We start from the raw sequence: 72089 nt of genomic DNA on the forward strand, positions 1-72089 counted from the left end.
ACGTTTCCTTTAGATTGTCATTTAGGCACAAAAATTGCCCTTTTCATATAAACATATATTTTTCCTTCAAATCATCAATAACTCTGTACACGTAATTAAATATGTATAAACATATATTGTAAAAACCACCCTTAGGCCTATTAGTCGTAAGTCATGTTTACCCCCATGACTGGGTTGTGCGGTCCGAAGACTGGACTTAACTGGTTGGCCGACCAAACTAAATCAATGTATATAAACATTAAGTGAGATTTTCCTTATTAAGTCCAGGTCCGGAATCAGGTGTGCACTTAGGAGAAATCCACTAACATAAATAACCACTCTGTAAACAGCGTGAGTGCACTCTAATCCATTTAAACTTTAAGTTGCGGTACCGAGCATCTGTAACTTTGAACTTCCTTTGCCATAAGGGGTTTTAAAATCATCTTATTATAATTTATGTAAATTTAAATAATATCGTGAAAATTTCATCTCTACTCATATTTTCATGAAACATGCAACATAGAAATAAACTCATGCCACACGATTTTCGTGTTAATATATATATATATATATATATATATATATGTATATATATTTAATGGAAAGAAATGCTAAAAATTTTCCAAGTGGATTAGAACATTTCTTAACTCAAAAATAAATACAAAAATATTAAAGATTAAAATTGGTATAATTAAATATGAATAAAAATAAATTCAGGGGAATTTTATGAAACTAAGTAACATAATCGAAATTTACTTACAAATAAACTCGGATATAAATTTTAAATGAAAATATAACATAATCAAATTTACTTACCTCTTCTTTTACCTTGTGCTACGAACACAATGACTATCTTTAAGAAATGAGATCGGAAAGAGTGGATGAGTGAAAACTTACTCAAAAATTCTCTCCACACCACTAATTCTTCTCTTCCTTTGAAAATTTTTGTGAAAAATGAACGTTGAGAGCTTCCTATTTATAGGAAAATTTTGGGAAAGAAAATAGAATTTGTAAAAGTATGGGGAGAGGGGTGAAATTATAGTTTTTTTAAAATAAAAGAATGGACATGGGATGGGCTAGGTATGGGTTAAGTATGGGATAGGAATGAAGGTCATGTGGAAGTGCTTGCCACCATTCACATTTAATTAATTTTTAATTAATTAATTAATTTTATTTTTTTAATTTTTTAAAAAATTATTATTATTATCATTGTTATTATTTTTAAGTTATGTTTTAATATTTTTTAAAAAAAAATAATTAAATTTGAATTTCGAAAACTCATGTGTCCCACGTGGTCTTGTGGGCCCCACACAACTTTGAGACTCAAATGGGTCCTACGTAACTCTAATAGTTCTCATACGATTTTATGAGTCCTACGCAACTTCGAGACTTATGTGGACCCCCCCACATGGCTTCGGGACTCATGTGGGCCCCAGACGGTCTTGTGGGCCCCGCATAGGATACCTATATTATTATTATTTTATTATATATTTCTACAATTTATGTCAGTCAAAACATCATTTTATGTACTTATTTACGTATACAAATAGTGTCTACCCTATTTATCTTATGAAATTTTATTTTGACCAGGCCGACCTCCAGGGAGCGACTGAGCCGCAATGGTTTCTGAGCACTCGCTTAGACAAAGTCTTTCTTAGGCATCAAATATGGAATCAAGGATCCTTATAGAGAAATACTTTCGTTTTGATACTAACTAAATGACCATTATTATTATTCTATATATATATATATATATATATATATATATATATATTGGGTTGTTACAACATTAGCCCAACCGCCCTCGCGGTGCATGAAGATGTCGGGGATAAAGCGGAGAGAAGCCACATGTTGGAGTATTCCATCTTGTATTGAGAATATGGAATTAAAAAGATCAGCAGCATACTATCCACATCACATAAAGCCTTTTTAACTTCTATCACTAACTCTCAAGAACCCAAAACTTATAAACAAGCTTTTAGACTTCCCGAATGGCAAGCTGCCATGCAAAATGAATTTAATGCTTTGAAGTTAAATAAAACTTGGGAGCTTGTTACTCTTCCTAACAATAAAAGGCCTATTGGTCGTAAATGGGTATTCAAAGTAAAATATAAAGCTGATGGAACTATAGAGCGACATAAAGTTAGATTGGTGGCCAAAGGGTATACTCAGCAAGAAGGCCTAGATTTCTTTGATACCTTCTCTCCTATGGCCAAAACTACTTCAATTCAATTATTACTTGCTGTAGCTGCAGCCAAACAATGGCATCTCCATCAACTAGATGTCAATAATGCATTTCTGCATGATGATTTACATGAAGAGGTATATATGGACTTGCCTCTTGGATTGGCTGTCCACGGAGAACAGAAAGTTTGTCGTCTTTTCCTATGGTTTTGTTCAAGGTAATTCTGATTGTTCTTTGTTCATTAAGAAATCTGCCAGTTCCTTTATGGCCTTATTAGTTTATGTGGATGATGTGCTCTTGGCAAGTGATAGTATTCCGGATATTGAAAGGTTGAAGTCTTTTTTAGATGCAAAATTCACTATTAAAGACTTAGGCCAGCTGAAATACTTTCTTGGCTTAGAAGTTGCGAGGTCCAAAGCTGGTATATCTTTATGCCAACGAAAGTACATATTTGATTTACTTGCTGACACTGGTTTAACTGGTTCAAAACTTGCTGCCTTCCCTATGGAATCTACTCTCAAGTTATCTGCAAATGAATTTATACGAAGATCCATCAGGCTATCAAAAACTTATTGGTCGCTTACTTTACTTAACTCTCATCAGGCCTAACTTAGCCTACTCTGTGATGACCCGAAGAATAATAGTATTTAAATAATGATTAGAGGATGTAAAATGGAGACAGTAACAGAAGAAGGAAGTCGACTTGACGACATTGCACTTTGGAAGGAATAACCGAGAGAAGTTATCAGAGCCTCATCGACGAACACAGGGGATTCGTCGACGAGGGTATAAGAGGACCTCGTCGACAAAGGCAAGATTCGTCGACGAGGAAATACCGAGAGAGGTTTTGAAGCAGTCTGAATTTCGTCAACGAGGAGTGGATTTTGTCGACGAAATTTTTAAAGGACTCGTCGACGAGATGACGTGGCTGATCGACGAATCTAGTCCTATAAATATCAAAAATTCGGATTTTTACTTCAAAATTAAGAAATCTCTCTCTCTCTCTCTCTCTCTCTCTCTCTCTCTCTCTCTCTCTCTCTCTCTCTCTCTCTCTCTCCCTTCGACTCCCTCCTCTTCCCCCTTCAATTTTGGGCCGGATTTTTGCTGGATCGACGATCAGAAGCCACCACGACGCTCTTGGAAAAGTTCTCTCCAAATCTGCCGGAGCGGATCATTGGTGAAAGCAAATTGGAAATCATCCCTGAGTTGAGGTAAAACTTTTTAAGCCAAATTTGGTCCTATGATAGTTATAGGAAATGATATACACGTGAAAATACTAAAGTTTAGTACTGAAAGTTTTCATTTTCAAGGTATTGATTAGGAAATTCTATGGGTGTGAGACCAGAGTTTATAGGGGCTTTTCTCAGTAGTCAGGTAAGGGAATAAACTAAAGCAGTTATTTTCCATGCAAAATATTATTATGTATGAGTAAATTTACTTTCAGAAAGGCATGTATTATATCTATACTTTACGAAAGAAATAGTACTTTTGGGAAAAATACTGCTAATATGTTGAAATGAATATGTATGTATGAGATGTCAAAAACTATGATTTTAGAATACAATGTATGTTTTTATACAGCAAATGTGTGGCATGAATATTATTTTACGTGGAACAATATCATGATATGATAATGTTATAAATGAAATATGTTTTGAGAAATTATGAAAGAATACAATACATTATGATGTTGAAAATACATGATAAATTGATTGTTTTCAGAATGATATACATATATGTATGATTTCAGCGCGAGACCGTATTTATGTATGATTTCGGCGTGAGACCGTATTTATGTATGATTTCGGCGTGAGGCCGTATATATAAAATTGTGAAAGATGCTATATTATCATGTATTATATGATATCAGAACCCGGATGTTAGTTTAGTTCAGTTCAGGAGCTCGGTATCGTAACTATATAAATCAGATATCTATATTCAGACTTGTGCTAACCACCCCACGAGGGGGTGGGAGATGGATAGTCAATGTGGCTTTTAGTGTAGAGTTGTAGACGTCCACTTGGTAGTCCGGACCAGGGTGAGGCGGGTCATCGTACTTACGGACATTTTTGACTCGGCAGTGGTCGACCAGCCATTGTCGGGTCCTGCATTCGGGCTGCACAACCCTTCATGGGGGGTAATACATGACATCAATTAGCTATTCATCCTGGGTATGTTTTCAGTATTACTAGTTATAACAGACGCTTTATGTATGATATGAATTATTAGCAAATATGAAAATATATGATTATTCAGTACGATATGACGAATGTTTACATAAATATGAAATGTATTGTATATGTATAATTGCCTTAAATGTTCATGTTGCCACATAGCTGTATTTAGTTTATTTTCCCTTACTGAGAAGTGTCTCACCCCCGAATGTAATTAATTTTTCAGGAGACCCTAAGAGATCGGTGGGTCGTGGCCGCCGTTGAGCTTATTAAGTTACCCCACTAGGAGGGTAAGATTTTGTACTAGGATCAGGATTATTTTTATTGTATGATCCTAGGGTTATTTTGATGTCTTGGAGATTGTATATAAATACAGTATTTTGATGATGTAGTAAACTCTGGTATTATGTTTTATGGTTGGATGATTGAGATTTTACACTTACTACTGCTTAGGTTTCCGCTGTGATTGACAGGTATCCCCGCTACCCACAAGTTCGGGCCAACTTTTTTATTTATTATATTTCATTTTATATTAAGATTCTGGAGGTCGTTACATACTCTATGCAAGTGCTTAGTCAGTTTTTAGCTAAACCTGCTGTCAGTCACCATCAAGAAGCCATTCGGGTATTGAGGTATCTTAAGGCTACTCCGGGGCAAGGTCTCTTTTTCCCATCCTCTTCAGATTTTCAATTGAAAGGTTTTTCAGATAGTGATTGGACAAGCTATGTAGATTCTCGAAGGAATGTCACTGGTTTTGCAATTTTTCTTGGCAACTCATTGGTTTCATGGAAATCAAAGAAACAAGTTACCATCAGTCGCTCGTCTGCAGAGGCAGAGTACCGAGCTCTTGCTACTACAACATGAGAAATTTAATGGCTTTTGTATGCCTTACAAGACCTGGATATCAATCATTCCGAGTCAGTTTTGTTATATACTGATAGTAAATTAGCAATGTCCATAGCTACAAATCTCGTTCAACATGAGATAACGAAGCATATCTAGATTGATTGCCATCTTATTAGAGAAAAATTGCAGCAGCATGTTATTAAACTTTTCCATACTCCATCAAGGTTACAGCTAGCAGACATATTTACAAAGACCCTCGGATCTTTATCTTTTCATCATAATCTTCGCAAGATGAACATTCTTAAAATCCATGTTCATCTTGAGGGGGGGTGTTGAAGTATTCCATCTTATATTGAGAATATGGAATTAAAAAGGAAAGAAGAAAGACTTAAAACAGAAAGAAGGAAAGAAAAAGAAGAGTTAGTTAGTAGAGACTTGTTAAAGAATTAGTTAGAAGAGTTAGTTGTTATTTTGATGTATTATAATAGATCTTAAGTCTGATGTAATTTCATTGATTAAAATCACAATTCAGGATTGTTGTTTGCCATCTCTGTATCTATTTTTTCCACTAAATTCATATTCTCAACACCACAAAAATGTTGTCAAATAAAATGAGTTTTTGAGTTGGCTCGACTCAAAGAAACCCAACTCAGTCATCTACTTAAGCTTTGGCAATGCGTGCAGGTTCTCTGACTCGCAGCTCTTTGAGATTGCTTCTGCACTGGAAGCTTTCAAGCATGACTTTCTTTGGGTCATGTTAGGGAAGGAAAAGGAAGGAAAGGAAAAAGAGGATGAAGAGAAATGGTTGAAGGATTTGAAGAGAGGACAAAAAGTGTTGAAGATTGAAGGAAATTAATATGCATGCAAGTAGCAGCCCATAGCAGCCCAGATTTTTTTTCTTTTTTATTACAGTAAATTGTTAAGAATAAGTGTATTTTATTCCATTGGTTAGCAACGAATTGATTCTTTGATTCCCTTTGTATTCTATATATACTGATGTTGTACATTATTTTGAAACATACAGAATACATGAAAATTCTTTCATCTCTCAGTTTCTCCCCTGCATTCAATCTTTCTCTCAGTTCAGAATTTTTCCTTTACAGTAAAGCAAATTCTCTCCCTTTCTCCCTTGTGTTCAATCTCTTTTAGTTCAGCCATTTTTTTTTTTTTTTTTCATTTACAGCAAAAACAACATCCAAATCTTGTATGGTATCAAAGCCAAGTTATGGAGGAATCCATCAATACCAGTCAAACCACTCCTCCAAACCCACCACCAAACACCATCTTTGTTCTTCACAATCCAACGCAGCCCACCAGTCTTTATTATATTGGCAGCAGCAATGGTTCAGGTGCCATGCTTGTCACTCACACCTTGGAGTCCAGCAACTACTATTTTTGGGCTATATCTATGAAAAGGGCCTTGCGGATTAAGAACAATCTTGGGTTCATTGATGGCACCATCTATGAACCTTCTGACCCCAATGATCCCTTGATGGAATACTGGCTGAGGTGCAATGACATCGTGATAACATTGATGCAGAACACTATGGTAGTTGATATCAAGTCTGACACTACATATGCAGAGACTGCACAACAACTTTGGTTGGAGCTGGAACAATGTTTTGCTCAGAAAAATGCTCCAAGAATTTTCGAGGTGAAGCAAGGTAATACAGACCTAAAGCAACCAAGAGTCAGTAAACATTTACTTTTCTAAACTTAAAACCTTGCTTTAAATCAATCCCTAACTGTACTATAGAGACCTGGTGAATAATATTAATTAAATAATAGGAGGAGGAGGGAAAAGGAAATTGCAAATTCGGAATTTAAAAGGCTTTCGTCTACGAATGCAACGCGTTTGTCGACGAACATGCTTGATGGGAATGTCGACGTGGACACACATCTCGTCGACGAGAAGTTACCGAGAGACTATTTTGAGTTTTGAATTTCGTCAACGAGGAATAAGCTTTTGTCGACGAACTCCCTTCATGGCCTTGTCGATGAGGTGATGTGTCATGTCAATGAGTGCAGGTGTATAAATAGCCTGAACTCGGTTTTAACCGCAGAATTCACGTGAAGAACTTCTCTCTCTTTCTCCTCTTCGATTCTCCTTCTTTCTCTTTAAGATTTTGGGTCCGTTCTTTGCCGGATCAACGATCTGAAGTTGCCACGCTACTCCTGGGGAAGTTCTCTTCAAGTCTGCTGGAGTAGATCGTTGCTGGGGCTAACTTGAACTCCATCCCAAGTTCAGGGTAAGACTTTTTATTGAGTATTTAACATTCATACAATTGTAGAAAATGTAGCATTTGAAGAAATACTGAAATTTTGTTTAGGGCAATGTTGTTTTCAGGGTGTTGAGTGAGGAACCCTGCGGGTGCAAGACTAGTCATTTTAGGGGCTTTCCAATAGTCAGGTAAATGAGTAAACTAAAGCAGTAATTTTTTATGAAAATTATTGTTAATTAATAGCAGATTAATTTTCAGAAAGCATGAATTATGTATGAGTATATTTGGGAATATATATATTTGGGAAAATACTCCTATTACATAGGAATATACTTTTAGTGTAAAATGTCAAAAAATGTAATTCTAAAACAGATTTCATGTTTTTATTCAGTTTGTGTGGTATGAATATTATTTTACGTATATTGTATTATATTAATTCAGGTTTACAAAAAAGGCATGTTTACAGTTATTTTCAAGAATAACGTAGAAGATATAGGAAATTATGGTTTCAGAATATATGATAAGCAGTACATATGCTCAATTCAGTATCTATGATATGTTTGGCGCAAGGTTGTGATTGATAGTCGGCGCAAGGCCACAGTTATGTATGTTATCTGGCGTAAGGCCGTGATTATTTATGTTATGACAGAATTCAGAAAATGCTATCAATCTATTTATGTTAAAATAGTATATGATCATGTACTATATGATATGAGAACCCGGATGATAGTTCAAATCAGTTTTTAAGAGCACAGTACCGTAGCTATACAATTCAGTTTAGTTCAGACTTGTGCCAACCACCCCTGCCAGTAGAGGGGGTGGGAGATGGATAGTCGATGTGGCTTTCAGTGTAGAGTTGTAGACATCCACTTGGTAGTTCGGACCAGGGTGTGGAGGACCCATCGTACTTACAAATATTTTGACTCGGCAGTGGTCGGCCAGCCATTGCTGGGTCCCGCCTTCAGGCTACACAACCCATCATGGGGGGTAATACATGGCACCGCCTAGCTATTCATCTTGGGTATATTTCAATATTACTATTTATAGCAAATGATTTTATGAACATTGAAATACAATATGATTTAGTATAATTATGAAATTGTATGATTATTCAGTTATGATATTATCAGTGTTTTCAGGCATGCAATATGTACTGTATATTTATTATAGCACACAAATATTCATGTTGTCACACAACTGTATTTAGTTTGTTTCCCTTATTGAGAGGTGTCCCACCCTAACTTTAAACCATTTCAGGGAACCTAGAAAGACAGGCAGATCGAGCTCCGCACCGTAAAGGCAGTTGTTCTATCCTGCTAGAAGGGTGAGTTTTGAACTAGGGTCAGTAGGTTTTTTATGTAAGATCCTAGTTTTATCTTTTGGTGTTTTTGAGGATTGTTTATATACATCTACAGAAATATGGTGGAATATAAGTAACTCTGGTATTGTATTTTATGGTTAGGTGGATGAAATTTATATTTACTGCTGCTTAGGTGTCCACTGTGTACGACAGGTGTGTCCCCGTTACCTACGGGTATGGGTTGACTTTGTTATGTTATAAGTTAATGGTATCATGGTATTTAATATGGTTGATTATGTAGTAAGATAAATAGGTCATTACAGTACCTTTGGAGAGTTAAAAGTTGTAGTTTAGTACCAGCAGAGGGATTGTGTGATGAAATTCTTAATAGGGCTCAATGATTCTTATATGACTATTAAAGCATAGCTACTACTGATCAAACCTTTTCCTAGCTTGAATGAGGTTTACTCAATTATTCAGCAAGAGGAAAAGATGAGAGAAATTTCTACTAGTAGCCCGTGCAGTGATTCTATGGCTATGGTGAGCAAAGGGAATTTTAATAAACAATCTACTGGGCAACAAAGGAGGGATCGGTATTATTGTTGTAACGACCTGCTTAACTTACCATATAATTAATCACATTAAACACCCTGATACCACTAACTGATTATATAATAAAGTCAACCCGAACCCATGGGTAACGGGGACACACTTGTCATACACAGCGGAAACCTAAGCAGCAGTAAATATAAATTTCATCCACCAAACCATAAGATACATTATACCAGAGTTACCTACATACCACCATATACTATTTAAATATACAATTCCAAAAACATCAAAAGTTATATCTAGGGTCTTACACAAAAACCTATTGACCCTAGTTCAAAAACTCACCCTCCTAGTGGGAGTAAAACCTCAACGGCGGGCTCAATCCACCTGTCTTTCTGGGTTCCCTGAAATGGTTTAAGTTAGGGTGAGACACCTCTCAGTAAGGGAAATAAACTAAATATAGTTGTGTGGCAACATGAATATTTACGTGTTATAATAAATATACAGTACATGTCACATGCTTAAAAACACTGATAATATCATAATTGAGTAAACATATAGTTTCATAGTTCTACTAAATCATACTGTATTTCATTGTTCATAAAATCATCTGATATAACTAGTAATTCTGAAATTTACCCCAGATGAATAGTTAACTGATGTCATGTATTACCCCCATGACGGGTTGTGCAACCTGAAGGCGGGACCTGACAATGGCTGGCTGACCACTGTCGAGTCAAAAATGTCTGTAAGTACGATGGACCTGCCACACCTTGGTCCAGACTGCCAGGTGGACGTCTGCAATTCTACACTGAAAGCCACATTGACTATCCATCGCCCACCCCCTCTACTAGTAGGGGTAGTTAGCACAAGTCTGAACTAAACTGAACTGTATAGCTATGGTACCGTGCTCCTGAAACTGATTTGAACTATCATCTGGGTTCTGCTAACATATACTACATGATATTATATTGTTTTAACATAAAAAGATTGATAACATTTTTCTAAATTATGTATTAACATAAATAATTACGGCCTTGCACTGAATACATTCATAACTGCGGCCTTGCGTCGAATAATTATTTAAAATTATAAGAAGGATAATAAGAAAAAAAGGGAAATAGAAGAAAAGAGAAAAGAAATTGGAAAAGGAAATAAGCAAACGCTCGTCGACAAGCAGTTTTCAAAGCCTCGTTGTCGAGTATGCATGTCTCGTCAACGAGGGTTTACCAAGAGAGGGTTTTGAATACTTGAATTTCATCGACGAGCTCCGTTCTTGTCCACGAGTGGTGTTCTTAAGCTCGTCGACGAGTCCAGACGTCTTGTTGATGCATCGACGAGTCTCAGTCTCATCCACGTGGCAAGTTGCTTATAAATAGGGAGAAATCAGAATTTCAGCGAGAACTTTACTTTTTCCTTCTGTTTCTCTCTCTACCTACGGCTCCTCTGCCTTCTCTCTTTGATTTCGGGTCGAATTTAGTTCAGTTCGATGATCAAAAGTTACCACGAGACTCGTGAGAAGATTCTCTACAATATAGGCGGAGCAGATTTTCAATTTGAGAAGTTTGGGAAACATCCCAAAACCAGGGTAAGTGTGTTATTTTGGAACTTTCTTAACAAATATTATTATTTGGAACCTAGGAAATATTATATGGGTATTTTTATGAGATTTGAGAAATTTGGAATTTTGGAATACAGGGTCTCATTTTGTTGATTTTAGGCAGGAATCCCGAGGAGCAGGTACGGGGAAATATTTTATAGTAGCTTTTTAATAATTTTAAGTGACTAATTTCAGGTATGATTTCTACATATTCAGGTATAATTTTCTAAAACATGCTGGTATTGAAAATACTAATTTTATATATGTGTGTGTATATATATATATATATATATATATATATATCATATTGGGAAAAATCGTGTGGTTGAAGCCATTCTTGTTAATTAATTGATTTGTGAGCTTTGTGAAATGATGAATCATTGAGATTGTGAGTAATGTTTGACTGTGACTTTTGCCTGGTTGATTATACTGGTTAATTGCAGATACTGTTGTTGTGTATATTGAGATAGAACTGTGGATGTGTGGAATGATTGGTTGTTGTTGACTTATGTTGTGGTTCATGTAAATTACGATATAGAGTTGGCAGTGATATGAGAAGGTTGTTCTATCGTACCTGGTATAATTGTCATATAATGTTGATAGTGGTATGAGGAGGTCGTTATATGGACATTTATATTGGGAGGTAAACATTGGCAGTGGTGTGAGGAGGTTGTTTATGTTTGTTTTGTAACCTATGTGGTTTGATTAGTCCTGTGTAGACCAGTCTTGTGTGGACATATATGTTGTGTGATTGGGTTGTCCTGTGTGGACCGTGTAATTTGTATGATTGGTTAGTCCTGTGTGGACCAGTCCTGTGTGGACGTGTATGTTGTAATTGATAGTCTTATGTGGACAATTACATATTGTGTGAATGTTGACCCTGTGAGGGTATGATTTGAAGACTATATGCATATCCTGTGTGGATTGATTATGATATGTGTATATGTGTGGAGTTCTGTGAAACGAATATGGTTGGCTGCTTGTGACTTTAATTAATTAAGTATTTAAGGTAAGTGGATTATTCCACCTGAGGACTTACTGAGGAAGGCGAGTACCCTGGTAATTATTTATGGATACCAGAGTAGAGGGAAGCCACTTGTATGGGCGGGTGACCTTCCCTATTCTCAGTGACTTTACCTAGATACATAATCCGATGGCTTACTGAGAAGGGTGAGTGCCCTGAAGTTAGCACTAGAGCAGAAGGAATCTACTTGTATGGGCGGGTAGACTTCCCTATTCTCGGGAATTATCAATTAAAATATTCATGTATGTGGCATGTGATTTGATGACAAGATGTTGACCATGATATGATTATGAGTGTGATATTTTGGCTGCTTGTGGATCATGAACGCGATTGTATGGATATTTTAATTATGTACTAACACTTCAGACACACACTGTTATAAACTATTTCTTCCTTATTGAGAGGTGTCTCACCCCGTCGTTGGTTAAATCTTTTTAGGTTATCCAGGTGATCGTGCTTAGATAGCTTTAGGGCTAGGTAGTTTTGTGAGTGATACCACAACAGTTATGTTTTTAGTTTTTATGTTCAATATATTTTATTTAGGTTTTGTAATATGAAGAGTGAGGTTGTAATTATTGTGGATCTGCATGTATAATTATAGAACTATGATATATTTTGTTGAGGTTATTTCATTATTTCCACTGCCTGAATGGTATCAGAGACGCGTGTTGGTCTTATAACACTCTGGGCCCCACGTGGCGGGTCTGGGGTGTTACACTGGGCCCATAGAGAGGGTCGGGGTGTTACATTTTTATTCAGCAGCTGAACTGAACGGAGGTGGTGATTATGGAATCAGACAATTTTTTTTTAATCGCCCAATCTAATTTCCTAGTTTCTTAATCAACATCATGATTAGACTCTGATACCACTTGTTAGGAATATCTTTAATCCATAAAATCTAATAACCCAAGATCATCATATTATTTAATCAGGAAAACTAAATGCAAAATAAATACATGGATCCATAGATGCGTCTGATTCGATTGTCCAACAGCCTTTAGCGGAGTATTTTGATCTTGCACAGTCAAATTCCTAAGTGTTTCACTTGTGTTCTTCTCTTTAGATGGGGAAAGCAAAAATGTGAGAACTGATCCTGATTTGACTTGGGGACCATAACCCTATTATCTTTTCTTTATATACTAGGTTAAGTTTAAAAGCTCATCAGTCCTAAATTAACTTAGTATTTAGCTTCTACACATTACAAAACTCATACCCAATAGATGTTAAAATAACCCAGTAAAATAATTGTTCTTAAATATGTAAGCCCACAATAGGAAATTAAAATTTCCTAGGATAGGAGGCGAAGTAGGTAAAAAATTTTCAAATTTCAACACCTCAAGGCAACACTCTAATTGGACTGCGTTTGGATTATTTATTTATTTATTTTTAAATAAAAGTCTATAGAAGAATATCATTCAAGCTAATAAGCCCCCATATGGGAGTATTTTTTTTAAAAAGTGTTTATAATACCTATCACTTAAAATAATTACTTTTACAAAAAAGTGTTATTTGGTTTGTATTAGAACAAACCCTTATCGTAAAAAATGATTTTACAGAATTACTTTTTTAAAAATTATTTAAGTGAATTTTGAAAATCAATCTAACATAATTTTTTGACTACTTATATAGGGGTGAACATCCGGTCGGTTCGGTTATTTTGATTAATTAACCAAATTAATCAAAAAATTTTGACTAAAAAATCTCATTAACCGAATCGACCGAACTGAATTTTGGCTAAATCAATTAACCGATTTAATATTTTAATACATAACAAATATAAATAGTACATATAATATATAAAAAATAAGTAAACTTTTAGTATATATATATATATATATATAAATAATTTGTAAAATATTTTAATAAATGATATATATAATTATTTATTATTAAGTTATACTATTCGATTAATTCGATTAACTGAATTAACCGAACCCAAAAATCGAAAATAAAAATTCAATAAAAATGAAAATTAAATCAAACTGAACCAAATAAATTTTTAACCGAACTGAATTGACCGAATTACTCAATTAATTCGATTATTTCAATTTTAACCGAATTATACTCGTGGAGTAGGAACTAGACTACAAAGAAGAAAAATGAAGGCACGACAAGGGTCAACATGAGGTTGATCTGAGTTTATACTGAGTAGGACAATTTGGGCCTCCAACTTTGGGGCTATTTCAAGCATAGGTACACTTTGGGCCTTGGTTCATAAACTAAGCCCAAATTTGAAATTTACTTCAAACATAGACCCACTATGGGCTTCCCAAGAATAAGCCCAAGTTAGAGCTTGAATTCAAATATAGGTACGATTAAAAGGAATCAATCCAAGTCACCCAAAGATGCAAGGAGGACAAAGACTTCTTATTTATTTTTTTGGTATTTGGATTGTTACACGGAGGAGTTCATAGGTGTGTTTGATACACATGGGTGAACACCAACTTGATCTAAAAGCTTAAATCTATTGGGTCTTGAGCTACACCATGTATATAAGCACCTATCATCCACTCAACTTTTGCTTGAACGAAAGTCATCTTCTCCCTTATGGGACTAATTTTCTAATAGTTGCTTAAGTGAGTCTTACTGCCGTACCTTACAAGTCTCGGATTGTATTCCATGTGGGCCTCTAAACCAATCCTACCTCCCACGTCTTTATCCTATCTGGATCTTGGGCTACACTATGTATATAAGCATCTATTATCCACTCAGCTTCCCCTTGAACGGAAGTCATCTTCTCCTTCGTGGGACTAATTCTCCAATAGTTGCTCAAGTGAGTCTTACAGCCGCACCTTACGTGTCTCAGATTGTATTCCATGTGGGTCTCTGAACCAATCCTACCTCCCACGTCTTTATCCTATTTAGATCTTGGGCTACACTATGTATATAAGCACCCATTATCCACTCAGCTTCCCCTTGAAGTCATCTTCTCCTTCATGGGACTAATTCTCCAATAGTTGCTCAAGTGAGTCTTACAGCTGCACATTATGTGTCTCAGATTGTATTCCATGTGGGTCTCCGAACCAATCCTACCTCCCACGTCTTTATCCTATCTGGATCTATCTTTGGTCACTCAAGTGAGTCTTATAGCCGCACCTTACGTGTCTCGGATTGTATTTCATGTGGGCCTTCGAACCAATCCTACCTCCCACGTCTTTATCCTATTTGGATCCATCTTCGGTCATACACTCCCACACCCAGAGTTATGAACCGTCGGCTTTGATACCACTTATTACACCGGGTGTGTCCATAGGTGTGTTTGATATATATGAGTGAGCACCAACTTGACCCAAAAGTTTAAGCCTATTAGGTCTTGGGCTATACCATGTATATAAGCACCCATTATCCACTCACTTTTTCCAATGTGGGACAAATTCACAAGTGGAATTCTCAACATGGATGCTTTTATTTTGTTTTGTTTTTTATTTTTTTGTGTTGTATTTTGTCCATAACTCAATGCAAATGGGTGATTGTGAAAAAAAAAACTCTATAATATGTCTCTAGTGACACTCATTTTGAGACAAGGAGAATAAGTGAATTGAAACAGTGCCCTTAGAGTTTTCTATAGATACAGAACTTAGAAGGCACTCCTTTTGTCTGCTTTAAAATATTTTCCCTTAAAAATCAAATTTGGATGATTTTAAAAAGGTTACCTTAAAATTCATTTACAAAGAAAATAGTCTTGACTACATCAAAGTGAAAAAAAAGAGGTTAAAATAAGAGTACGATTTTACTATGTAATGGTTGGACAGGATAGGATGTCTACGCTAGTCATAAAAAGTGTTAGATGCATGTTTAAAGGTGTGACAGATGCAAAAAAAATATGACCCAAAACTATAATTGTAACGACCTACTACTTATTTAGCATTTTTTTTTTATCTGTAAATCATAATATCATCTGTCTGAAATACTACTAATAACATTCCAGGCCCAAAGGAGCACTGGGGAAGACTCTGTACGTCATACAAAACTAGGTAGCGGTAAACAAAAACTGGGAACTTCTACATACAATACAATACCAGAAAACTATAGAACTCTGGAATATATTTACAATACAAAATACCCAGTGACGTCACTATAATCTGAAAACTATCCCAAAACACTGTTATCTCAAAAATACCTACCCTTCCCACAATGGCAGCTCAAGTCAACCTCTACCGAGCCTGATCTGCTCGCCTAGCTGGACCTCCTGAAAAATGATAAGTCACTAGGATGAGGCATCGCTCAGTAAGAAATATTCTATTACTAATATGTGGCGGTTGAGTTACATATTTAAAATACTGAAATAATACTGAAATCTGAGAAAAATGATAAATTATACAGAATATATCTATCTATCATGTAATCTTTAAAATATGACTGTGTATCTAAGTTTGCTAACTGAAGGTACTGCTAGTATAATAATATAAATTGCTGCTGTGTGATATATCTGTACATAGGAACTTATGCTATACCCTAAGATTTGTATATCATGATATAACCCCTCATGATAGGGTTATGCGGCCTGTAGACTGGACTTACTTTAGTTGGCCAACCAGGCAAGTCAATCTATATCTGTACATATGCCAATCTAGCCCACTGCAATCTCTCCGGGCAATCTCCAAACTCTAACATCGTCTAACCGGCCACCTCAACCCAGCTTGCAAGGGAAACTGCAATCTCTCCTGACTCGGTTAGACGGAATCCACATACTATCTGAGTTATGTGGTTGCACTTTATTCCGTACTAGCAACGGTACCGTGCTCTGCTATATATTCATCTGTCTGTAATTTCCACTGGGTTCTGTAACTGTGTAATACTTGACTCACTCGAAAAATGAGCAGCTCGAAAGCTATCCCAAGTATAGGAGTTACATCGTGTAATATTAAGCCCAAAGGCTAAATCGTCTCCTCAGGGAATGCGTTTAATCTCAGATTTTATGTTCTTCCAATTGAAATTAAAAAGGTACTGAACTCAGTTCAGATTCAGGTTTTTCAAGAGTTGTTCAATTTTATGTTTGCTGAATTAAATGACACGTAATTTAAAAACCCTAAAACTAACATGCACTAAATAAAAGAAAACAAGAATAGAAACCCTACGTCTACTTAAGGAAACATTGGGACACGCACTAATTAAAAATAGAAACTACAAATAAGGAATTAAAACACGCTAGAATATAAACTCTAATCTACCTAAGGAAACATTAAAGCACGTGTCAATTAAAGAAGGAAACTTTGAATATAAATTTAAAACACGCAAAGGAAACTTAACTAGATATGAATACACACAAAAAAAACGAACCTTTAACGAGAAAAACCTTGAATTAAAACTAAATTATTAATGAATAAACGAAAACAAGACACGATAAAAACACAGACTTTAATAAAAACCGACCCTAAACTAAATCAAGTTTCGAAAAATAAAAATTAAATCTTGAAAAGATGACTATTCTAGTTTCGTTAAAAACAAAACACTTCCTTTTTTTCTTTTCGTATTTTATTTTTTTTTATAATTTTTTTTTTTAAGAAACAAAATCAAAATCTAAAGTAAGCGAAGATAAATAAAACAAGACTAATTTAAATGCCTTAGATCTAATACTAACTTTAATTAAGAACAATAAGAGTAAACAAAGAATTACACTTCACTAAAAAAAATTAAGTCCCTTAACAAATACTCAAATCCCAAGTCTCAAATAAACTTAAACAAATAAAAAAACATCATTCGTTGCAACATAAAAAAAAACAGCAAAGAAAAGAAAAGATGAGAGTGAGAGAGAGAGCAAAACAGGGCATGGTTGTTGGAGAATGGCCGGGTTGCAGCAGAGGAACCCAAGAGGGCTGTGTTGGAGCTGTGCAGCTGCTATGGAGGAGAAGGGGCTGCTGTGAAGTTGCTGGCCGAAGGTACTGCTCACAGGTTGCTAGCGGTGGAGGAGAAGATCTGCTGGTATTGTGGTAGCCGGCTGCTGCTGGAGAGTGGTTGGTACAAGGTTCTGCTGTCCTCTGCTTGGTTGGTGTGGCCTCTATTGGAGACGCTGTTGTCCTCTGCTGGAGACGCTGCTGGATGCTAAAAAATTACAGCAAGTTGCAGAGGAAGACTTGCTGCCGCTGGTGTTGGCCAAGAGAGAGGAGGAGCCTCTCCTGTGTTGGGTTTGGTGTGTTGCCGGCTGGGAAACAAGAGGGACAGAGGGATACAGGGGAAGAGGAAGAAGGAAAGGGAAAAAAACAGAGGGAGAAAGAAGGAAGGAGAAGAGAGAACGAGAAGGAGAAGAACAACAACTAAAAAAAAAATACCAAACCAAAGAAGAAGAAGAAGAAGAAGAAGAAGAAGGAGAAGAAGAACAAGGCAGCGTGAGAGGGCTTGATGGAAGCAGCGCTGGGGGGTTTAAAAAGAGAAAAAAAAAGAAGTCCTACCCAATTAGCCAACCCGACCTGGCTATGCATGGCCGGGTCACATCAACTATCCAATTCTTTTAATTTTTTTTTCAGTTTATTTATTCTCTGTTCGTCACAAATTTTGCTCTTCTGGAGCCCGTATCTCATAAAACTCAAAACACAAAAGTTGTAGATGATCCTTTTCTCTTTCTCCAAAAATTTGAATCGTCTCAATCGGAGCTTGCACGGAAAAGTTATGCATGAAATACGAACAAGTGTCGGTTTTGATTCCCGAGAATTTTCCTGCGACAAAAAATTACCAAAACTATATGAATAGTGCAATAAAGTTCAAGATTGATAATTTTGGCACTTTATTAAAATATTGAATAATTTTAGACATTTAATTAAAAATATAAACGGGTAAAGCCCGTGTTAAGCGTCCAATTACGTAGTTTTGACACATAATCAATACTGTACATGTAGCGACCTCAATTTCCTAAATAAGAAATATAACATAATAAATGGAAAAGTCAACCCGAACCCGTGGGTAACGGGGACACTTGTCAAACACAGTGGAAATCTACGCAGCAGTAAACATAAAATCCAAACATTCATCCATAAAGTATAATACTAGAGCTTTCTATAACATTATAAAATTGTACTTCTATACATCCTCTTATACATCAAAATATCTCTAGGGTCAAACACAAAATAACACTGACCCTATTACAAAATCTTACCCTCCTCATAGGGTAATCTCACTAGCTCAACGGCGACCTTGACCCGCCGATCTCTCAAGGGCTCCTGAAAAATTAATTAAGTTTGGGGGTAAGACACTTCTCAGTAAGGGAAAATAAATTAAATACAATTGTGTGGCAACATGAACATTTAATGCAATTATACATACACGGTACGTTTCATAATTCGGGAAAACATTCATCATATCATACTGAATAATCATACATTTTCATATTTGCTAATAACTCATAACGTACATAAAACATCCATTATAACTGTAATACTGAAAATAAACCCAAGATGAATAGCTAGCTGGTGTTATGTATTACCCCCCATGACGGGTTGTGTAGCCCGAAGGCAGGACCCGACAATGGCTGGCCGACCACTACCGAATCAAATATGTCTGTAAGTACGATAAGCCTGCCACACCTTGGTCCGGACTGCCAGGTGGACGTCCACACTCTAGTGAAAGCCACATCGACTATCCATCTCCCATCCCCTCGTGGGATGGTTAGCACTAATCTGATGTAAATATCTAATCTACAATATAGCTACGGTACCGAGCCCCTGAACTGAACTAAACTAAACTAACATCCTGGTTGTGATATCATATAATACATGATCATATATATAACATCATTACGGCCTCGTGCCGAAAATATAGTAATTACGGTCTTGTGCCGAAATCATAAATACGTGGCCTTGCGCCAATAACGTAAATACGGCCTCGTGCCGATAACATAAATACATGGCTTCACGCCAATAACATAAATACGGCCTCGCGCTGATAACATAAATATGGCCTTGCGCCGATAACATATATATGGCCTCGTGCTGATAACATAAATACGTGGTCTCGTGCCAAAATCGTTTCAGGTATTTACATTTAGAAAATAACTCATTTATTATATATTCGTCAAACTCAATATAACATAACTTGTCTTTTCAAAATACCTGAAAATATGCTTTACTCGTAAAATCATTTATATCATGATTCACTTCACATAAAATAATGTTCATGCCACACATATGCCGTTTAAAGTCATACCTCATATTCTAAAATCATCATTTATAGCATCGTATACATACATACACATTTTAATCATAATAGCAGTATTTTCCAAATATACATTTCATATGAGATAATCAAATATAGCATATGTTTTCCTGAAAATAAATGTGCTCATAATTAATAAGAACTTGCATGGAAAATAACTGCTTTAGTTTATTCCCTTACCTGGCTACTGAAAAAGCCCCCAAAATATCTTAGGCTAACCCCCGTATGACTTCCTGATCAATACCCTAAAACTCAAAACCCCCAGTATTAAACATCAGTATTTTCATGCGTACATCATTTCCTATAACTACCATAAAGTCTAATTTGGCTTAAAAAGCCTTACCTCAACTGTGGGATGATTTCCAACTTCGTCTTCCCAACGATCCGCTCCAGTAAACTTGTAAAGAACTCCATCAGAAGCGTCGTGGTACCTTTGGATCATCAATCCGGCGTAAAAATAGCCCAAAAATGAGGAGAGAGAGAGAGCACTGAAGAGAGGAGAGAGAGAGTGGAGAGGAAGCTTAATAATGAAGAAAACTCGGATTTTCCATATTTATAGACAGGGGATTTCATCGACAAGCTCGTCCTTCATTGACAAGTCCTTCACAAATTTCGTCGACGAAATTCAGTCAGCTTCAGAACCCCTCTCGGTATTTTTTCGTCGACGAAGTCCTGTGTTCGTTGACGAAATCATTAAAGCCTTCGTCGATGAAACCCTGTGTTCGTCGACGAAGCTTGGCAGCTTCCCTTCTGTTCCTATTTCCATTTTCCCCTCCTCTTTATTATTTAAATTCCATTTTAAACTCAGGTCGTTACATCCTCCCCTCCTTATAAAAATTTCGTCCTCGAAATTTATCATTCATATAATTCATCATCCCTTACTAGACAAAATGGTCTACTCGTTTTATTACTTACCCTCACTTGTGGCGGAGGAATACCGTGGTTACAACTCAAGCCTTGGGAGATTACACATACCAAAACAAATTTCCCCCAGACAAAATACCTCATACAACTAAACATTACATGTACCTGCAAAAGAAAACTACATATTTACTCTCATTTTCTAATTACATTTAAACTTCTTGGAATAATTGCGGATATTTCTGTTTCATCTGTTGCTCAGATTCCCATGAAGCCTCTTCAATTGCATGATTCCTCCACAAAACTTTTACCTAAGGAATCTTCTTATTACGTAGCTCCTGTACTTTCCTATCCAGAATCCGTACTGGTACCTTCTCACACCCCAGTGAATCACTAAGCTCCAACTCATAATAAGTGATGATATGAGAAGGATCTGGGATGTATTTCCTTAACATTGATATGTGGAATACGTCGTGAATTCTGGATAATAAAGGTGGCAAAGCTAGCCTATAGGCCATCGGTCCACTTTCTTTAAAATCTCAAACGGACCGATGAACCTAGGGCTAAGTTTACCCTTCCTACCAAACCTCATAACTCCTTTTAATGGAGCTATCTTCAAAAATACGTGATCACCCATGTCAAACTCTAAATTCTTGCAGCGATTGTCGGCATAACTCTTTTGTTGGCTTTGAGCTGCACTGATTCTCTCCCTAATAAGCCGACCTTTATCGTATACCTGCTGTATCAGTTCTGGTCCCATAACTCGCCGCTCACCTATCTCGTTCCAATATAAAAGAGATCGACATCTCCTACCGTATAGTGCCTTAAATGGTGCCATGCTAATACTGGACTGGTAACTGTTATTATACGCGAACTCTACCAGTGGCATAAATTGAGTCCAGCTAACCCCAAAATCTAGAACACATGCACGGAGCATATCTTCTAGTGTCTGTATCATCCTCTTAGTCAGACCGTCTCACTGAGGATGGAATGCCGTACTAAATGATAATTGAGACCCCAGAGCCTCTTGCAAGCTCTTCCAAAATCGTGACGTAAATTGCGGGTCTCGATCTGACACGATAGATACAGGCATCCCATGAGAACGAACTATCTCCTGGACGTAAATCTCTGCCAATCTGCTGAGGGAATAGCTGGTCTTGATTGGGAGAAAATGGGCAGACTTAGTCAATCGATCTACTATCACCCAAATTGCATTCTGACCATGCGATGTCGACGGCAGCCCTGAAACGAAGTCCATGGAAATATGATCCCACTTCCACTATGGGATAAACAACAGTTGCAACTGGCCTGCCGGCCTCTGGTGCTCAGCCTTTACCTGCTAGCACGTCAAGCACTAGGCTACATACTCGGCAATTTCTCTTTTCATTCCACTCCACCAGTAAAATTCTCGAAGATCCCTGTACATTTTCGTACTACCAGGATGAATTGTATACAAGGATCTGTGAGCCTCATCTAGAATAGTCCTCCTAATGTCAGCATCAGCAAGAGCATACAATCTAGAATGAAATCGTAAAGCTTCGTCATCTAAAATGCAGAATTCCTGCCCCTAACCATTCTGCACTCTGTCCATCAACTCTACCAATTCTGAATCTTCTTTTTGGGCAGTTTTAATTCTTTCCTATAGAGTAGGTTGTACAACTAGGCTAGTGATAAATACTGGAGTATTACTCTCTATCAATTCAATGCCGAGTCTCTCTAGATCCATCATGATCGGAAGCTGGATCTCTATAGCTGTCAACGCTGATACTCCAGACTTCCTGCTCAGTGCATCGGCTACCACGTTTGCTTTCCCTAGGTGGTAACTGATAGTGCAATCAAAATCTTTAATCAACTCTAACCACATTCTATGTCTCATATTCAATTCCTTCTAGGTGAAGAAATACTTCAAACTCTTATGGTCAGAGAAAATCTCGCACTACTCGTCGTATAGGTAATGCCTCCAAAATTTCAGTGCGTGTACTACTGCAGCCAACTCAAGATCGTGGGTAGGGTAGTTCTTTTCATATTCTTTCAACTGTCTAGACGCATACGCCACTACCCTGCCATGCTGCATCAACACACAGCCAAGTCCCTTCAGGGACGCATCACTGTAAATAGTATACCCCTCACCCCTAGATGGGATGATCAGTACTGGTGTTGTGACTAACCTCTACTTCAACTCCTGAAAACTCTGCTCACGACTATCGTCCCATTCAAATCTGGCATTCTTCTTCGTTAGTCGTGTCAAAGGCCCTGACAAAGCTGAGAACCCCTCGACAAAACGACGATAATAATCGGCTAACCCCAAGAAACTCCTAATCTCCTGGACGTTCCTTGGTCTAGCCCAATTCACTACCGCCTCAATCTTACTGGAATCTACAGAAATTCCATCTCCTGAAATAACGTGTCCCAAAAACACAACTTTCTCGAGCCAGAACTCACATTTACTGAATTTTGCATACAACTTCTTCTCCTTGAGCATCTGTAAAACCCACCTCAAATGTATCTCATGCTCCTCATAGCTCCTCGAATAGACCAGTACATCATTAATAAAAACAACCACGAACTGGTCTAGGTATTGGTGGAAGACTCTATTCATCAAATCCATAAATACCGCAGGAGGATTTGTCAGACCAAACGACATAACAAGAAACTCGTAATGCCCGTACCTGGTCCTGAAGGCCGTCTTCGAGACGTCTTCTGCTTTCATTTCCACATGATGGTAGCCGGATCTGAGGTCAATTTTTGAATACACCCGTGTACCCTGGAGCTGGTCAAACAAGTCATCTATACGAGTTAGGGGATATTTATTTTTGATAGTGACTTTATTAATCTCTCTGTAGTCTATACACATCCTCATGGTCCCGTCTTTCTTCGTCACAAATAAAACTGGAGCTCCCCACGGAGGTACACTGGGTCGTATGAAGCCTTTATCTAGCAAATCCTACAACTGATCTTTCAGTTCGGCCAACTCTACCGGCGCCATTCGGTACGGTGCTTTAGAAATAGGCACTGTACCTGGAAGTAGATCAATGGAAAAATTTACTTCATGATCAGACGGCAAACCTGGTAATTCGTTTGGAAACACATCTGTAAATTCTTTCACCACAGGCGTATTGATAAGTTTCAATTCATTTTCTGATATTTCTTTCACAAAAGCCACAAATCCCAGATAGCCATTCTGAAGCAGTCTCCTCGCCTGAACAGCTGAGACCATCTGAGGTAAGGATTGCACCCGTGACCCTATAAATCTAAATTCTGGTTTCCCTGGAGGTCTGAATATCACTTCCTTGGCAATCTATAATAGAAGAATTAGCTGCTAGCCAATCCATGCCGAAAATAATGTCAAACCCGTGCATATCTAATACCACCAAATCAGCAGATAAAATCTTCCCCTGGACATCAACTCGACAACCACAAAGTACCTTACTACATCTCACTGCTGACCCGGTCGGTGTATTCACTAATAACTCGACATCTAATGATTGCGTTTCTGCCCCACATAATTTAACACACTCCAAGGACACAAACGAATGTGTGGCACCAGAATCAAAAAATGCAATAACTTTAAATGAAAACATACTAACGGTACCTGTCATCACGTCGCTGGACGCCTCGGTGTCGCTTGGCGTCAAAGCAAAAACTCTGGCTGGGGTCGTATTCCTCTGCTGGCCTCCTCGTGGTGCCTGGTCACCTCCTCGTGCAGGTCTAGGAGCAGGAGCAGTACCAGTCCATGTCGGACACTCCCTCATCATATGTCCTGGCTCCCCGCACCTGAAGCAGACACCTCGCCCGGCACGACACTCTCCCAAATGCCTCTTCCCACAAGATGGACAAACTGGAGATGGCTGCACACCCTGGAAACCGTGATTCCCAGTCTCCTTTCTCCGGTCCCTATAATAGCCACCTTTCTTCCACGCGGCACGGCCGACTCTCTGTTGGGAACCAGAAGGTGTAGATCTCTTCTTCTACATCTGCTCCTCAGCCTCCAACCGCTCTCCAATCTTTGCTATAGTGGCTTTATCCACTAGCTCAGCAAAATCCTGCAACTTTAGAATCGATACCTGTTTGTATATTTCCCTCCTCAGACCTCTCTCAAACTGCCGTACTTTCTTCGTCTTATTCGAAATGATGTACGGGGCCAAACGAGATAGCTCAATGAACCTCGTCGGGTACTACTGTACTGACAGCTGTCCCTGCTTCAGATTCAAGAACTCTGCAATCTTAGCCTCCCTGGAAGAGGCTGGAAAATATCTGTTGAAGAATTTCTCTTTAAACAGCTCCCATGTCATCTCCACAGGAACAGTCCTCTGTTGCTCTAACAGTCTCACTGCTGACCACCATCTTTCAGCCTCCCCAGTCAGTCTATAAGTGGCAAACAGCACTCTCTGCTCCTCTGAACACTACAGCACTATAAATATCTTCTCCATCTCCTACACCCAATTTTCAGCGACTGCAGGATCTGTTCCTCTTGAGAAAGCTGGAGGACTCATCTTAATAAACTTCTCTATCGAACTACCATCGCCTACTGATGGACCACCCTGTTCCCTCAAACTCCTGGCAATTTCTGCCATAACTTGCTATGCTACGCTGCGTAAAACGTCATCTGAATCACTACCCGCAGCGCCTGAGGGTCCAACACCCTCACTCCCACTGGCGTGGGCACTATTGCCACCAAGGTCCATCCTGAAAAACAGGTAACTTAACTCAAAACCCCTTCACTATACATATCACTCAACTCATATAGTATATTCTCCTATTTAATTCATCTCTCATGATCTTAATTCAAGGTTCAATCTTGCAACCTAGATACCCGACCCGACGATAGTTTATAGTGAATTTCTTGAAATCGTCACCCCAGGAAAATCATACAAACCACCACAGAAGTCCTGCATCTAAACTTCAAAACTAGACCTCAAATCCCCTTATCCTATACTCTGGTATTATTATTGCTGCACTCTAGAGTCTACAGAACCTAGTATCCTAGGCTTTGATACCAAATGTAGCGACCTCAATTTCCTAAATAAGAAATATAACATAATAAATGGAAAAGTCAACCCGAACCCGTGGGTAACAGGGACACCTGTCAAACACAGCGAAAATCTACGCAGCAGTAAACATAAAATCCCAACATTCATCCATAAAGCATAATACCAAAGCTTTCTATAACATTATAAAATTGTACTTCTATACATCCTCTTATACATGAAAATATCTCTAGGGTCAAACACAAAATGACACTGACCCTATTACAAAATCTTACCCTCCTCATAGGGTAATCTCACTAGTTCAACGGCGGCCTTGACCCGCCGATCTCTCAGGGGCTCCTGAAAAATTAATTAAGTTTGGGGGTGAGACACTTCTCAGTAAGGGAAAATAAATTAAATACAACTGTGTGGCAACATGAACATTTAATGTAATTATACATATACAGTACGTTTCATAATTCGGGAAAACATTCATCATATCATACTGAATAATCATACATTTTCATATTTGCTAATAACTCATAACGTACATAAAACATCCATTATAACTGTAATACTGAAAATAAACCCAAGATGAATAGCTAGCTGGTGTCATGTATTACCCCCCATGACGGGTTGTGTTGCCCGAAGGCGGGAACCGACAATGGCTGGCCGACCACTACCAAATCAAATATGTCTGTAAGTACGATGGGCTCGCCACACCTTGGTCCGGACTGCCAAGTGGACGTCCACACTCTAGTGAAAGCCACATCGACTATCCATCTCCCATCCCCTCGTGGGATGGTTAGCACTAATCTAACGTAGATATCTGATCTACAATATAGCTACGGTACCGAGCCCCTGAACTGAACTAAACTAACATCCTGGTTGTGATATCATATAATACATGATCATATATATAACATCATTACGGCCTCGTGCCGAAAATATAGTAATTACGGCCTCATGCTGAAATCATAATTACGTGGCCTCGCGCCAATAACGTAAATATGGCCTCGTGCCGATAACATAAATACATGGCCTCGCGCCAATAATGTAAATACGGCCTCGTGCTGATAACATAAATACGACCTTGCGTCAATAATATATGTACGGCCTCGTGCCGATAACATATATACGGCCTCGTGCTAATAACATAAATACGTGGCCTCGCGCCAAAATCGTTTAAGGTATTTACATTCAGAAAATAACTCATTTATCATATATTCGTCAAACTCAATATAACATAACTCGTCTTTTCAAAATACCTAAAAATATGCTTTACTCGTAAAATCATTCATATCATGATTCACTTCATATAAAATAATGTTCATGCCACACATGTGCCGTTTAAAGTCATACCTCATATTCTAAAATCATCATTTTTAGCATCTTATACATACATATACATTTTAATCATAATAGCAGTATTTTCCAAACATACATTTCAAATGAGATAATCAAATATAGCATATGTTTTCCTGAAAATAAATGTGCTCATAATTAATAAGAACTTGCATGGAAAATAATTGCTTTAGTTTATTCTCTTACCTGGCTACTGAGAAAGCCCCCAAAATATCCTAGGCTAACCCTCGTATGACTTCCTGATCAATACCCTAAAACTCAAAACCCCCAGTATTAAACATCAGTATTTTCATGCGTACATCATTTCCTATATATACCATAAAGTCTAATTTGGCTTAAAAAGTCTTACCTTAACTTTGGGATGATTTCCAACTTCGTCTTCCCAATGATCCACTCTAACAAACTTGTAAAGAACTCTGCCAAGAGCGTCGTGGTAGCTTCGGATCGTCGATATGGCGTAAAAATAGCCCCAAAATGAGGAGAGAGAGAGAGAGAGAGAGAGCACCGAAGAGAGGAGAGAGAGAGTGGAGAGGAAGCTTAATAATGAAGAAAACTCGGATTTTTCATATTTATAGACAGGGGATTTTGTCGACGAGCCCGTCCTTCATCGACGAGTCCTTCACAAATTTCGTCGACGAATTCCACTCCTCATCAACGAAATTCAGTCGGCTTAAGAACCCCTCTCGGTATTTTCTCGTCGACGAAACCCTGTGTTTGTCAACGAAATCATTAAAGCCTTCATCGACGAAGCCCTGTGTTCGTCGACGAAGCTTGGTAGCTTCCCTTCTGTTCCTTTTTCCATTTTCCCCTCCTTTTTATTAATTAAATTCCATTGTAAACTCGGGTCGTTATAGTATATGTAGTAACCGGGAAAATAATAATAATAATAATAAAAAAATAATAAAATAAAATTAATTAATTAAATTAACAAGTAAAATGAATAGTATGATAAGGAACAAATATATATATATATATATATATATAAATATTAAAGCATGTATATATATATATATATATATAAATATAAAGTATGAAAGTTTCTTCAAGAAGCTTTACTTTAATTAATGTTTACTATTATATATATATATAAACTAACACAAGCTTCTTTAAGAAGCTTTGAAAGTCAAATCCAAATTGAATTGGATTTTGGTGGGCTACACTCTCTCTATTCTCTTTTCACACTCTCTCTCTCTCTCTCTCTCTCTCTCTCCTCTCTCTCTCTCTCTCTCTCCTACGACTCTCTCTCTCTTCGATTCCGAGCTAGTTTTACGCCGGATCGACAAACCAAAGCCACCACGATGCTCTAGGCGAAGTTCTCTACAAGTGTGCCGGAGCGGATCGTCAGGGAAACGAAGTTGGATTTCATCCCAAATCCAAGGTAAGGTTTTATATTCAATATTTGGATTTTTGACAGTTGAAGAAAGTGATATAGGCGTAAAAATACTGAACTTTAATACTGGAAATTTTCAGTTCTAGGGTGTTGATTGGGAACGTTGGGAATCATTCCTAAGTTGAGGTAAGACTTTTTAAGTCGAATTTGACTTAGTGGTAGTTATAGAAAATGTTGTACGTACGAAAATACTAAACTTTAATTCTGCGAGTTTTCATTTTCAGGGTGTTGAGTTGAGAACCTTGTGGGTACGGGGAAGATTTTCTTAGGGGCTTTTCAGGAATTAGGTAAGGGGATAAACTAAGTTAGTTTTGTTTTGAGAAAATGTATGTATATATATGTAGCATCTGGTTTCAGGAAAAATAAATATATTTATATATATGATTTATATTTGGAAAATACTGTTTAAATGATGATATATTGAATGCGTAGAAGATTTGTTTAGTGTGGCATGAGTATAAAAATGTTGTGAAATACTGTTTTTTTTTTGGGAATAGGGACGATATGGATTTCTATGATGGAAAATCGGCGTACGGGCTGAGATATTTTTATATGTATATGTGATTTGCCGGCGTATGGGCCGTGCTATGTGGATGAGATTTACCGGCGTACGGGCCGTGCTATGTGATTTGCCAGCGTACGGGCTGTGCTATGTGATTTGCCGGCGTACGGGCCGTGCTATGTGATTTGCCAGCGTACGGGCTGTGCTATGTGATTTGCCGGTGTACCGGCCATGCTATGTGGTTTGCCAGCGTATGGGCTGTGCTATGTGATTTGCCGGCGTACGGGCCGAACTATGATAAAATGTGTAATACTGGCGTACAGGCCGATGATTTTCATGATACACGTATATATGTGAAATGATATGATTGATGTGAAAATAAATGATATGAGATATTTATGTATCACAGTTTTAGTATATGTATATGATATCACAACCTGGTTGGCTTGGTCTAGGCTAGCACTTGCACGGTACCGTTGCTATGTGTCCATGGTCCTCGTGATCATGATATCTGTGTTAACACCGCTGTACGGAGTGGTGTGAGATTGGATGGTCGATGTGGTTATTTTCAAGAAGTGTACTGTTATCGCCCCTGGTGTACGGACCAGTCTGGGTAGACCCATCGGACCTACAGACTACTGTTTGACTTGGCAGTGGTCGGCCAACCATTGTCAGGTCCCGCCTTCGGGCCACACAACCCAGTCATGTGGGGGTAATACATGACAACAGCCAACTAACCTACCAGGATTGTTTTTATGTTATTATTATTATGATATGAGATGAGAAATGTTTATGAAAATGCAGTATGTTCTGCCATGTTTTGATATGCATATGTTTTCCCAGATTTGATAAACAGTATTGAATATGTTATGTATGGTATATGTAGAACACAGAATACTCATGTTGCCACACACTGGTATTAGTTTATTTCCCTTACTGAGAGGTGTCTCACCCCTAAATCTTATACATTTTTCAGGAGCCCCTAATAGGAGAGCGGGAAAAGCCCCGCTGATCTAGATCAGTTGTTGCCCTCTTTGGAAGGGTAAGTTTTTGGTAGAGACAGTTAGGTTTTGTGGGGATTGTCCCTAGATTTCATTTTTGAGATATATATACTGTGAGATAGTAATTGTAGTGACTCTGGTATGTGTTATGCACATTATGATGAGATGTATATGATTTTATACTTTCTGCTGCGTAGGCTTCTGCTGTATGTTTTGTTATATCCCTGGTGCCCACGGGCCCAGGTGGATTTTGACCTGCTGAGTTGGAATGTATGATGTGATGATAATTTATTTATATATAAAAAAAAATATGTGAAAAAGGAGCAGGTCGTTACAGTATACATATATAAATATATAATAATCTTGCTGCTTTTAACACGATTTCAAAAACAACCATAACATTATAGTTCTAAACTGTATTCATAATATCTGTCTGTATCATTTGTGATTTCTGTCTGTACTATCTGTAACAACTGTATATAATATCTGTGTATAATATCTGTAATCTCTGTATAATTTGGTTATAACATCTTGATGCTATAACTAAATAATCTGTTTGTATTATCTGTAAAATCTGTTTGAGTGTTATGGTATAGAAATCATGTTATTCTAAGAAATACTGTAAGTCTCATTCATTGCTAATGATCTGAAATATCTAAATATCTGTAATACTGAAAAATCTACATACTATACTGTAATAAACCCATGCCAGACATTTGAGTAAACATATTCTCATGCTCAATTTCTATAATTCTGCTATAAAGATAATATTCATAATTCTCCAGGAAAAATAATCTGATCTGCATGCTTGTATATACATATTCATAATATTCTGTATACATAATAAAAATTGCTAGCATAATATATTTTCCTTATCTTAAATCTGAAAAGCTCCTATAAAATTCTGGCTCTATACCCGCAGGGTTTTTAACTCAACATCCTGAAAACAATATTTTCCAGAACAAAACATCAATATTTTCTTACCTACAACATTTCTTACAACTATAAGGAAGACATAATTTGAATAAAATACCTTACCCTGGATTTGGGATGAATTTCAAATAAACTTTCCCCACGATCTGCTCCGACAGACTTGCAGAGAACTTCACCAGAAGCGTCATGGTGGCCTCAGATCTTCAATCCGATGAGAAATGGGGCCAGGATCGAAGAGAGAAGGGAAGGAGGTCGTAGGAGAGAGAGAGAGAGAGAGAGAGGACGGTTCTGCGCTAAAGATTTTGGTTAAAAATTCGAATTTCAACTATTTATAGGATTGAATTCGTTGACGAAACACATCACCTTGTCAACGAGTTCTTAAGTAATTTCCCTACCTCCTCGTTGACGAAATTCAGATTGTCTAAAAATCCTCTCTTGGTATCTTCTCCTCGACGAGGCGTGGCTTTGTCGACGAGGCCTACTTATGCGCTCGTCGACGAGGCCCTGTGTAAAAATTTTCGAGTTATTATATTCAAAGTGCAATGTCGTCGATGAAGCCTGCTGCCTCATTCTGTTTGTGTTTCCACTTCGCTCTCTCTTTATTATTTAAATACCATTATTTTTTGGGTTGTTACAATAACTTTCATAAAAAAATTTCTATTCTTGATTTTAGAACCTTGCAATATCATTATGTAGTACCAATTTATATGTGTATTACTTTGCATAATTATGCTATTTTTGGTTTAATGTATAAAATATATTTACTAATGGTAAACATGCTATTCTTAAATATTAATATTAGAATTCTTGTAGAGAAAAGCTAATATGATAAAGAAAACCATATCTTATAAGATAGTTCAAATTGACATGAATGACATGAATAAAAGCATAATAAATTTAGTATCAAGTTAATATGGAACAACATGTATTACCATATTAAGCTATTATAGGTATTATAATATTATTTAATTTATATACAAGTTAACCTAGTATAAAACAACCTACGAAATATATAATTCTTTTATATACGATTAGTTAAACTTATATGTAAATTGTAATTCAACAATCAAATTTTTTTTTATAAATTATATTTTTTTAGTTAATGATCAATTAGTGATTTTTTGATAATTATAAATAAATTTGAACTTTATATTTCAAAAAAGAAACACTATGATTTTATTTTTCATATTTTTAGTCTAAATTTTAATTTTATTTACATTTAAATAGTATTAAAATTTAATCTACACATGGTTAAGGTTAATTATTTTTTGAAATTTTCGTTTGCAAAATAATTTACAATTTTATGTTATTGTGGAAATATAAATTATTTTCACCCAATTTAAAGAATTTTTTTTTTTAGTTTTGATGGAAAAATGTAATAATTATTTTACATTACAAATTTTTATATAAAGAAAAAAAAATGTACGCAAGCAAAATAGCAAATGGCAGGTGTTTAGTTTTAATTTTTAAAAATCAATTTGTATTATTATTATTATTATTATTATTATTATTATTATTATTATTATTGGTAATCTTAAGGGAAAAAAGTTTGTGTTTAGTTTTTCAAAACAGAAGATAAGTAGAAAAGTATCCCTTCGGACCAACCGAATATCCTTCCCTCGCTGCGAGCCTCTGAGTCGTCGTCTTCGCAGTGACTCTGCCTCTACCAAGCCCTACAAATTGCAAGCAAGCCTTCCGATCCCTCTACAGCTATAGCCAGAGCAAGGTATTTCTCTCATTTCGCTTAACCCATTCTTAATTTCACCAAGCTTTTTTTCCCGCTTGTTTTCCCCCCCTTCGGATTTGGGCTTTTAGTTGTGTTCTTTTCTATTTGGGAGAAAGCAATGGTCTGTCAACCGATGGAAATGAAAAGGGTACTTGAGGGGCTTGTGTTTTATGTGCTCTGTCTTGCTCATTGGCGGTGCAGCTTCCGTGATTGCGAAAATTTCTCACAGGGAAATTGTGCGACCAAGAAATTTCTTTAAAATTTGAAATTTCATGAGGTTCCGAGTGTCAAGTCTTTGTTTGTTACTATTTGATTTATTTGGTTTTCAAGCATTGGATGCTCCAAGTTGCCCCACTTATTTTATTTTATTTTATTTTATTTTATTTGCAATATTCATGTTTTGTTTGGTTCTCATATGTTCATGGGTATGCTTTTTATGGTGATATTTGATTTAAGCTTTGGCTTTGTGAATGTGGGTTCTTGACGGGTGTTGCATTCTTGGAACTGGGAATGTGTTGCATTCTTGATGAATTTTATTTTCAAGCATTTCTTGGTCCAAGTTGCCCCACTTTTTATTTTTATTTTTATTTTTATTTTTTTTTACTTGCAACATTCTTGTTTTGTTTGATGTTTATGGTATGCTTGTTATGGTTATGTTTTATTTGAGCTTTAGTTTTGGGAATGTGGGTTCTTGATGGGTGTTGCATTCTTGGAACTGGTGAGTGGTGATCAGGGACATTGCTGTGCATGTGTAATGATATTTATTGGATTTTAAGTAAAATTAATTATTTTATTTTACATTTTTCATGTTCTGTTTTAATAATTTAATTAAATTCTTTTCTCCATCTCTGTAGTCTTTAGTCCATTATGAACTATTGTAACTTGTTGAGCAAGTATGGTCAAGAAGTAGTATTTCTTTTAATGAAACTTTGAGCTTGTCTGGGCCTCTGGGGATACTTGGGGATTGAAAAGTGGCAGCAGATGAATTATAGGTCCGTAACGAGATATTTATGTGTTAGTTATAAGTAGCTACGGGATACCTAGTATTTTCCTGTATTGCCATTAGCTTTACTGCTTAGCAGATACATATACATAGATATTTAGGGAATAGAATATGGACTCCAAAGTGGGGAATCCCCTTTCTCTTTGTATTGATGCTTCTGTATGCCTTACTCTGTTGAGTATTACATGACCTTACTAAAAGTTCAATCATTGGGCAGCTGGGCCATCAGCCTGTTGCTTGGTGGCTTCTAATACTCCTGCAATGATTTACTGCAAAATGGACGACCAAAGTTATGAAACTTTCTTCCATCAAAACAAACAAATAAACAAATAAACAAAGAAATAAAGGAAAGAATGACATTCTTTATCCCATCTGGGTTTGGCAGCTTTGCAAATTAACATGTCTCTATTCACTCTAATTTACTTTTGCACCTTTTACTCCTGGAAATAAATGAATCAAATTTGTTTTATACCCTTCCCCAGTTCAAAGAAATTTCGGAGTGAATTATACGTTGTCCACATAAAAATTGAATAGGTGCTTGCACTTGTTTCATTGGCCTGCTCACTGCTTTAAAGTTCATTAGATAGGTCTGTGCTTGCTCCACACTTTTCAATCTGTTGCCTTCGTTTTTTTAATCATCACGTTTTAAAAGCTCATCTTTGAAGGGCATTTTTCATTAATAAATTTCATCTCTATAATTTTGTTCTCCGTGTTTACTCTGCCCTATTATTGGACTTTGAATTCTAATTCTTGTAAAGTTGGAAAGACCTTGAAATGTAATTTGGCCATTTGGGTATTCCTTTTGCAGGTGTTTGCCTATACCTCTGGGAAAAACCAATCATTGCTAATATGGCGCATTTACTTTCGACTTCTTACTCCTTAAAAATCTCTGGCAGCAAACCTTACACTTTGCCATCGAATCAAGGCTTAATAGCATTTCCAACATCATTTGGTTCGCAAACATCCAAGTTTCCTTCTAGAGGGCTTGTTTTGCGAGGAAAGAAGCCACAAAGATGCTATACCATTCATGCATCTGCTCTAAGCCAAGAAGTCCAAGCAAAATCTATCTCTGGCTCTCAGGAAACCTCTAATGAACCATCCAAGCCAAAGCGTGTCATGGTCATTGGTGGTGATGGCTACTGTGGTTGGGCCACTGCCCTCCACCTATCCAACAAAAATTATGAAGTTGCTATAGTTGACAGCCTTGTCCGTCGCCTCTTTGATCATCAATTGGGTCTTGACTCCCTTACCCCCATATCTTCCATCCATAACCGCATCCGTCGTTGGCATTCTCTTACTGGAAGAACCATGCAGCTCTACATCGGTGACATATGTGACTTTGAGTTCTTGTCTGAAACCTTCAAGTCATTTGAACCTGATGCAGTCGTCCATTTTGGGGAACAACGATCTGCCCCTTACTCCATGATTGATCGTTCAAGAGCCGTGTTCACACAGAATAATAATGTAACTGGAACACTAAATGTTCTCTTCGCTATAAAAGAATTCAAAGAGCAGTGCCATCTAGTGAAGCTGGGAACCATGGGAGAATATGGAACCCCAAACATTGATATTGAGGAGGGTTATATAACGATTACTCATAATGGAAGAACAGATACTTTACCTTATCCAAAGCAAGCTAGCTCTTTCTACCATCTCAGTAAGGTCCACGATTCAAATAATATAGCCTTCACCTGCAAGGCTTGGGGGATCCGAGCCACTGATCTGAATCAAGGAGTGGTTTATGGAGTGAAGACAGATGAGACTGAAATGCATGAAGAGCTTTATAACAGGTTTGATTACGATGGAGTATTTGGAACTGCATTGAACCGCTTCTGTGTTCAGGCTGCTGTTGGTCATCCGCTTACCGTGTATGGCAAAGGGGGGCAGGTGAGGTTTTTTTTGTCAAATGTTCCATAGGACCATAACATCTTTGCATCACATCATCTCATTTTCTGAATGGTTTTCTTGTTCTTGGAAGTAAAGATCAATGAATCTACTGTTCATTAGAAGAGTTTTCATTTGACTGGATTCACTTGGAGGAAATCATGAGGGTGACATGTGACACTAAGGCATATAATTTCAACAGAATGCTTCTATTATAATTTCTGAAGTGTTGCCTTCTATTTCTTCTTACAAGGATGAAGGAACGTACATCTTTCAGGTATTAATGAGGTGGAAGCTTAATTTGAATGTGATGTCAATTCTTTCTTAAAAGTGCTTCTAATGGAACCTCATGTATTGAGATGGAGGACAGTAACTGGAAAGAAATGCCTGATTATATCGTGGCAAGTGTATTGAGTAGATTGAAAGATAGAGGGGTTGATAGAGGTTTGGTGGAAGGGATTAAGGTGGGCTATGACCATCAGAACTTACCTATATTGTATTTGCAGTTTTCAGATGACGCCATTCTTTTTCTTTTGGAGGATATAGGTAGTTTCTCTAATATTTTTGCAGGTGTTTCCAAAAGTTTCAGAAGTAAGGATTATCTTCTCTAAGAGTGGTAATGTGGCATTGTGGGAATTGGGATTAACCTGAGTCCTCTTTGCTCCTTTAGCTGGTTGTGGTGTTCTGAGTTGGCCTATTAATTATTTAGGTGTCCTCTTAGGTGGTAACCCTACTCTTGATTCTTTTTGGGTCCCAATTTTTGAGAGTTGCTAGGAGGTTGGATGGATGAGAAGGAGCTCTTTTCACCCTTAGGAGCCGCATTACTAGCTTGTCTTTCCTCTATTCCCCTATATTAGTTGTCCTTTACCATATTTGTGTGAGAGTGGCAAGGAGATTAGAGAAATTGATGAGGGGCTTCCTGCAGTCAGGAGTAGGTGATCATGATACCGGATTTGGGATCATCTAGTTAGTTGCATGACTGTGAACAGGTGCAAGGGGGGGCGTGTGTGTCTGGGTCTACATACTTTGTTGTCCAAAATACATTTCCTTGGTGGGGAATTGGTTATGGTGGTGCTTCTCTCTGGAACTTGTCTCTTTGACACAGGGTAATCTATCGTAAATTTGGATTTCAATTTTCAGCAAAATAGATGAGTTGCTAAAGTTGGTTTAAACTTTTAAGTTCTTGGAAATTTGAAGAAAATGAAGAATCCAGATTTTGGAGGAGACTAATGTAATATACTGGCTTCAAAATGAAATAGGAGCGTTTAATGGAAGAGCCTGTGGAGTTGTAGCTGGAAAGGTTAATGGGTGTGTTCCCCAACCATAGCACTATATATAGTGCATAGGCTGAAAGAAAAGAAGACATACAACTAGGGGCAGAGAGCCAGGGAGAAATCCTAGCTTCTATTCACTTTGTTCCTCTCCATGTTCTTCTCCATCCTCATGTAACCTAGTGGAGCACCACCTATCCTCCAACTTCTGCACTCGTGGCACCCAAAAAAACCCTAGCCATCACTCACTCTCTTCCTCTCCATGTTCTTCTCTTCCACCCCCATAGCCACCTCCCTTTTTCTTTTTCCTCTTTGAACATCCACAACAAACCATGCCACACCCAAACACAGGACATATACATTTGACCATGGTATCACTACTTGCGCATGGGCATCATTGCAATGGAGTCTGGCATTTGTGCTGCCAAAAACCTCCATGTTCTGCAAGTATTAGTGATGGGGTCTAGGATTTCGCTTGCTTGCCACCACTGAGATGAGGAAAAGGGTTGAACAACCCCCCTCTCTGTGAGTATCTAGTTGCATGAGCCAGCTCAAGCAAGCCCAATTCTTCCTTTTGGTATTTTTTTTTTCTATTTTTATTTTATTATTTTATTTTATGAAAAAATTTAAAAAATCTGGAAAATAAAAAAGAAAACAATTTTATATTGTTATTGTTGTTGTTGTTGTTATTATTATTATTATTATTATTATTGTTATTATTTTTCTTTTATTATTTTGTTTGGTTAATCTATCCATTTATGTATCCAAATAAATCATTATGAATGTATTTTTTTTTATTTATTATTTTTAATTGTTTATTATTATCATTGTTATCTTTTATTTTATTATTGTTTTGTTCCATTATTATTATTTTTTAGCTTTCTTCACTATATTTTTAGCTATAAATTTTTTTTGGGAAAAATTAAAATCCACAAAAATATCAGAAAATTCCTTTTTTTTTTTTGAAGAAAAATCTCTGCATAAAATTGAGATTTTTGGTTCTATTTTTGTATATTTACTTTTTTGAATGTTTATTTATTTAATCATTTTCAAAAAATCAGGGAATCCAAAACATTTTAGCCCCTGTTTAGGAGCACTTAAAAAAAGTGATTATAGTACTTATCACTTAAAATAAGCACTTTTACAAAAAAGTGCAGTACAACAGACGCTTATTGTAATAAGTGTTTTTCTAGAATCAATTTTTTGAGAACTATTTAAGTGAATTTTGAGAAGCAAACTTCGATAGCTTTTGGCTACTTATAAGTGATATTGTTCATAGGTGGGGTCAATTTTGTAAATATAAGAAAATTTAGTGACTATTTTATAATTTTAAAAATACATTAGAAGATAATCATATATTATTTTATTATGCATTATAATATATTAATTATTAATGAAACATAATTAAATTTTGGAATATAGAAGAAAAACCATCTATTAATTTAAATTAATCTTAAAAATTTAAAAATACTAATTTAATTATTAATATTATTTTAACATAAATTAATATGATAATCATATGTTATAAATATATATTAAGAACAAGATTATTATTAATCAAAAAGTAATATTTTATTTTTTAACTTAATAAAAATATTTAAATATTAATTAAAAATAATAGTTAAAATAAATATTAATTAAGGTGTTAATTAAAAATTAATCATATATTATTTTATTATGCATTATAACCTATTAATTATTAATAAAATATAAGTAAATTCAGGAATGAATAAAAAGAACCATAAATTTAAGTTAATATTAAATAAATTAAAAATGTTAATTTAGTTAATAGTTATTAATGCTATTTTTTAACATAAATTAATATGATATTCATATGTTATAAATATACATTAATAACATGATTATTGTTAATTAATAAATAATATTATATTATTTTCGTTTATAATATAATATAATTATAATTTAAATTTAAATTGTAAAAATATTAATATTTTTGTTTTAAATATATTTAAAAATAAATATTAGTTATTATAATTAATTTTTGGATCAAGAATTATTTATTAATTTAAATTAGCATTAAATAAATTAAAATTTTAAATTTAATTCATAATATTATTTTTATTATAATTTTAATACGATAGTAATATGTTATAAATATACATTAATAAAAAAATATTATTAATTAAAAATAATAATCATATATTATTTTTAACAGAAAATTTTTAAAATTTAATTATAAATAATTAAAATAATTATTAATGAAATTGTTATTTAAAGAATATTAATATTTGTAATTTAAAATATGTTTTAAAATAATCTTATAGTATCCTTTAATAAAAGTAAGTGTACAAAAATACGACTTATTTTAAACACAACCAAACACCACTTATAACTTTCAGCACTTATTAAATTCAGCACTTTTTTCTGAAAAGCACTTCTGCATAAGTGGTTCCATACAATCCCCTAATATTTAGGAAAAAATCTATGGAAAGAGTATAAATTTCATTTCTTTGTTATTAAATATTTTCTTTTGTCCATCTACTTGGAGAGCAAGGAATTTACTCATTTTTGCAGGGAAAGATATTAACATGGATAGAGTCATAGACCAAGTCATTTTTTTATGTTAAAAGCAGATGTTTGGACGTTAAAGGTTTTGATTTTTTTGCCTGATTTCTGATCTTAGCTCTCTGTTTTGTATTGTTTTTTGTTCTGTCTCATGTATTGTCTTAGGCTTTTGGCCTCTCAGTAATAAAATGACAATTCTTCTAAAAAAATATTTTCTTTTTCTTGTTTTTTTTTTTTTTTAAATTATTGTAGGAATAAATTTTTTTTTTTAAAAAGGCAATAAAATGCTAAAAAATTGTGAGACTTTAAAAAGGGAAAAAAAAAATCAGAAAATACTTGAGACCTCATGTGAGTATTAAATTGCACCTTTGGGTGTTTAATTATGTATATTGAGTATGTTTCATGTTATTGATGTCATTTATTTGCTTTGATATCCCTAATGATGCCTAACAAAGGATGTGGCAATAACCTCCATTTTGTTTACCAGAGGGGTTAAATGGATGTTGAGATTCATGAATGAGAAAAAGTTACTTTGGAGAAAGGTTATTGCTTTAAAGTACTGTCTCAATCATAATGGTTGGACATTTAATCAGCACAGGCAGTCCTAAGGGGTAAGTATTTAGAGGTTGATCAAGGAAGGGTGGGAGGACTTCCACTTCGATGTTGGAAATGGGAACAAAACCTTCTTTTGGCATGACAACTGGTGCAGCTCATCTTCTTTTTCAATTTCCTGCAATTTTCAATCTTGCCTGCAACAAAAATGCTTTGTTGAGTATGTGTGTGGATCACTCCGTCAATGAGGCAGCTTGGAACATCCTTTTTGTTAGAAATGCCCATGATTGGGATCTTGAATCTTCTGCTTATTTTCACAGCTTTCTTTATAGAAGTATCCCAGGAGGACCAATCTGGATTTGTGGAAGCTCAACAAAATGGCTACTTCACAGTCAGCTCCTTCCACATGCTGCTTGACAGCCCCATCTGAAGCCAAACTTAATTTCCCTTGCAAATCCATTTGGAGAACCCTTGTGCCAACCAAAGTTACCTTTTCCTTTTTTCTTTTTTTCTTGATAGGCAACTTTAATTTCCCTTGGAAATCCATTTGGATAACTCGTGCACCAACCAAAGTTACCTTTTTTTTGCTTGGGATGCAACTTTGTGGGAAAGTTTCCCTAGTCGTTAGATGCTTTCTTTGTGAAGATGCTGAAATTGTTGATCCTTACTGCTCCATTTCCCCTAGACTAGATTTTTTTTTTTTGAGAATTTGGCCGCTGCTCTTATGGGACAGCTCTGGGTCGGTGCTGAATTTCTGGCAGGTCTTGGTTACTGCCTTCTCTAGGAAGATGGCCGTTGCTCTTATGGGACAGCTGTAGGTGATTCAACCACACATAGGTACCACTCAAAGTTGATGAGGCACCATTCCTAGAACAGGTGTGTTGAGAACGCTAATGCCTTCCTTCATATAATCATACTACTGAACTTAGATATGACTATACAACCTAAAATCCTACCCCTTTTCATGGACTAGCGAAGCTTAGTATTCATTTGAATTAGGTCATCTAACCACACATAGGATAAATAATGGTTTGTGCTGACTCTAGTGAACCATTAAAAGAAAATAGACTCATTTCTCACCACTCTGTTGAGTCATTGGATTTCTATATGTGCATGTTGTGACACTTGAAAAGATGAATTCAGAACATTGGGGCTTCAGTCTCAGGCTCCAAATATAGTGGTTCTTCAATCTCATTGGTATTTTCCTCCCCCACCTTTTCTTGCAGGACTACCTCTTCTTTAATGGATGGAAAGGAAAGCCTTTCTTTTAATTCACAATGATTAGAATTAAGGATCGTAGCTTGCTCATCCTAGAACTCAACTTGTCCAATGCCGAGGTGAAGCTAAGCATCATTTTTTCCCCTATGTTCTTATTCTTCTTCTTTTCTCCCCCTTCCTCTTCTTCCCCCGCCCCCCCTCCTTCTTCTTCTGGTTCTCTTGGCTGCGGGTACGGAGCCAATTCAATTTAGTTGAATGTGGTCTGGTTGACTGAACCAGTTTGGTTCCAACTGGTTTGGTTAAACAAGTTTGGTTTGAATGGTGATGGGCTGGTGCAATTCAATGCAGTATATGCCTCTTTTTGGGAGAGGCATCACAACTTCCTCACTCTCTTTCAAATGAACAAGACAGGGATGGTTTTCAATGCAGCTTTGGCTGGTTTTAATCCCTATGTTTGCCTGATGCTGGTGGTGAGGGTGAAAGTTGATGAATGGTTCTTAGGTTGGTGCTTCTTCATGAGAGAGTAGGTCTTCGAGCCTCTGTAGACCTTTCCTATGGCATCACGATGAATGATCACAATTTATTAGTAGTTAATTCATCTTCAAGCCCAAAAAGATAAAAACATAGATGGCTTATATGAAGTAGACTACTCACAAGTCCACTAGAGGCAAAGATGAGGTTTGCCAATTGGCGTGGCTTTGATCCTCTAATGAAGTCAAACTCTGGCAAATGTGTGAAGGACGAAGAGGGACTTGTGCAATGATGGAGGCTTAATTTCTTTGATTTTTCAAGTGGCAACCAGCGAGGTCGTCTTTTAACTATAGAGTTCATAATTGGATATTAGGGGAGGCTTTTGTTGCTGTGACTAATCTTTCTTTCTTTCTTCCTTATTTATTTATTTATTTAGTTTAAATAAGTGTCGTGAATGACAAAGGGTCTAACAGGGAGATTTAGAGAGGGGCTAGCAGGTTCGATGGTGAAGATGGTGGCAGAGACGGTGCAGAGGCCAGGTTATTTTAGTTAAAATCGCAAACCCTATGAGTTTAGTTTAAAACTCATATACAGCCTTATCAACGTTGATAGCTGTGGCATTTCAACTGCATCGGATCAGAGTCTTTTATGATCTTCTTGATATAGGACGAATGCCTGACAACTGTAATTCTCAATTCCAAACCCATAAAACAAATACATAGGAGCCTTTTATGGGCTTTCAATGCTTGGTAGATAAGGAAACTACATTTGGGCATTTAAATAAAACAATGCAAATTTCCCAGTTAGTAGCACCTGAGAATCTTTCACCCTAAATAATAACCCAGAATCTTGAAGATATGATCCTAATTAAAGCACCGTAAACAATAAATAAGTAAATAAAATAAAAATTAGAAAATGAAAATAGTTCATGCTTACATACTGCGTCAAAATTATTAAGTACCTCTTTGCTTTAGAAAATCCATCAAAGCTTAAGTAATGGGCAAGGGTTCAAAGTTTCTTGATGAATGACTTCATGTGCTAACTCAATTTATAAATAAAAATAAAAAATAAAAATAAAAGTAAAAATAAAGCCTCTCCAAAATGAAAAGGTAAGATTGCATGCATCATGTCCTCTTAGGCCCGCCATTAGGTCATTTTTAAAAAATAAGGTTATTTAATACTATTTGATTGTTGTTCATTGTTATTACATGAATTTCGATTATTGTCAAAATATTTTGCATGCCCAAGTATTCCCTCTTTTTTTTTTTTCAAGGATAATATGGGACTTGGGAGTCCTGATAGAACTCGAATAGTAATCTTAGTTGGACTAGAAAAGTTTTATATTGATCTCAAATGGAAAGGAGGGGGCAAGCTCTCCCCATAGGTAACCCCCAAATTCCCCATTTTGTTCCAACATTCCTCTTTTAATTAGCATCTGTGGGCTTTCTTAGTCGGGCTTTCTGTGGAATTTTGACCATGTTTTCTATGGCATGGTCTTGTATAGTTTAAGAAAATTATTTTAATTTTTGTGAGCATTTGATTGGTGGCGTAATTGAATTGTCTTTGAAAGCCAAAAGCTCGAACTAAAACAAACTGAACAATTGAAAATGGTTTAATTCATTTTATTTTGGTTTTCATTCAGGATCAATTTTTGTTTTTTAAGAAAAATTGTTCAGTTTGGTTTTAGTTTATTTAAAAGACTGAAATTTAAAACTGATGTACAGCCAGTTTGATTGTTATATATACATGCTTTACCTTGTTAGATTTATGCTGATAATTTTTTCTTTTTTCATTTTTTTTTCTTCAATGTTTTCCTCCAATGCAATTTAGACCAGGGGATACCTTGACATAAGAGATACAGTTCAGTGCGTTGAGGTGGCCATTGCCAACCCAGCGAGTCCTGGTGAGTTTCGAGTCTTCAATCAGTTCACCGAGCAGTTTTCTGTCAATGAACTTGCCAACCTCGTTACAAAAGCGGGAGAGAAGCTTGGGCTTAATGTGCAAACCAGATCTGTGCCTAATCCAAGAGTCGAGGCAGAGGAACATTACTACAATGCTAAGCACACAAAACTCCTTGAATTAGGACTCAAGCCACACCTTTTGTCGGATTCCCTTCTGGATTCTATTCTCAACTTTGCTGTGAAGTTTGAGGATCGTGTTGATGTAAAACAAATAATGCCAAATGTTTCTTGGAGAAATATTGGAGTCAAGCCTAAAACTGTTGCTGCATAGTTGAGTGCTAAATAGCAGGGTTTGAATGTGAGAATGTTGTTTTGTTAAATTTTCTTTTCTGTGTAAGTTAGGCAGCATTTTGCCTAATTTGAAATCTTCATATGAACATTAGTTGCTTAGCATACTGTTGTATCTGAAAATGTTGAAGCAAAACAAATAATGCCAAATGTTTCTTGGAGAAAGATTGGAGTCGAGCCCAAAACTGTTGCTGCTTGTTTGAGTACAAAATAGCAGGGTTTGAATGTGAGAAAGTTGATTTGTTGTGTTTTCTTTTCCTTTTTTTTTTGTTTGGTTTTTTCCCCCCTGGTTTGGCTGCATTGTATCTTTTGAAATCTTCCCATGACCATCAGTTGCTAAGTATAGTGTTACCATTGTACCACCTGGCAAACGAAAAAAAAAGAAAAAAGTATGCTGTTGTACCTAAAGTGTTGATGCGAAACAATTAATGCTGAATGCCGCTCGGAGAAAGAATGGAGTCGAGCAAAAAACTGTTGCTGCTCCAGTTGGGTACTGAATAGCGGGGTTCGAACGTGAGAAACATGAAGTTGTCCTCATTGTTGTTGTCGTTTTTTTTTCCCTTTTGCCTTTTTTTGTTTATGTTAGGTTGCATTGTTATATTTTTAAAAATCTTTCCATAAACATTGGTTGCTTAGTGTGCTATTGTATCTAAAATGTAGGAAAAATCAGTTGTGCAAGTACAAATTTTATGTGTCACTCTTTGCTTTTGAGGATCTTGGGTGGGTGAAATGTTGATCCACATTACATCCAGTTTGCAACTAGAGTTGTCATTCTGTAGATATTTTTTGAAAATGCAAGGAAAACATATTGATTTCATATGTGGTTTTTTCATGTCATTCATCGCTATCCCTTATAATTTTGTAATCAGGTTCTTGATGTAGGGTATTTTGACTCTGCTTTTCTGCTGATTGTTATTTAGCAGTTCATTATATTCTGGGTTCGACTGCTTTTTGGCTGATTGTTATTTAGCAGTTCATTATATTCTGGGTTCTTTCTTCTGCTAACATTGATGGGACTATTGGAAATCAGTATTTCGAAAGGATCCAGTCACAGTGTCTTGCATAAAAAGGTATATGTCTAGACTTATCTCTGTTTATCAATAGATCCGCCTTTGTTAATTACAACAAGCTTGTAGCCCACTTGAGTGAAAATTTGGCTGTAGCTCAGTTTGATTCCCTGTCATCCTCTGTTTAAGCATGTTTTAAATACTCATGATACGTTGCCTCAGTATCATTGGGCTTGCAAAGTTCAATAATCTATACATATTTAGAATACCCCATGTATTGAACTTCAGAAAGGGGAAAGGCCAAGTTGGTAGCTTTAGCTGTAAAAAATTATTCATTGTAAATTTCCTACATATCCAGTTTTATAATTGATTTTTGGTTTTCTCCTAATTAATTCTGTTATGTACCATTATAAAATTTCCCAATTTTGCATCTTGGAAATCTTTTTGTTAGAACTTGAAATGGGCAGTCATCTGTGTTTTCTTTTTGCAGGATGACACCTCTTGGGCCATCTCCCCGGAACCAAAAACTGCATCAGCATTGTTGTAGTATGTGGCTCATATTGAGTGGAACACATGTGTAGAGTAAGCAGGTTGAAGAAAACAAGGGAGTTAGTCTGAAGAATAACTATCGACTGTTTTACTGGGTACATCAACAATTTCAGGCATAAGCCAAATTAGGAAGAAAACTGTCGACGGTTTTGTTCAGGGCTGTTTTTGAAATTTGAACTGGGAAGATGAATAGGTTGGGGATATGAAGGCAAATCCTTCGGGGATTGATACAGGGATATTTTGGGAATTTTCTAATCTTTCTGTATATGTAGGGTTAGCATAAATACAATGTTCTAACCCTGGTTTTGATTGATAGTGAATTTCAGCCGCCGCTTGCTCCTGTGGACATAAGCATTCTGCCAAACCACGTTAAATCTTTGTGTCTTTTATTGCTTTCATTATTTCTGTGTGTTTTCGTATTATTCATCGTAATTGGTGCACTGCACCATCGTTTCCGCATTCATTCGCACAATGATTGGTATCAGAGCCAGGTTACAATGACTAAGATTTCTTTTGCAAAGTTCAACATTGTCAAGTTCGACGGATCAAGAAATTTTGGACTATGGCAAAGGAGGGTCAAGGATTTGTTAGTGCAACAGGGCATGGTGAAGGGGTAATACGGAAGGCAGCCGGAAGACATGGATGACATTAGTTGGAAGGAACTGGAAGCGAAGGCTGTGGCAACTGTCAAGCTTTGTCCGGCTAATGATGTGATGTATCACGTCATGGATGAGGAATCATTGGCGGTAGTTTGGCTGAAATTGAAAAGTCGGTATATGTCCAAGTCGTTGACGAACAAACTTTATCTTAAGCAGAAACTGTATGATCTTAAGATGTCAGAGAATTTGAATCTGAACCAGCATATCAACTTGTTCAATCAGATCATTAGTGATTTGAAGCGAGTTGATGTGAAGTTCGAAGACGAAGACAAAACGTTGATGCTATTGAATTCCCTATTTGCGTCTCCTACGTTTGAAAATTTGGTTACAACTCTGATGTGGGGAAAGGAAACTCTCGAATTGGAAGAGATCACAAGTGCTCTTTTAGGTTTTCATTAGAGGAAAAAAGCCAGTGATGAGAATCTACAAGGTGAAGGGCTTGGGGAAAGGGGTAATTAGGTATGTGGGAGAAGCAAGTTCCAGAGCAGACTGAGTAGCAATAAATTTCGGTCCAATTCCAGGAAGAGGAAGGACATACGGTTTTTTAAGTGCGAGAAAAAGGGGCACATAAAACAAGATTGTCTAGAGAAAAAAAAGGGGAATGCAGAGAATAAAGGGGTTCATCAAAATCTATGAATGTAGTGGAAGAAGGAGACTCATAGAGCCGTGACGGGGATATGCTTTTTGTTTCATTCGGTTCAGATCGTTTCACGAATTCTTGGATCCTGGATTCGGCATGCTCCTATCACATTACAGCTAATATAGATTGGTTCAACACCTACATGTTAGTAAATTATGGTTCTATTCTGATGGGGAATGATGCATCGTGCAAAGTTGTTGGAATAGGGAATATCAGAATTAAAACATTTGATGGTGTTGTTAGAACGTTATGTGATGTTAAGCATACCGGATGTAAGGAAGAATCTGATCTCATTGGGCATTTTAGATTGTAATGGATTTAATTACAAGTCTGCAAGTGGAGTAATGAAAGTGAGTAAAGGTATTTTAACAGTGATAAAGGGGTATAAATTAGCAGGAAATATCTATACATTGCTAGGTATCACAGTTGCAGGTGGAGTTGCAGCTATAGAGTTTAAATCAGATAGTACTGTCTTGTGGCATATGCGGTTAGGGCATATGAGTGAGTGTGGGATGATAAAGTTTCATAAGAGAAATCTTTTGAAAGGTATCAAAACATGTAATTTGAATTTTTGCAGGTATTGTGTTCTTGGGAAATAAAATAAGGTGTAGTTCAAGACAACCACACACAAGAATGGAGGTGCCGCCATCTTTTAGTAAATAAAAAAAAAAAAAAAGAAGAAAGAAAGAAAAAAGACGGAGGAAATTCTTGACTATGTTCATACAGATGTTTAGGGGCCAGTAAGGGTAACATCACGGGGAGGACATATGTATTTCGTGAATTTTATCGATGATTACTCACAAAAGGTCTAGGTGTACTTCATGCGGCACAAGTCAGAAACGTTTGCCAAATTCAAGTTGTGGAAAGCTGAAGTGGAAAACTAGACAGGGAGGAAAATCAAATGCCTCGGGTACAACAATGGTACTGAGTACACAGATCAAAGTTCATGGAGTTGTATGAGCATCATGGGATTAAGAGACACTTTATAGTACGCAAGAGACCACAACAGAATAGTGTGGCGAAAAGGATGAACAAAACAATAGTTGAAAGAGCTTGGTGTCTCAGGCTGAATGCAGGGCTTGCAAAGAACTTCTGGGGAGAAGTAGTGAGTATGACGTGTTTCTTGATTAACAGATCACCAAGGGCAGCACAAGATGGGAAAGTAGCAAAGGAGGTGTGGACAGGCAGTGCAGTAGACTACTCTGGTTTGAGAGTGTTTGGATGTCCAGCCTACGTGCATGTTTCTAGTGAAAAGAGATTGAAACTTGACGCGAAGTCTAGACAGTGTATCTTTCTGGGGTATCAGAAAGGGGTGAAAAGTTTCAATCTGTGGGATCTAAAGCCAAACAAGGTGGTGATCAGTAGAGACGTGATTTTTGATGAGAAAGCCATGTTGCAGCGTATTTAGGAAGAAGAGAAATAGGTAGCAGAAAACTGCAACAGCAATAAGCCTGTGGTACAGGTGGAGCTAGAGACTCAAGGTAGAGATGACAATGTTTAGAACGCAGGGAGTTCTAGCTTAGGAGATCAGCAGCATCACAGTATAGCTATAGATAGGCCTAGACGCACTATCAGGCCACCCCTAGGTATGGTTTTGATGATCTGGTTTCTTGTGCACCCATTACCAGTAGCGAGGATCCTATTACTTTTTAAAAGGCGGTGTACAACTAAAGGAAAAGTAGATGGATGGGTGCTATGGTGAAAGAGATGAAATCTCTGCATAAGAACCAGACATGGGAGTTGGTGGAGCTTCCAGAGGGGAAGAGAGCGATAGGATGCAAATGGGTGTATAGGAAGAAATAAGTAGTATCAGAAAAAGGAGAAAAATTCAAGGCTCGTCTGGTGGCAAAGGATTGCTCACAGAGGAAAGGGGTTGACTATGATGAGATCTTCTCCCCTATGGTCAAACACACTTCCATCATGCCAGTGTTGGGATTAGTAGCGCATTTTGATATGCATTTGGAGTAGATGGATGTAAAGACAACGTTTCTCCATGGTGATTTGGAGGAGCTAATTTACTTGGTACAACCAGAAGGGTTTAGTCAACATGGACAGGAACACTTGATCTGTAAATTGAGGAAATCACTTTATGGGCTGAAGCAGTCTCCGAGGCAATGGTACAAGCGATTTGACTCCTATATGATTCGGATTGGCTACAAGAGATATGAGTATGATTGATGTGTTTATGTGAAAAGCCTGATGATGGTTCATTTATTTTTTTGTTGCTTTATGTGGATGACATGTTGATTGCTACGAAGAGTATGAGTGAGGTCAATAAGTTGAAAACTCTGTTGAGCAAAGAATTTGACATGAAGGATTTGGGTGCAGCCAAGAAGATTCTTGGGATAGAGATTTGCAAGGACAGAGCTTCCACGAGATTGTGGTTATCTCAGCGTAGCTATGTTGAGAGGGTGTTAGAGAGGTTCAACATGGATAATGCAAAACCAGTGAGTACACCATTGGTGAATCATTTTAGATTGTCTACCGTCCAGTACTTGAAGACAGTTGATGAAGTTCAAGACATGTCAAAGGTTCAATATGCTAGTGAAGTGGGGTGCTTAATGTATGCTATAGTTTGTACAAGATCGAATCTGGCACGAGCTGTCAGTGTGGTGAGCAAGTTTCTTATAAATTCGGAACGACGACATTGGGATGATGTCAAGTGGATTTTCAGATACTTGAGGGGTACTACAGACTATGACATCATGTTTGGATGACAACAAAATCATCCTTTAGTAGTGGGATATGTGGATGAAGATTATGCAGGGGACTTGGATGACAGAAGGTTTACCACAGGGTATGTATTCACCCTTGTGGGGGGACGTATTTGTTGGAAGTCCATGGTTCAGTCACTTGTTGCACTATCTATTATTGAGTTATATGATAGTGGCTGAGGCTGCCAAGGAAGCTTTTTGGCTTACAGGATTGGTCAAGGAGTTGGGTATTCAGTAAGGTGGAGTTTAGCTGCATTGTGATAGTCAGAGTGCCATTTATTTGGCAAAGCACCATGTGTATCATGCAAGGATTAAGCACATAGATGTGAGGTTTCACAGGATCCAGGAATTGGTTTTTTCTGGTGAACTATTGCTTGATAAAGTTCACACTTCTGAGAATGCAGCAGACATGTTGACAAAGCCTGTTACCACAGACCAGTTCAAGCACTTCTTAGACTTGATTAACGTCTCCAAGTGCTAGATGGGAGGCGTCCCAGCCTATTGTCGTAGGTGGAGTTCCGCATTATGTTTTCTTTTCTCATAAAGGGTGAATATTCGCCAAGGTGGAGATTGTTGTAGTATGTGGCTCATATCAAGTGGAACACATGTGCACAGTAAGCAGGTTGAAGAAAACAATGGTCTGAAGAGTAACTGTCGATTGTTTTACTAGGTACATCGACGGTTTCAGACAGAAACCAAATTAGGAAAAAAACCATTGATGGTCTGATGTAGGTACATCAACGGTTTCCTCCAATGAAGGAAAACCGTCGATGGTTTTGTTCGGCGCTGTTTTTGAAATTTGAATTGGGAAGATCAATAGGTTGGGGATACGGAGGCAAATCCTCCAGGAATTGATACAGGGGTATTTGGGGAATTTTTTAATCTCTCTGTATGTGTAGGGTTAACATAAATACAATGTTGTAACCCTAGTTTTGATTGATAGTGAATTTCAGCCGCCGCTTGCTCCCGTGGATGTAGGCATTCTGCCGAACCACATTGAATCCTTGTGTCTTTTATTGCTTTCATTATTTTGCGTGTTTCCATATGTTCATCGTAATTGCTGCATTGCACGATCGTTTCCGCATTCATTCACACAACAAGCATGTTGAATGTTTCTCCCTTCAATAATTAGGGATGAATTTGGTTTGAAAATTGGATGGTTAAAGCAATGGAAGTATAGATTGATTTAAAATCTAGAATGCTCGCTTTGAAGCAATTCCAGTAGCCCACCTTCAAAAAACTGCAAAAATTTGTTTAAAATTTTCAGCTGCCAGAATGTATTATCTTCAGTGTGTCAATTAAGGTGAAGTAAAGAACTTGCAGTTACTTCTAACTTGTAGGATTCAATGGCAGTCCTTGCATGAGTTTGGATTGGTCTATCAAAAGTTGGTAACAGTTTTTACTGCTAACTCAAAAGGCATAACTGGCTGTGATCCACGTATGGTCAATTTTTTCGACTCTTTGCAATTGCGTTGGGCAACTATTTCAGTTTTGTTTTTAATAGTACATGAAAAAAGAAACCCACCATATTTTACTTATTTTATACAAACCCATAGCACTGCATCCAATTACAATTTTAGTTTTTTGTTTCATTCTTCTGTTTTAAAATTGTGGAATGAACCAAATGCATGTCATGTTGAATAAATTTGACTATCTTATCTGAACCAAAAAATCTGCATCCAACTTGATCATTGAATGTCAGTTTTCTACCAATTTATTCTGTTATGCATTGCTAGAAAATTTCTTAACTATACATTTGTTTCATTGGAAATGTTTTGTTAGAACTTTGCAAGTTGCTGAAATGGTAAGAGAATGAAGTTGGATTAGTTGTTTGTTAGTAACTATGCTATACTTTTTGTCTGTAATTTAGATATCATAACATTAATTTACTTGCTGAGCAACCTTGATGGTCCTTGAGACATCACTTAAGTGTTGTCATGTGCTGTAGAATATTTTGAATACAGTTGTGGAGTTAAAATTTGCTTTCCATGCCCATTCCTTTTTTTTTTGGATGAAATGAGATTGTGCTTTGCATTAGCATAAGCTAATCGTTCATGTTGGGTCTGAAGTATGGAACTTCTCAGCAAAGTAAAAAAATTGTCTTAAATCTGAAACAGCCTAACAACTTCAGCAAACAATTAATGAGTTATTGTAGCAGTGATGCTTATTAGGAACTGTGTACTAGCTTAGTCTTTTCTTTGTCTTCTACCAAGTTGGGGTATCTTATGCAGCATGCTATCAATCTGAGTAACTGTGCCATTGCCATGTGAAGCACCACAAAGTACAAAGTCCAAGCCATGGTTATAGTTTGATCATTGTAGAAACAATTAGTCTTAAAATTTAGGGTAGAGTATATTGCTCCAACTACATGATTTTAATAAAATTCGTTGATAAGAAAACAGTATTACATGCATCAAACAACCTGATAGAGTCAAGCTGATGATTGATTGGGGTTTATTGAAATGATATGAAAATTTTTAGTGATGTTTTAGAAAATGACCAAGAAATATTTGCACAGCCTGAGTTTGACAGTTTCATGCTCGTTCAATAACTCTGAACTTGACATCTTTCTTGAAGTTAAGAACCATGCCATACTCGAGCTCTAGAGGCTTTTCCATGCTAGGTGAGTGCCGAAATACATATTTCCGATATAGATGAATCAGTGAGAGCTTTATTTCTTGCAGGGAGAATTTCTGGCCGATGCAAGCCCGAGGCCCTAGTCCGAAGGGTATGTGTGCATAAGGATGCCTTCGTTTCAGTTCCTTACAATTTGGATCAAACCTCTCTGGCTTGAACTTGTCGGGTTCCGGGAAGTTCTTTGGGTCTTTTGCTAGAACACCTAGTGCTAACCAGACCCATGTGCCCTGTCCATTCATGAAGATATCTACAATAGTCCAGGTTTGCTTTCTGATGAATATGCATGTATACACTCATATTCGAGTCTCTTAAACATACCTTTGGGAGAAGGTAACCCCCAATTTCTACTTGAGTTGATGTTTCTCTTGCAACTAATGGGGAAACAGTGTAGAACCTCATTGCCTCTTTAATCACCTTAACCAATAAACAAAGTATTAATTGATAGGATCTATCTAGGGTATTTTGGTGACCAAAAGAAAGCCTGATAGGGCAACCATTTAAAATTAATTGGGAAAACTATAGTCAGTGAGATGGAACTTAAAAATCATCAAATGATTATTTGGTTGATCTTTTTATTACAAACATCACTGAAATAGTCAAGAATCGAAACTAAAGAGACTTGCCTGATCAAGATAGGGAAATCTGTGTTGAAGATCATGAGCAGTTGGTATTTGATCGTGTGGACCAAATCCATCAATCTCTTCAAGTAACTTCTTCTCAACTTCTGGATGCCCAGAAACTAGATAGATAATTGAAGTCAAAGTAAAGGATGTTGTGGTTGAGCCAGCGAGTAGGTGCTCATAAGTAATTGCACTGATGTAGTCTGGGGAGAAAACATCTTTCAGGGCTGTCTCTGATTCCCTTGCGCTCAAAATTAGTGATAAGAAATCCTTTGACTTTCGGTCCTTGTCTTTCATTCTCTTTGCAACAATCTCATCAAGACGATTGCTCAATTTCTGATTAATCCTGTTGACTTTCCAGTCCATGGTGCCTGGTATTCGTTTTAGGATCTGCCTAAACGGCTCTTGGAGTATGGGGATGAGTAAACCCAGTACCGTAGAAAAAGAGCCTGATAGGTCCATTTTAAGTGTTGTTGTGGAGTATATGTGTTGATTGATGAAGTCCGAAACTTCTTCATTGTTGTCATTTTTGGCAGCGAAGCTGTTGACTGAATTGCCAACTGTCTGTGGTTTAGAGAGGCCAAAGTTGACACCAAAGGCAGCTTGTCCAATCACATCAGTGGCCAATTTGAGGGAGAGATTAGAGAAAGTAAGATCCTCTTCTTTGGGGGATGCAAGACTTTTAGTTGCAGATGCAATGACTGCTTGCATGGTGGGCACTAAGTTGGCTAGGTGTGATGGCTGGTAAACTGATATAATGCTGTTTCGGATGGTTGACCATCTGGCATCCCTGCAACTCGAGTTCAGTTAGGCCTTCTCTATCACCAAATGGACAAAAATGGGTGCTTCTTAGGAGGCTTATTCTGGGTAATGACTTTTTATTTGGGATTTACTACCTTGGAATGGTGCCTGTTTGGTTGCCTTTAAGTCCATTCTTTACTCAAGAACAAGGAGAGGATACTCTCCTTGTCAAGCTGCGAAGCATGCTTGGAAAGACAGCGTGGAGACCGTGGTTAACTGGTAAAAACAGGTTCAGAGTGGAGTGGACTGCTTTCTTAAGGCTTTTGTTTGTTTGTTTGTTTGTTTTTTTGTTTTTTGTTTTTTGTTTTTATTTTTGTTTTTGCTTTGTTTTACCCTTATGCTGCAATACACCATCCTAGTGTACTGGTTTAAATTTCATGCCCATGTGAAGTAGGTGTCCAGTTATATATGCAAGGTAATATATTCATTGAAGAGGGCAAACAAGTTGGCAGAAACAGGTTATCCAAAGAACACATTTTATTAGACTATGCTGCAGCCCAAAAAAAGGGAAAAGAAAAGCATGATATCCAAGTGACACCTCCGAGTATGAGCAATCTTTATAAATGCACAGGAGGTATATGTAGGCTAAAATGGAAGAACAACCCTCCCCTTATGTCCGGAGCAAGAGACCATCGCTGGGAAGTGCTGCCTCTGGACTCTCTTCTGTTAATCCCAAAACACTCTGTTTGGTTCGGAGAAGTGGAGGGAGGAGAAGGAAAAAATATGGAATTATCCCCACTTTTTTTCATTTGGTTGACAGTTTGTGTAGGGAAAGAGAAATCAGAAAAGTGGAGAGTGGAGCCAGGTAAGGCAGTAAAAAAAAAAAAAAAGGCCATTTTTTGAATAGTGACCTTATAAGGAGTATTGTTGTAAATGATAGTTGACTTTTGTTTTCTTTCCGATGTCTCTCTCCACGCTCTTCCCATTACCGAAGCGGAGAAAAACATCCTATGACAATAGATCCATTGCCATACCCAAATTGGTGTTTTTCCTCGCCGAGGAGCCTCTTTTGAATTGGAGACCCATGCATAGAATGGGCTCATTGATGAGGTACACTGTACATCTACAATATTAAAAGTAAAAAATATCATGATACCTGGTAAAGAAGAGACCCTTTTGGTGAAGAGGGGAGGCTGCAATGGGAGAGGGAATGCTTCTGTTGGGAATGTCTTTGAATTTCTTTATTCCAACTTCCCTACAAAGCTCAGGATCTGCCACAATTACCAAAGGCTGTCTACCCATGTGAAACCTGTTTTTACAGTTAGAACATCCAAGCTGGAGTTAGGGAGAAAGTGGAAAAAAGGTGATGAAGCCAAGCTATATTCATATAGAAGACAAACTTTCAAGAAATTTTCATGAACTCCATGAAACAATTCTGTCTCTTCAGACTAAGATTGTACCCCACCAAGAAGGCAAGAACTTGTTGCTACCCAAAAGCAAAAACATTATAATAGCCATTATAATAATAGTGATACTGATAACAGAAAAATTTAGAACTAGCCTGAAAATGGGACCATATCTTTTAGCGAGGATGCAGAAGACATCAGGGCCGTACTTAGCAAGCAAGGGAAGGTGTCCTAGAATAGGAAGAGCTGGAGGGCCAGGTACCCTTCTAACACCCCAATAGGGACCATAGAAGTAGCCCACCACTCCTGCCAGAAAGGCCACAAGTGTGCATACAGCTGACACAAGGGAAGCTCTTGTGCAGGCCAGTCCTACCTCTATCAATTTCTGCAGGGTCTCGACAGCCAAATACATATTTTGAGAGAGAGAGAGAGAGAGAGAGAGGCTGTGTCCTGAGTTTTTGCAAGGGCTCTCTCAGTTTACAAGATGCGTCTTCTAATGTATTGCTTTTGTCTATATATGTGATGAGATTTTATTTGTTTTTTCAGTGGAAGTAAATATGATAGTATATTATGACGATATGGGTAAAATGGTGGACCCTTTATTTCTCCATCAAATGCCAATATTCTACTCATTATGCCTTTTAAATATTACTTTCATCCAATCTGATTGTGCCACGTGGAGAGAGTGGTGGTCTAATTCTTTTTCCCTCCCCACGCTAGGGCACAAACAGTGGAATGCTGTGCATTCGTTTTGACAACATGAAAGCTGTTTGGCGTTGGGTGCAATGTTACCGGTCACAAACCTGATAATTGGTCAATTCAATAGCCACTACACCCTAACCCCTCAATTCAGTAGCCACTACCCCCAACACCAAAATTCCAATCCATGAGTTTATTGTAAAGTGTCGGTAAATGGTTTGAATAGATGGCATGAGAAATAAAATGATTTTTTTATTACAAAAAATAATATTAAAGGAGAAGATTAAGCCAGTTACCCCAAAATGGTTGCAATACTCAATTGTGTGTGTGTGAAATTATTGCATTTTTTTAAGTAAAAAAGATTGCATTAGTCAAATGGCTCTCATGTGCACGAAATTATTGCATATTTTGAAAGACAACTTGCAATATCAATTCATAAATGCATGAAATGTTTATTATCCTATACGATGATGAAAATTTTAGTGCTATATGGTGTAAAAAGAACATTCTTCATTCCCTCCCTTCCCCCCCCCCCCCCCGGCGTTGTGTATCATATAGAGAGTGTTTTTTAGAAGATTGAAATTTGGCAACATTGAAAAGATATTCTAGCTATGGTTTAGACGAATAATTAAATGTGCGTTGAAGATTCTCGTGAAGTGTTATGCTAGTTCTCTATTGCAAAATCTCCCAATTTTTCTCTTGGATAATTGATTCATGGATTCGATTGAATACATTAAGAAAGATGCACAAGCGCTCAACCTATATGCAAGACCGACCTTCGACCTAAGGCTAGATAAAGGAGGCAAGATTTCTTACCTTTTTGTCCTAAAAAAATAATTCATGCAATAGGTGGGAGAGATTTCCTCCAGACGTTTCTGACTAATTTTATTGGGAAGGGGTTTTAGAATTGTTCAAATGGGTATTTAAGGCATTGGATGTTGATTTGTTTGATAAAGGAGGAGAAGTTTCTTGAGTTACTTGTAGGGTGGAAAGGGAAGAGTTTCTCGATGTTCGTCTCTGGTGGCTCAAATGGTGACGGATGGCAAAGCATTGCGAATGGGTTTTGCAAGGTGGTAAAGGAGCTCCATCCTAATTCTTCTAGCCCATGAACAATGCATATAGAGCCTAGGAGGCAGGTGCTATAGTCGATGGAGTTTATATATTTTCTGACAAGGGTTGAGGTGTTTCCTATTGTGGAGTTTTGAGTAATAGAAAGGCTAAACAATCTTCTTATAGTAGTAAAGAGCAGAGTTGTTTTGTCTAGGGGTGAATAAAGAATCGAGGAAACCTCTCTAGTGGAACAAGAGTTGCAACCAATTGGGGAGCAAAATCTCTTGGCAATGCAATAGGAGATGAATATTCTAGTAAATCTCTTGGGCAAGGATGGAAGAGACTGTAAATTGTTTGTAGATATGAAAGCTTCATATAAACATTGATCCATGGGGAGCGAAGAGAAAAGTAAGAAAAGCTTGCTTGTCCAAAATTGTATGAATTCAAACATGCTAGGAAGTAAATTTTTGAAAATAGATGATATAGGAAAGTTATATATTAAGGAATCTCAAGATTATTTCTAGGCCTAATTTTGATAAATGAGGAAATAATTTTTAGAAGGAAAAAAGGGAGAAGAGGGATATTTTGGACAAGGACAACATATATGGTAGTGATTTTGCAAGTGATAGTGGATTGCGAAAAAATGTGTTATGCTCGAATCTCCTAATGGACTTGGAGACCTTTTCTGATTGGTCTCTTTCCTATTAGAAGGTTTGGAGGATATAGTTGTTTTTGAGGAGGAAGGCTTGGTTGTAGATTTGGTTGTGAAAATGTATGAATGGATTTTATCACCTATCATTGTAAAGGAGGTTAGTGGACATGATGTTGGTGCTAAAAAACTTTTGGATAATATGAGTTTGTGGTCAAGGGATAATGGAAGGAATGAAGTTTGATAGGAGGAGGCTAAAAGAAAAGCAACTTTTGCTAATATGGGTTTGTAGCAAGACTGCATGACTCTATTGTGAAAGGAAGGGCTTAAAGATGAGTTTTTTAAATTTGGGTTGGCAATTTTAAATTTTTTTTAGTTTCTTTTTTCTTTTGTGTGTTTTGCCATGAATATATCTTGTCCTCTCTTAGGTTGTAATTCTTTCTTTTCTCTATCTTAATAATTTAGTTTTGCAATGGAAAAAAAAAAAGAAAAAAAGATGGAGTAGGCAATCTTATATTTTAAGAATGAAATATTTTAATATTTCATTTATTAATGAAAGGTGTGAGGACAAGTGGTTTTATACTATTTGACATACTTAAAGGTTGTATTTGTTTTTCAAGATAAGTTTTCTTATGATTGGACAGAAATCAAAGTGAATTATGATATTATCCTATTGTATTCGGCTTGTCTTATATAAGAAACAAGAAATTGATATTAGTCATTTTTCTATTTTTATTTTTATGTGTAGAAGATGCCTTAGCTTGAGTTTACCAATGGGAGGATAAAGACTAATCAACTCTAACACATGTGCATGACCTAAGTGGTGAGGGTCCCTCCCCCATGCCCCCTACACCCTCAACCTTCTAATTATATTTAGTTGCACCAAACATGAGTTAAAAAATTTAGCGAAGCCTGTTTTGTCTCAGTTTAACGAATAGACGCATCTATATTGCACAATAAATAGGAATAAAAGAAAAAGGATTACAATGGTGAAGGGTTACTTTCATTGTGTAGTAACATATATATGTAAAGATGGGAGTTTATTTCCATGTGTAGTTTAATTGGGTAATTGGATAACATGATTGTTGTTCAAAATAACTCCTCATAGATATGGGAATGTGATATATATCCTTGAGCAACTCCACTCCCAATAAATGAATTTTGCCTTCATTGTTGGTTGTGTTACGATGATGTGATGTCTCCACAAGCTTGACTAAATGTTTAGAATAAAAGAGCATCACAATATAGATGTGGCTTTTAATTTATAACGAATCTTTTCTTGAAACATCACATGAGCAAGAGCCTATCGGGTCACCATTTTTTTTTGGTGCCTTACAAATCGTTGCAAGGCCGAGATGGAATCAAATGGATGGCTCTGATAAATTAATAGACTTCATGAGGATAGGGAACCTCTGGTTTTATATAATCCCTTTATTCTTCTATATACAAACACTTTGAAAAACTTTTCTCTCCATAAATCTCATGCTTCTTTAACATGTTCTTCTTTATAATCTAAGGTGAACCATAAGTTTAAAATTCCTTTTGATTTGTTTGTCTTTACAAAAAGGCTTATCCTCTAGAATTAGAATAATATCGTAGTTGGGGTACTTTGGCATGCAACAGAGGGTTTTGTAAGTTGTGAGGTTCACATATGGAGACTACACAGGGGACTTGGATGATATAAAGCTTACAACAGGGTATGTTGTGGGCAGACCTAATTGTTAGAAGTCCAGGGTACAGTCTCAGGGTACGCTGGTTACAATTGAATTGGAGTTCTTGGCAATGACTGAGACTGCCAAGGTAGTTTTGTGGTTTAGAGGATCGTTCAAGGAGTTGGTGTTCAGTTAGGTAGAGTTCCTGTTACCACGGTCAAGTTCAAGTGTGGCTTGGACTTGGTTTATGTCTCCAGGTGTTAGACGGGAGGCGGGTCCCAATTTAAGTTGTGAATATTTGCCAAGGTGGAGATTGTTGGGGATGTGACTCATATTCTAAGTGGAACGCATGTATCGGGAGAAAGCATCATGAAGCGAGGGACTAATAGAGAGATGCATGGTGCAGCCTTAAGGGAAAACTGTCGATGTTTTGGGGTAACCGTCGACGGTTTCAAACAGTGTTGTAAGGGCAATCTTCTTGGCTTTAAACCGTTTCGCTTGCAGATGGCGTAAATTTTCAAATCCGAGATCAGTAGATTGAGAGTTTTTGGAGGAATTTCCTTCAGGGGATCGCTACAAAAGTGTTTTAGATTAACTACAGGTCTTCGATCTGTATGCATTATATTGATATATAATCATCATTATGTAATCCTAGATTAATTTAAGCCTGGTGTAAGGTGGAGAAAGCTTGTAAGCTTCAATATTGATAGTGAAAACAATCACTGCTCCCGTGGACATAGGAAAATTGCCGAACCACGTAAATTCTTGTGTTTTGATTGTTGCTTTCATTGATTCTCATTGTTGAGTGGTTTCTTGTTTAGTATAACTCATCATTGAGTGCTTGCTTGCTTGTTCCATTGATTGTTCGTGAGAGTTTGTGTAAGGTCTTCCACTATGCACACTCGACACCAACAATTGGTTTCTAAGTGCTGATTATTTGGGAACAACAATTGCTATCAGACCCAAGTGATTGTTGGTGTGGTGAACAACATTAGTTGTAGGGTGGAAAGGGAAGAGTTTCTTGATGTTCATCTCTGGTGGTTCAAATGGTGTCAGATGGCAAAGAATTGCGAATGGGTTTTGCAAAGTGGTGAAAGAGCTCCATCCTAATTCTTCTAGCCCATGAACAATGCATACAGAGCCTAGGAGGTAGGTGCTATAGTCGATAGAGTTTATATATTTTCTGACAAGGGTTGAGGTGTTTCCTATTGTGGAGTTTTGAGTAATAGAAAGGCCAAAAAATCTTCTTATAGTAGTAAAAAGCAGAGTTGTTTTGTCTAGGGGTGAATAAGGAATTGAGGAAACTTCTCTAGTGAAATAATTTTTAGAAGGAAAAAAGGGAGAAAAGAGATATTTTGGACAAGGATAGTGAATACGGTAGTGATTTCGCATATGATAGTGGATTGCGAAAAAGTGTGTTATGCCCGAATCTCCTAATGGACTTGGAGACCTTTTCTGATTGGTCTCTTCCCTATTAGAAGGTTTGGAGGATATAGTTGTTTTTGAGGAGGAAGGCTTGGTTGTAGATTTGGTCGACTATGAAGGAGGTTAGTGCACATGATGTTGGTGCTAAAAAACTTTTGGATAATATGAGTTTGTGGTCAAGGGATAATGGAAGGAATGAAGTTTGATAGGAGGAGGCCAAAATAAAAGCAACTTTTGCATAATATGGGTTTGTAGCAAGATTGCATGACTCTATCAATTGTGAAAGGAAGGGCTTAAAGATGAGTTTTTTAAATTTGGGTTGGCAATTTTAAATTTTTTTAGTTTCTTTTTTCTTTCGCGTGTTTTGCCGTGAAGATCTCTTGTCATCTCTTAGGTTGTAATTCTTTCTTTTCTCTATCTTAATAAATTAATTTTGCAATAGAAAAAAAGATGGAGTAGGCAATCTTTATATTTTAAGAATGAAATATTTTAATATTTCATCTATTAATGAAAGGTGTGAGGACAAGTGGTTTTATCCTATTTTGACATACTTAAAGATTGTATTTGTTTTTCTAGATAAGTTTTCTTATGAGTGGAACGAAATCAGAGTGAATTATGATATCATCCTATTGTATTTGACTTGTCTTCTATAGAAACAAGATAATGATATTAGTCATTTATTTTTATTTTTATTTTTATGTGTAGAAGATGCCTTCGCGTGAGTTGGCCAATGGGAGGACAAAGACTAATCAACTCTAACACATGTGCATGACCTAAGTGGTGAGGGACCCTCCCCCACGTCCCCTACGCCCTCAACCTTCTAATTATATTTTAGTTGCACCAAACATGAGCTAAAAAATTTAGCCAAGTCTTTTGTATCTCAGTTTAACGAATAAACGCATCTATATTGCACAATAAATAGGAATAAAAGAAAAAAAAGATTATAAAGGTGAAGGGTTACTTTCATTGTGTAGTGACATATATATGTAAAGATGGAGTTTATTTCCGTATGTATTTTAATCGAGTAATTGGATAAGATGGTTGTTCAAAATAACTCCTCATATTTATGGGAATGTGATATATATCCTTGAGCAAGTCCACTCCCAAGAAATGAATTTTGCCTTCATTGTTGCTTGTGTTAGGAGGATGATGTGATGTCTCCAAAAGCTTGACTAAATGTTTAGAATAGAAGAGCATCACAATATAGATGTGGCTGTTGATTTATAACAAATCTATTCTTGAAACATCACATGAGCAAGAGCCTATTGGTTCACCATTTTTTTTTTTCTGCCTACAAATCATTGCAAGGCTGAGATGGAATCAAATGAATGGCTTTGATAAATTAATACAGTTCATGGGGATGGGGAACCCCTGGTTTTATAGAATCCCTTTATTCTTCTATATCCAAACACTTTGAAATGCACTTTTTCTCCATAAATCTCATTCTTCTTTAACATGTTCTTCTTTACAATCTAAGGCGAACCATAAGTTTAAAATCCTTTTGATTTGTTTGTCTTTGCAAAAAAGGCTTATCCTCTGGAATTAGAATAACATTGCTTGGGAATCCTTTTTAGTGTTTCTTTGATATGGTCATGTTGCATATCTACTATGTAGCTATGCCATTCATAGGCAATCCAATTCAACTGCCATGAGTTTCTCCTTTAATGGTAAGGACGCTCAAAAAGTATATGCCTATATCTCAATCTAATAAATAAGAATCATCATCATCACTAGAAATTTAAGAGATAATTTTCTAACGTTGCGGCATAGATATGACAAAAAGTTTTGTATACGCTCATTTTTATTTGCCGCCATTAATTTTTTTTTTTTAAAAGCAAAGATGACGCATTTTCTATTATTAAAATAACTTTCATCTTTTTTATCATAGTTGTTCAACACTTAATAAATTTTGAGTTGAATTAAGAAAATAAAGTACTCATGGATTGTTGAGCTTTTGTGGAGTCTAATTGTGTTTTAATTTGAATGACGACCCGACCTCTATTTAATTAGAGATTTATATCCTAAAGCTTAGTCCATGAGTGCTGCGGCTTGAGTTGTAAAAATTTTGGAGCCCATTCGGAACGGAACCCTAAGCGTAACATATAAAAAGAATTGCTTTCGGGTGATTAGGGTTGGTGTGGTTGTACCTGCGAGAGAGCGAGAGGGAGAGCATTGTATCGCCGCACTCTCTGTATTTTCTTCCTGATAATATTGAAATCTCTGCACCTCCATGGACGTAGGCAAAATTGCCGAACCACGTAAATATTGTCTTGTACGTGTGATTGAATTTCTTTGGCGTCATTTTTCCTCTATTTTGTTTCTCACAGTTTTCAGGAATTTGTTCTTTATTCCCAACATGGATAAGTTTACCATCACCTCACCACCGAGGTGGTTGCCTAGTTGGTACAGACTGATCTTCCATGTCTATAAGGTCATGAGTTTGAATCAGACATATATCGAAATCGCTTGCAAGCTTCCATGTCTCTAAGGCCATGAGTTTGAATCAAACGTATATCGAAATTGCTTGCAAGAGTAGTGTCTAACCTTGAAATATGCGGAAGGATTTTGAATCATTAGAGTTTCAATGGGACTATGGTGATGATCTCGATTTTTGTGTTGAGTAGTTATGGCTCAATCTGGACATTTTGTATTGGGAGAGAGCTCCTATATCAATTCCCATGACAAGTTGCTACTGTTAAGGATATCAAGGATATTGATCCCGAATCCTAGGTATCATATCAACAAAATAAACAAACAAAAGGATCCATTAAGGATATTAATCCTGAACAAGAAGATCCTAAACATCAATGCACAAGATATCGAATATCTAATCTCAAGGATATCAAATGGTGCTCATCGCCCCTTGTTTTACTTCTTTGCCGACCCAAAAAAAAAAAAAAGTTTACCGTCACCTCCTTTTGTATGGACTATTATCGCTTCTTATTCAACAATTTTGTGCAACTTCCCATACCACGTTTTACTTCTAATGAGAACTAATCAAGAAACTTCACATGCTATTATTAGTTGCCTTGTGATTGCTACAAGTACCATTGATGCATTAGATTTTACTAGGTCCTTATTAAGCATTAATGCAAAATAGAATTCACACAATTACATCACAATGTCAAACATAATTTGAAATAGCAACACAATTGTTACGTAATGCCGTTGCATCTTTAATATCATTACACCCTACTAAATTGGTGGAAAGAAAATTCATAGTCATAACAACTGCTACAAACCATTATTATTACCATAATGTTTGTTATGGTAAATACATATATTTTCTTTTTCTTTTTTTTCTCATTTTTTCCCCATTTTCATTGATTATTCTCAATGAGCTATGTAGAAGGGGAATTATAATCAGGATGATAATAAAAAAAATTGTTTTAATATTCACAAAATGCATTAATTAATAATTTGAAATGCACAGTTAAATTTTTTTTTACTTTGATAATAATTTAATTTTATATTTTCAGCTTCAATCTTCTTTTATTTCCTAGTTTTTACCTTGTTCAATTTAATAGAAATTTATTTTTAATGATATATTTATTATTGTATATTATAGTGTTAATGCACGGGTCACATTTACACTAAACTTTTTAGTCTAAAATTATTACTTTATTTAATTTATTGTATTATTTATATCACTTATGCGCCTAATAAATTAGTGGAGTGTGTAATGAATTTTGCTTTATTAATTAATTGGCAGTTTAAAAAAATGTAAAATTTGTTACCGTTTCTACCTACCAATTTTTTTCCTTACTGACAATGTTAATAAATTGAGCTAAAGATTTCTAAATAAACTAAGGTTACATTTGGTTGATAGAATGCCAATCCTTAGAAGAGATTAATTTAATTAGGTTAGATATGCTCTATTTGAAACTTAGAAAATAATAAGAAAAAGAAAGAAAAATATCAAAAAATACTTATTTTCATATTTAATTATTAAAAAAAAAAGAAAAAAAATAAATAAAAAATATATCAAATTTATAAACAAAATTTTAATTTTATACGTCACCAATATTTAATTTTTCATAATTTTTAATCATATTAAGGGCACATTTAGATCAAAGATTTTAATTGAGAAAAGGAAAGGAAAATAAGGAAGTAACTCATTTTCTCTTCTATTTTATTTTTCTATTAAATATTAAAAAATAAAAATTCATTTTAATATAATTAAAAATTAAGAAAAACTAAAAATTAATGACGAGTAAAATTAAAATTTTATTTATGAATTTATATATATATATATATATTTATTTATTTTCTCACTTTCCTAGACAACCAAACATTTAAATGTGAACCTTGATATTTTCCTTTTCTTTCCTTTCCCTTCCCCATATAAAATCCTTAATCCAAATAGACCTTTAATTATACAAGAAATTATATTATTACTATAAAACAAATAACGATGTGAAACATTTTATGAATTTATAATAATAAATAAACCAAGAATAATTATTTTCAAATTTCATCATGTCGATATTTATTCTTTTCTCATTACATCTTAAATGAAATAATTAAAACTATATAAAAATAACTAATTCCTTAATTCCCAAAATTTAAAATATATTTCATCATATTACAACACACAGCCTTTCCATCAACCCAAATAATCCATAAAACTCTCTTTTAAGTAAGAACTAAAATATGCAAATTTTCCAATATACATAGTATTGTGTGTGCTTGAATAAAATATAATATGAAATTAAATTAAAATTTATCTAAGATCCCTAAATCCATACTTTTCAAATGCAGCATAAATATTTTCCAAATTGCAATTTAAAGCATAGATTTTAAACTTTAAATTTAAATTTAAATAAATTTAAAATATTTCAATAAAATTTATATTATTTCTTATCTAAATCCAAATCAAAAAGTCGGTGTCTAAAGGTTTGTTTTTTGTTTTTATTAAAAAAGAAGCCAAAAGACATCACTTGGAAAGGGGGGTAGACTAATCTTATTTTAATCTTGATTTCATTATCCCCTAAATTTTTTATTCCATTACTTCTCTACTCTATTTTTATTTCCGCAACTCAAGAATAAACGTTAAAACAAAAGTGCAACCTATAAGAAATGCCGCCATTACGCTCCTCCTTTATTGGGGCAGCTGTGATTGAGCTATAATTGGCACACAACATTGACCATAAATATCGAAGACAGCAAACCACTGAATCGACCACCAGATCAGATAGAACAAGCGGAATCAATTCTTCACAGCAAAATGGGATCAGTTGACAGCCTATACCACATTTGAAGATGAGGACTATTGTTCCTGCACAAATTCCCCATACCATAATCAAAACATAAAAGCATTATCAGCAGTCCCTGTGAGGCTTTGAGAAGAGACCAACGCCCACCCCCCTCCCCCCCCCCCGCCCCCAAAATTTATCTGCTGCAACTACTCAAGACAACTTCCCCAGTGGCAATCGGGTTACGTTTTATATTCTCATTTTCCTGGACCAGTATAATGCCAGAGGCTCGTATTGCAGATGATTTGGGTTACTTGGGGTTGCAAATATAGAGGCTTAGAAATCGCGAAAGCCAACAAAATGACAGCATCAACAGAAAATCTTACCACTCTAAAATGAAGAGACAATTCCCAAGCTTGCAACATCTAGAGACCCATCTTTATGATCTTATCTATTGGTTTGAAATGTCGTCCTGATGGCCTAAAACCAGATTTGTTGATCTGACATCACGAACCACATTTTACCACAATGCATTTTACCACAAAACAATACAGCTGATGAATGAAAACATACACGAACCACATTTTACCACAAAACAATACTGCTGATTAATGAAAACATACACATGCACATGATAACAAAATATCAGCTCAAGGAAGGTCGAACTGAACAATTCGAGTCTGCTGATCCTGGCAATGAAACAAATGTCTTTACCAGGCAAGCCAGGTATATATTCCAAGGCAATCATAGAAATAAATTGGGCAACGAACTCAGGAGAACACTTATGTAACTTTAATTCACATAAAATAGCAGTTCAAAAACAACCTGTTCCTATATATGACCCGTTCACTGTGAATGGACTAGTGAATGTTAATGGAAATGGCCTCAAAACGTCATTTTAGAACCAAATGACATGATATCAATTTGAATGTTTTGAGGTAAGGCAAAATGACCCATGGAGATTAGTCTCATCCCAGAGGAATATTTACCCTTCTACAAGCAAACAAAATATAAAAAGCTGGCTCTGTCACTGTGCCTCTGCTTTTTCAGAACAATTGCATGGTGGCGAGGAAGTCATTATCATTTACAGCTGATGCAGGGAATTTGAATTACTAGCATTGAAGGCGCCCTTCGTTTTGCCAAAAAAGAAGTTATCCTTGACAATTTCCCATTTCTTCACTACCTCTCTTCAACATTTGAAGTACTGCCCGCGCCTTCCTTTTCTAAGCATACCCCTCCTTTCTAATCACCAACAAAAAATAATACCGATCACCCTATCTAAGTAATTTGCTTAGGACTAACAATGTAATAAACTATGAACTAAGCCTTGTAAAACTACAATTAAATCAATCATTCCTTCTCTTGTACCATTTCAAATGCTGAGTAGCAAGTTTCTTGATACTAGAAGACAGTGAGAACTATGAGTTTAGATATTATGTCCTGAAAAAAATTGAATCTTCTAGTGGCCTTAACAACCAATGAATTGAGCCTCAGCCAACCTGCAGGCACAGATGAAACTCTCCCCATTGAAAGAAGCGGAATGAGCAACTAAAGAACCCAACCAAGTGATTCTCCTTGGCCCAGCTAAGATAGAAGCAAAGATGATTTGCTCAGGCATAACAAGCAAGGCATGGGCCAAACATCCAAACTAAGAGAGATATTTGCATGAGCAACTCTCAAAAACAGATTTGATCACTGGTTCAATTTTTTATTGAATTTTCGTAGTTGAAATTTGAACTATTTGATATCATTGGAGATACAAATTTCTTTAGCTCATATTGAGATTCAATATGCTCTAGTGTAAAATCCACCTACTGAAAATGGTCGATTGATTTTGAGGTCTTCGCCATTAATTGATAATGTGAGTGCTAGTCAAACACTTCTACACAATAAGGCAGCATATGTGCCATGTTTTGACAATGATTGGGCTTACACCATGTCCTCCAGCACACAAACAGATTGCTGCCACACTGCAAATAATCTCTCAATGACTAGCAATTAACCTTGGTTCTAAATTTTAATATCACTAGTGCGATCAAAGCATGTACACTACACCAACAATTATAGGTGTCCGTGGAAGTGCTTATAATAATTACAAAGTAAACAAGCATAAAACTGTTAAGAAAGTAACCCAAATCTATCATTTGCAACAATAATGTTATCAACTTAGCTGGTTCGGTGAAAAGGTAGCATACCAAATGCAAGATTTGAACTCCCTAAATGGTGCACCATTCATCAAGCACAATTGTTGATAATTCAACCATGTTCCACATGTCAAAATTCCTAAGTCAATCATCAAAATGAGAATTTTAGCACAGTGAGGTAATTTCAAATAGTCCTCCCAAAATGAAAAGTTATGTCAAAGCTCATGCAGCATGACAACATCATATAACATTGTTTAAATGATGACATATTATGAAAGCAAAAAAAAGATTTGGTATTCATTGAACAGTTAAAATCATCAGGACAATAACATCTTCCTCACATAAGGGTGATGGAATTTTCAGGATTCCCAAAAATGTGATACTCTCCCATAGGACTGAAAAGCTATATGGGGTAATATCACATTTCTTAGAATCTTGTAACAAAAAACAGACTAAAATACTCATGAAATAAACATCTCATTTTCAGAAATAAGATTCTTGAACTTAGATTCCATGAACAAAACAACACCCAAGGCTTTTTTGTCGTCACCAACCATGCTATGGGTTACAGCCTAGGATGAATCGCGTAATGATGACTTCAACTTCACAAGGAATGCATGCATTATTATAACCATTCATCAAACTTTAGTAGTGCAAACTAATTTCAAAAACTAAAACTTATTAAAGAAGTTGTGTTTGGAAGCAGATTTTAAGTCTTGGATATTGCCCTTTGTCCAAATTCATACAAATCTAAATCCAAGACCCAAAATTTAAGGTCCCAAATATAGGGTACATGCATTTATAAAATCTACAACTAAGTAGGTGTTTAGTCCTCCAACATAATTAGCACGAACACCATCATATAGGTGGATTGGTGCCACATCACGACCAACTTACAGCATTGCAATTTGGGCCTTTCATGCTCAACAAGCTCATGACATTTTTACCAAGTTAAAAGCATGGCAAGTTTTTAATTTTCATGAGATCAATATTATTTCTTATTGCTTTTCCCCATATCTGTCTGCTTTTGACAATTTCTTAGTCCAGATTGTAGCAGGAAAAATGAATGACATTGAGACTTGGGAACTGAGAAACAGTCCTCATACAACAACAGCAGGTCTGATTATACAATGTCATATGTTTTCTTAGATAGTGTTTGAGTATAAATTTTGAGGCTTGGATTTTAGTTTGAAAGAAACTCAATACAATTTTGTACTACACATGAATCCAAATCCAAGGTCTAAATTCCATGCTCTCAAATGCAGGGTTAATGCTTGGCTTGCTTAAAAAACTTTTGTGTACCTTGTCAGCTTGCAAGCTACTTCACACGAAAGTATGGTGTCTTCCTACAACACAGCACACTAACTATTTAACAGCAATGCAAGGCACCCGGATCACATTAAATGTTTTTTTTTTTGAAATGTCTTTGCTGTGAAATGCCTAGTAGAGGCCAAAAGCATCAACTATGTGCAATCAATGGCAAGTGGGCCAATAATAGAAGGGGCATGAAAGCCAACAAGAACAGGCCAATAGGCTAAGAATAGAAGGGCATGAAAGCGCACAAGCCCCCAACCACCAGAAGAATAAACAGAGGAAAAACAAACAGAAGCCTACTTCCCTTCAAGATTTTCTAATGATTTTTTTTTCTCTCCTCAAAGGCTTTGGCATTTCTCTCCCTCCAAATAGTCTAGAATAGAGCAAAAGCGATAGTGTCTCACAGATCCCTATCATTTTCCCTACATTTGGAACCCCTCCAACCTTGCATCTCCACCCCATCATTGCCTGCAACAACCCAAACCCAACTGATTCCAAATGCAACCTAAGTGAAACAGCATTGTAACAATTGAAGTACAATTTCCCCTTCTCTTTTCAGCCAGGAATAGAAGGACTACACTGAAAAAGTCCGGTTTTATGGAATATTCTCGAATGAGTTTGTCCTCTCCCCCTCCCTCCTACCCAAGTTATGTAAGTGTCTTTAAGCAATTTGAACAAACCTTCATTTCTATCTTTGAAGTTTCTCATGGAGCACAAATCACACCTTCACTAATCCCCCTCCGTCTCAAAACATCACTGACAATACCTCCATCTCCAAGGCAAGCCTAAAAGATCTGGTACTGGCTTTCTAGGGAAGTTCCCCACACCAGACATTATGCCAAAAGGACACAAGCAGTGCATCTCCAAATTAAAGGGAAATGCCAAACCAGAACCCCTCTCTCCCTTTACCCAACTAATCCCTACACACCACTCCATAAAGGTTCCTGTTGTTGGGCTTTTGTGGAGCCTAGTTGCGTTAAATTTGGATGATGACCTGACCTTTCTTTAATGAGAGATTTCTATCATAAGGGAAAAATTTTTGAGCCCGTTTTGTAACCCATTCGAAACCCTGTGCGCAGTATATAAAATGATTGTTTTTGGGTGATTAGGGTATGCGGTCACACTTCGTGAGAGAGCGAGAGGGAGAGCATTGTACTGCCGCACTCTCTGTATCTTCTTCCTGATAATAGTGAAATCCATGCAACTACGTAGACGTAGGCAAAATTGTCGAACCACGTAAATACTGTCTTTTGTGTGTGGTTGATTTTTCTTTGGCGTATATTCTTTCTCTGTTTTGTTTCTCACAGGTTTCGGGAATTTGTTCTTAATTCCCAACACCTGCTCCCACTCACCAACCAACCACTGTGACTCACTTCATGTAGTGCTTCAAACACCATTCCCACCAGCTGGTCTTCTTCATAGGGTATCCAAAGCCATTTCAGCATACAGTAGCACACTCCAGCCTGTCCCAAAGCCTCCATTATTGACCATACATTTCACTCATTCCTAGTGATTCACATGTTGTTTATGGTGGCTCACCATCTCTTTGCACATAAATGAAACGAGAATTTTCAAAAACATGCCACTAAAAGAATGATGATGATGATGATGATCATGTACCATCTCTTTGGCTACAACTGTTTACTTCCTTTAGCACTTTAGGAACAGAAAGAGATTTGAAGACAAATCCATTACTCCAGAAGAATTGATAAGGGTAATTCAGAGACATACTTTCAGAGTGATTTTTGATAAATTTGGAATACATTCCACGTAAATATCCATGTGACTAGACATTGTGGACTTTGTAGGCTATTGGTTAATGCTTTTGACTTTGAACTTTCATTTTTGATGTAATGTCATGCATTAGTGATGGGGCAAATGTGTCCCCTATGCCTGGGAATGTCCAGTGTAGTTGTAAATATACATTTTGATCAATAAATTTACCTTTACGATAAAAAAAAAAAAAAAAAAAAAAAAGAGGTTTAGAACTCCCAGTAGGAACTTGTTAGGAATTGTTTGATGACGACTACTATGATACAAACTACACACGCATCATGGAAAAATGTCAATTCAATTTTGGAATTATTTAATGAAGAGAACTCGCACATTGCACAGGATGAATAGAAAATATCAACAAACCAGTAGTCAACCCAATGTCTGATCATCGCATCAAACCAACCATTTCTTCCCCAAGCAGTGAGCTGAGCTACATATAAAGCAAGCAGAAAAAATTAATCATTGAAAAATGACAATACTTGTAATTAAAAATTTCTTTTGCTTAGAAATGAAAAAGAAAAAGAGCAACACTTCATACTGTCTGGCAGTCTACACATAAATACACTTGGTGATCGAACCATACTGAATAGCAATATCAACAAACGACAGAGTTTTAAGAAACCAAAATGAAAGTATGTGCTGGGAAGGTTCAGGAGTGAATCAAAGATTGAAACCATGCTTTACAAATCTCCTACCCTGGGTAGTCCTGCATCACAGTTGAAGAAATAATACGATCACAGACCAAAAGCACAAAACCAAATAGAACTAATAAGTAATATTGAACAATTCAAATTAACAGATATCATCAAAAGGATACAAAGCAATAAGCTTATCTGTTGGCCCTTCTGCAACTTCCACCATTCCCTGGTTGTATGAGAAAAATCCCTCATTGAGTCTATAGGCACAAATAATAATTATCCAAAAACACAAAACCTTAAATATTCCACAAACCATACCTAAATGAGAATGGAAATATAGTTGCAGGACCAACCTATCACAACTCAAACCCAAAAACCTCTTCATTAAACTATGCGCGCCTTCAAGGCTTTGGCATGGGATAACACATTTGATCAACTAGGTCGTGCAAATCCTCGATGTAGTTGGGAGACTTTGCAACCAGTTCTTCAACTTCCACATCGGTTTCTGACTGATCACCCTTGACGGCATCTTCCTCACAGTTCCCACCAATCAAATCTTCATTCAATAATTCCTCCCAGATTACCTCATTAACAGATCCCAAATTGGTACAATTTGTAGGAGGGATTG

General features: G+C 36.5%; 3 protein-coding genes across 40 annotated transcripts in view; 1 reads left to right on the forward strand and 2 right to left on the reverse strand.

Moving 5' to 3' along the window:
- The first annotated feature begins 32597 nt into the window (after positions 1-32597).
- Positions 32598-44111, forward strand: LOC131151120 (UDP-sulfoquinovose synthase, chloroplastic). The gene is made up of 3 exons (XM_058102323.1): positions 32598-32772; positions 34584-35662; positions 43528-44111. The coding sequence occupies exons 2-3, from the start codon at positions 34625-34627 to the stop codon at positions 43927-43929; spliced, it is 1440 nt and encodes a 479-aa protein (XP_057958306.1). The 5' UTR covers positions 32598-32772; positions 34584-34624; the 3' UTR covers positions 43930-44111.
- A 7719-nt stretch (positions 44112-51830) lies between these two features.
- On the reverse strand, positions 51831-55407 carry LOC131151121 (cytochrome P450 711A1). The gene is made up of 5 exons (XM_058102324.1): positions 55075-55407; positions 54670-54822; positions 52776-53562; positions 52471-52566; positions 51831-52379 (listed from the first exon to the last, which is right to left on the reverse strand). Exons 1-5 carry the CDS (start codon positions 55329-55331, stop codon positions 52050-52052), a joined length of 1623 nt encoding a protein of 540 aa, XP_057958307.1. The 5' UTR covers positions 55332-55407; the 3' UTR covers positions 51831-52049.
- A 9940-nt stretch (positions 55408-65347) lies between these two features.
- LOC131151122 (heat shock factor protein HSF30) overlaps positions 65348-72089 on the reverse strand; it is a 9143-nt gene continuing 2401 nt past the window's right edge. The window contains exons 2-7 of one of the 38 annotated variants that reach the window (XM_058102362.1): positions 71815-72089; positions 71407-71687; positions 71187-71248; positions 67785-67872; positions 65976-66089; positions 65348-65672 (exon numbers count right to left, since the gene is read on the reverse strand). The exon at positions 71815-72089 is cut by the window's right edge and continues 610 nt beyond it. In XM_058102362.1, coding sequence (XP_057958345.1) covers positions 71863-72089 — 227 coding nt within the window. In that variant the 3' untranslated portion in view covers positions 65348-65672; positions 65976-66089; positions 67785-67872; ... (1 more) ...; positions 71407-71687; positions 71815-71862. Of the gene's footprint in view, positions 65673-65975; positions 66090-66359; positions 66832-67784; positions 67873-71153; positions 71719-71779 lie in introns of those variants that run through there. The other 37 variants (XM_058102354.1, XM_058102350.1, XM_058102356.1 and 34 more) reach the window with 37 other exon arrangements.

Source organism: Malania oleifera, chromosome 3, assembly GCF_029873635.1.
Source record: "Malania oleifera isolate guangnan ecotype guangnan chromosome 3, ASM2987363v1, whole genome shotgun sequence".
Classification (NCBI taxonomy): Eukaryota; Viridiplantae; Streptophyta; class Magnoliopsida; order Santalales; family Ximeniaceae; genus Malania; species Malania oleifera.

What these genes read in the sequence shown, in the direction of transcription:
- LOC131151121 (XM_058102324.1), bottom strand. Translation starts at nt 55,331, where the DNA reads ATGTATTTGGCTGTCGAGACCCTGCAGAAATTGATAGAGGTAGGACTG. An exon ending in AAGGGTCTCTTCTTTACCAG is followed by an intron (nt 53,563 to 54,669) that starts GTATCATGATAT and finishes CTCGAGTTGCAG; the next exon opens with GGATGCCAGATGGTCAACCA. An exon ending in GGGGTTACCTTCTCCCAAAG is followed by an intron (nt 52,380 to 52,470) that starts GTATGTTTAAGA and finishes ATGAATGGACAG; the next exon opens with GGCACATGGGTCTGGTTAGC.
- LOC131151120 (XM_058102323.1), top strand. Translation starts at nt 34,625, where the DNA reads ATGGCGCATTTACTTTCGACTTCTTACTCCTTAAAAATCTCTGGCAGC. An exon ending in TGTATGGCAAAGGGGGGCAG is followed by an intron (nt 35,663 to 43,527) that starts GTGAGGTTTTTT and finishes AATGCAATTTAG; the next exon opens with ACCAGGGGATACCTTGACAT.